Source organism: Mustelus asterias, chromosome 7 (assembly GCF_964213995.1).
Source record: "Mustelus asterias chromosome 7, sMusAst1.hap1.1, whole genome shotgun sequence".
In the NCBI taxonomy this organism is placed as follows: domain Eukaryota; kingdom Metazoa; phylum Chordata; class Chondrichthyes; order Carcharhiniformes; family Triakidae; genus Mustelus; species Mustelus asterias.
In genome coordinates this window covers 135,945,766-136,017,854 of record NC_135807.1, presented here as the reverse complement: position 1 = coordinate 136,017,854, position 72,089 = coordinate 135,945,766, and positions in this window count along the sequence as shown.

Genomic DNA, 72,089 nt, shown 5'->3' with positions numbered 1-72,089 from the left:
TTAACTACAATAATGGTTACCCAGGCAGAATGCTTAAATTATCCCCCAATCTAAATCCTAAAGTTTATTTATTAGTCACAAGTAGGCTTACTTTAACACTGCAATGAAGTTACTGTGAAAATCCCCTAGTCACCACACTCCAGTGCCTGTTCGGGTACACTGAGGGAGAATTTAGCATGGTTAATGCATCTAACCAGCACATCTTTAGACTGTGGGAGGAAACCGGAGCACCCGGAGGAAACCCACACAGACACGGGGAGAATGTGCAGAGTCCGTACAGACAGTCACCCAAGCCGGGAATTGAACCCAGGTCCCTGGAGCTGTGAAGCAGCAGTGCTAACCACTGTGCCACCGTACTACCCATCTATCGACCTACTTTCCTACACTCTGAGAACACAACTTCCCCAAAACAACATCCCATAGGTTTTAACACCAAATCCAGCAAATAATTACTACACAGGACCTTTAGGTTTCTTTTGGGAGCATTTCTTCTCATTTCGAGTAGATATTATGGGGTGTGGCACAGACAGGTTTTCTTTTGTTTACTTTTCTTGTCCAACAGCTCAACTCTCTGAAAGAGCTCAGCCTATCAACTGAGCGCGGCTATGATCTAGGACCCTAGACTACTCCACTCTGCTTAACAAAGTATCTGTTTCACCCTGCTATCATGGTACTCTGCATCTCACAGGTCCTCAGTGCAGCTAAATCCTTATTAGTCTCCCCTGCACCCAATTCCTTATTTTTAATTTTATTCCAACCTCCTAACACTGCGTCACGTGGAGTCACCACAATGACTTTGATGTCAACCATCAGTTCTTTTGGATTTAGTGGGCAGTCTTTTGGCCAGATACCCTTCCTGCCGCTAACCTTTACCATTCAGCTGAGGCTGGGAACCAGAGCAGGCTGACCGGGGGTCTCTCTCTCTCATTCTTGCACTCTCACATTCGAATGTTGGAAGGATTTACAGCTTGACAACAAATAATGGAAGCAGAATGTCTTCCACATGATGAACGCACTTTCCTTAGCCACCAAGTGCTGGGATGGGACCTGAACCCGGAGCTTCTGGCCCAGTGGCAGGGAGGCTAACCAAACTGCGCCACAAGACGGACAACTCCCAGATCAGTAGATGGAAAGCTGAGTTGGAATATATTGGGGAAAATCTCTGGTGAGACTGGATGTTACCAGAGAGAAGGAAAGGAGAGAACTAGGAAACAGGAAAAGGCAGCGAATGTCTAACTCAAAAGCGCTTTGACAATAACGTCTGTAAGCCAATTGGATCGTTAATTGCCAGGTTATCAAAAAAATGGGACTCAGCAATGTTAATTGATCTGGACCAGAGACAGAGCTGGTCCTGGCGATTGTCGACTATCTGTGGTTTTGATTTGATTCGATTTGATTTGATTTATTATTGCCGCACGTAACAGTATACAGTGAAAAGTATTGTTTCGTGCGCGCTATACAGACACAGTTCATAGAGTACATAGGGGAGAAGGAAAGGAGAGGGTGCAGAATATCATAGCTAGGATGTAGAGAAAGATCTTCTTAATACAAGGTAGGTCCATTCAAAGGTCTGACAGCCGCAGGGAAGAAGCTGTTCTTGAGTCGGTTGGTACGTGATCTCAGACTTTTGCAAATTTTTCCCGACGGAAGAAGGTGGAAGAGAGAATGCCCAGGGTGCGTGGGGTCCTTGATTATGCTGGCTGCTTTTCCGAGGCAGCGGGAAGTGTAGACGGAGTTAATGGATGGGAGGTTGGTTTGCATGGTGGACTGGGCTACGTTCACAACCCTTTGTAGTTCCTTGTGGTTTTGGGCAGAGCAGGAGCCATACCAAGCTGTGATACAACCAGAAAGAATGCTTTCTATGGTGCATCTGTAAAGGTTGATGAGAGTCGTAGCGGACATGCTGAATTTCCTTAGCCTCCTGAGAAAGTAGAGACATTGGTGGGCTTTCTTAACCAAAGCGTCAGTGTGGACCATTACAGGTTGTTATTGATCTGGACACCTAGAAACCTGAAGCTCTCGACCATTTCCACTTCATCCCTGTTGATGTAGACAGGGGCATGTTCTCCACAACGCTTCCTGAAGTCGATGATTAACTCGATCCCACACAAGATGGAAACCATCATTCAGCCTGAATGACAATGATTTCATGTGAACCCAATGGCCTCCACATGTAGGTCTATGTGCTGCATGTCTGCCACGATGGGCATCAATTTTTACGGATGCCCCATAGAAAGCATTCTTCCTGGTTGTATCACAGCTTGGTATGGCTCCTGCTCTGCCCAAGGCTGCAAGGATCTACAAAAGATCGTGAATGTAGCCCAATCCATCACGCAAACCAGCCTCCCATCCAGTGACTCTGTCTACACTTCCCGCTGCCTCGGGAAAGCAGCCAGCATAATTAAGGACCCCACGCACCCCGGACATTCTCTCTTCCACCTTCTTCTGTCAGGAAAAAGATACAAAAGTCTGAGGTCACGTACCAACCAACTCAAGAGCAGCTTCTTCCCTGCTGCCACCTGACTTTTGAATGGACCTACCTTGCACTAAGTTGATCCTTCTCTACACCCTAGCTGTGACTGTAACACTACACTCTGCACTCTCTTGTTTCCTTCTCTATGAACGGTATGTTTTGTCTGTATAGCGCGCAAGAAACAATACTTTTCACTGTATCCCAATACTTGTGACAATAATAAATCAAATCAAAATCCCAAACCGTTTCCCACTATGAGGCGGGGTGTAATAGCAGGGGCAGGGTGTGTTTAATCTTAAGGGACTTTTGAAAACCTACCTTTTCCGTTAATTTATTGGAGTAGGAGTCAGATCTGAAAAATTGGTCATTTAGGTCCTGCCCACTATTTTAAAAACATGATGGTTTAAAAGGGTCTCATAGTTATCAAGATTCAGTCAGATAGTCAGAGCTCTGTGACTGCCATTGCCATCTCCTAGCCCACAATCCCATCTCATCTCACTCATGTGAGCCAGACTGCTGTGCCATGCACCACCATCTATTGAGGTACTTCAGAGTGAAGTTAGATCCAAGGCATGTTCTTCACAAGCGGAGATTGGAAACCCTCGTGTGGAAGACAGAGTTCCAGTGAGGCCAGTTAGCTCACAGTGTGTAACGCGTCTTGGGGGTGGGGTGATGGCGGGGGAGGGGGGGGGGGCAGATGATGAGAAATCTGGAGAGTTTGCTTTGGTGACATGGTGGCACAGTGGTTAGCACTGCTGCCTCACAGCGCCAGGGACCTGGGTTCGATTCCCGACTTAGATCACTGTCTGTGTGGAGTTTGCACCTTCTCCCCGTGTCTGCGTGGGTTTCCTCCGGGTGCTCCGGTTTCCTCCCACAGTCCAAAGATGTGCGGGTTAGGTGGATTGGCCATGGTAAATTGCCTTTTAGTGTCCAAAGATGTGCAGGTTATGTGGATTGGCCATGGTAAATTGCCTTTTAGTGTCCAAAGATGTGCAGGTTATGTGGATTGGCCATGGTAAATTGCCTTTTAGTGTCAGGGGAAATAGCTAGGGTAAATGTATGGGGTTATGTGGATAGGGCCTGGGTTGGGATTGTGGTCAGTGCAGACTCAATGGGCCGAATGGCCTCTTTCTGCACTGTAGGATTGTATGATTCTATGGCATCTGCCATTTGGTTTCAGAGTTTGGGAAGCCCTGCACTAAACCGTCGGAATGGACAGACAAGACCTTAACGTAACATCTCAACATAAAGCCAACGCCTTCTAACAGTGCAGCACTCTCAAGAGTTTCCAACTGCAAATAATGTTGCATCTGGCAGTAAGGTAGAAGAAACGATGGCTGCATTGAAGATGGCGCAAGTCAAGATCAGTTAAACCTGAGCTGTTACACTGTGAAGGTTGACATGTGTAAATTAGTGTAGCACAAATGGTGAACGAGGAACATGTAGCAGAAGCAATGAAATTGTGCAGCTTTTTATTTTAACCTTTGTAACAATCTCAAATTGCTTTGAGACCGGGTCTTTCTCACAAAGAGAAACAAAATAAGGATGACCTTTCCTGCCAAATAACAGATGGTTTGAGACTAACATTTACATATGACTTTGATTGGTGATTTGATGACTGCTTTTGAGCAACACATGACTAGATACATATCTGTGATATTCCCGTGACCATCTGTTATTTTACATATGAACTGAAAGCAGTTATCAATCAATTTTTCAAAGCCGGTTCCCTGGATGTAATCATATTTATGTATTTTGAGAATATCACAGGTCCCACATCAATGATTATACTCACACTGAACTCCATCTAACCTGAATCTGTTCAGCTTTCCATCACGGAGCTGCGGGTGGGACACAGAATGTCGATGAAAAGGGAGAACGATTGCTACAAGAATAAATTTCTTTTTCTCCCATGTGTTACCATGATCTTCCTCGTAAAGCATTGCGAAACAAGTCCTCCTTGTCTGTTCAGGGGAGGCAGAGCTGATTACACTCACATACTCTCTTCAATACAATATTAATTCACCTCACATTGAGTTGCCTGTGGGCTAATGTTTTACAGAAAACATCATAAGGCCAATTGTACTTCGGAATCTGCCTGGGAGTAATTAGTCCAGAGCACATCAAGAGTGCAGTACACAATCTTCAGTGCCCCAAACCTCCCCTGGCCTACTGGTTGGTATGCCCACTGACAAGCTGTTGGGTACAGTGCCAAACACAAGAAGTAGTCTGGGCATTGCCTGAACTTCAGGACCCCAAAATCCACCTACGTGTGGAGTCTGCACGTTCCCCCTGTGTCCTCTCGATGCTTCAGTTTCCTCCCACAGTCCAAAGATATGCGGGTTTGATTTGATTTGATTTATTATTGTCACATGTATTAACATACAGTGAAAAGTATTGTTTCTTGCGCGTTGTACAGACAAAGCATACCGTTCATAGAGAAGGAAAGGGGAGAGCGCAGAATGTAGTGTTACAGTCATAGCTAGGGTGTAGAGAAAGATCAACTTAATGCAAGGTAAGTCCATTCAAAAGTCTGACAGCAACGGGAAAGAAGCTGTTCTCGAGTCGGTTGGTACGTGACCTCAGAATTTTGTATTTTTTCCCGAAGGAAGAAGGTGGAAGAGAGAATGTCCGGGGTGCGTGGGGTCCTTGATTATGCCGGCTGCTTTGCCGAGGCAGCGGGAAGTGTAGACAGAGTCAATGGATGGGAGGCTGGTTTAGGCCTCCCATCCATTGACCATGCTAAATTGTCCATTAGTGTCCCGGGATGCGTAGGTTAGAGGGATTAGTGGGGTAAATATGTGGGGTTACAGGAATAGGGCTTGGGTAGAGTTGTGGACAGTGCGGACTCAATGGGCCAAATGGCCTCCTTCTGCACTGTAGGGATTCTATGATTTCCAACACCTCCATTAAAGGGGTTTGCACTAATAGGGAAGCTGGGAGGATTTGATTTCTGGAGTTAACGGAGCAGGATTTTTTATTTGGACACCTACTCGTGAGAAAGAGTGAGTTTCCAAATCACTGCACTTTCAGTCAAAGAAGTGATTTTCCAGTTGGTAGACTTAAACATCATGCTGCCCTGTGTGTGAGTCAAACTTTGTTTTATTCGTTCGTGGAGCATGGGCGTTGCTGGCTGGCCAACATTTATTGCCCATCCCTAGTTGCCCTTGGAGGGCAGTTGAGAGTCAACCACATTGCTGTGGCTCTTGGAATCACATGTAGGCCAAACCGGGTAAGGACGGCAGATTTCCTTCCCTAAAGTGAACCAGATGGGTTTTTTCGATTATCGACAATGGTTTCATGGTCATCAGTAGATTCTTAATTCCAGATATTTTTTATTGGATTCAAATTCCACCATCTGCCATGGCGGGATTCGAACCCGGGTCCCCAGAACGTTAGCTGAGTTTCTGGATTGATAGTCTAGCGATAATACCACTAGGCCATCATCTCCCAGAATGCTGTGCCACGCACAACCATTTATTGAGGTACTTTAGAGTGAAGTTAGGTCCACGGTGTGTTCTGTGAGAGCGGAAATTGGAAACCCTCGTGTGGGAGACAGACTTCTAGTGAGACCAGGTGGCTCACAGTGTGACACACATCTGGGAGGAGTTGATGAGAAATCTAAAGAAGTTGCTTTGGTAACGTCTGCCATTTGGTTTCAGACGGTGAAGTGTCTGGCCACAGGTCAGCTATTGGTTTACATGAGTTGGGTACTTACTGACTTCATGAGAGTAGAAGATAGATTTTGTAACTTGTGTTATCCTTACAAATCTTTATATGTTTGTAAAGGTATAGCTCAGGTGAAGGAGTAGTGTAAATAGTCCATCTTTTCTCATTTAACGGCGGCACGGTAGCACAGTGGTTAGCACCGCTGCTTCACAGCTCCAGGGACCTGGGTTCGATTCCCGGCTTGGGTCACTGTCTGTGTGGAGTTTGCACATTCTCCTTGTGTCTCCGTGGGTTTCCTCCGGGTGCTCCGGTTTCCTCCCACAGTCCAAAGATGTGCGGATTAGGTTGATTGGCCATGCTAAAAAATTGCCCTTAGTGTCCTGGGATGCGTAGGTTAGAGGGATTAGTGGGTAAATAGGTAAGGATATGGGGATCGGGCCTGGGTGGGATTGTGGTTGGTGCAGACTCGATGGGCCAAATGGCCTCTTTCTGGGCTGTAGGGTTTTTAAGATTCTAACAAATGTTTTATTCTTTTGTTCACCAGCTGACTCATGTGAATCTGTTCAGTAGTCACCTTCCACGTATCTAAACAAAAAATAAAAGTTAGGATCTATCAAGCCAGGTTCCACCCTGGGATCGAACTTGCCCAGTGGGGACATCAAGCTGGGATCATTACACACCTACTGCATTTTGGTAGCTTCTGGCAATGTGTTTGTCAGCACACACAAGTGTCTGTCCCTTCACGGGACAGAACATTCCAGTTGGATCAAATACTGCATTAATAAAGAAATCATGGTGCATCTGATTGAGCAATTATTCCAAAAGGTTGTTCCCCCCACCAGGAATAACTGACACCCACCACAAAAAACAACCAGGTTTTTTTCATTCATTCGTGGGACACGGGCGTCGCTGGCTGGCCAGCATTTATTGCCCATCCCTAGTTGTCCTTGTGAAGGTGCTGGTGAGCTGCTTTCTTGAATCTCATCCAACGCCGGCATCTCCACATCATCACTTCTTGAATCGCTGCAATCCACGTGCTGTGGGTTGACCCAATGCCGTTAGGGAGGGAATTCCAGGATTTTGACCCAGCGACTGTGAAGGAACGGCGATATATTTCCAAGTCAGGATGGTGAGTGGCTTGGAGGGGTGTGTTCCCATGTACCTGCTCCAAAACCATTCTGAAGCACACTGGGCTGTAGGCTGTAAGGAGCAGGATCCCACCACTGCTCCCATCTTCAGACACACTATGTGTGAGCCATGGATCTCCAAGTTAACCTCACTACCAAGTCCACCTGGGTCTCATCGCCCTCACTCTTTCTTTCAAGACCAAGATCCCAGCCCCCTCAATCTGACGCACTCCACCCAAAGACTCATCTCCTGCTTCTGCCATTGCCCCCTTCCTTCTCAGTCTGAATCTCAACCAGTCCACTATTGTGGTAGAGTGGCCCCTTTAAGGGGCAACCGTTTGCGGGACACGCAGCCCACCAGAGGGCTACTGCATGGAAGTGCACAAACCTCGGCCAACAGGGAGAAAGCGCGTTGGTCCTGGAGGAGGGGGGGGGGGGGGGGGCCTCGGTGTGAGGCGTGAGTGAGTCAAGGAGTGAGGATCTGTGGTGTGGTTGTTGTGCCTGTCAATAGTTTTACTTGGTGTCTGTTAAATAAGTCATCTTTGCGTTTCAAGCAGCCTGCATCCTCACTGATACCTCGGGGCGGCATGGTGATACAGTCGGGTAGAACTGCTACCTCCCAATGCCAGGGCCTGGGTTTGATTTCCGACTTGGGTCACTGTCTGTCTGAAGTCTACACATTCTCCCTGTGTCTGCGTGTGTTTCCTCCGGGTGCTCCGGTTTCCTCCCACAATCCAAAGATGGAATCATAGAATCCCTACAGTGCAGAAGGAGGCCATTCAGTCCATTGGGTCTGCACCGACCATAATCCCACCCAGGCCCCATCCCTTTAACCCCGTGCATTTACCCTAGCTAGTCCCCCTGACACCAAGGGGCAATTTAGCATGGCCAATCCACCTAACCCACACATCTTTGGAGTGTGGGAGGAAACTGGAGCACCCGGAGGAAACCTGTGCAGATATGCAAGTTTGGTGGATTGGCCACGCTAAATTGCCCCTTAGTGTCAGGGGGACTAGCTGGAGTAAATGCATGGGATTATGGGAATAGAGTGTGGGTGGGATTGTGGTCGGTACAGACTCGATGGGCTGAATTGCCTCCTTCTGTACTGTAGGGATTCTATTACAACCAACTTCCTCAACTTTTCTCCCACCACCTGGACAGATTTTCCATCTGAATTTACATACCAACCGACTCAAGAACAGCTTCTTCCCTGCTGCCATCAGACTTCTGAATGGACCAACCATGGTCTTTCTCTACACCGTAGCTATGACTGTAACACTACATTCTGCACTCTCTCCTTTCCTTCTCTATGAACAGTATGCTTCATCTGTATGGCGCGCAAGAAACAATACTTTTCACTGTATCCCAAGACATGAGACAATAAGATCAGTGCTTGCAATCCAATACACATGAACTCCCATCTTGCTGTCTGCTTTAGACTAAAGGAAAAGTAAGAGACAGACCTCGGACACATTGGGAAACAAACATTCGGAGGAGACAGACAGAGAGAGGTTGACTGCACCACGCAGGCATCAGTGTAGTTAACCTCTTGCACATTTCCTCTCCAGTGAGTTTCAGGAAAGAAAACTCATCAAAATACAAAGCAGGGCTCAACACTAAATCCATGGTGAACATCACAAGTTGGAAATATAAATCCCATTCTGGAGACGACACTGTGCAGGCAGCGATAACAAACATTGTACAGAACACCAAATGAGCAATAACTGCGTCTACAGAAAGCAATTGAAGTTGAGTTTTGTAATTTGGCTGAATGACTGCAAGCAGTACCTGCGGTGGTCACTAATCCATTATCCTATACTACGTTTCTTCAAAAGTTCAACAAGTTTGTAATGACCACAACACAAATTTAATGGCATAAGGGCATGAGATCAGGAATGTTTCATTCAAAGAAGAGGAAAGTGTTGAAATTCCATATTGCTTACACTTTCTCTCTTTCTCCAGTTAACATGAAGCGTCCACAGAGGCTAATAATATCAGATCTGGATGTGTAAACAGGTGGCTCGTGGAGGGGAACTGGCCATGAATAACAGAAGAAGGGTTATTAATATTTCATCGAGGCGTCCACTTTCACTGAGGAGCCATTTCCATTGGTTTGGACCGTGTCTGACAGAGTGATGGAAACAGCACCAGAGTAACAAATGTAACAAGAAGTGAGCTGCCTACAGCCTGAAAGTGAACAAGGGGGTGGCCCGTAGTCCGGACTGGGACTCATCGAGTTGGCTAGATTTCCCCAAAAATCTAGCCTATTGCAGATGTGTTTATCAGAGCATTTTCAGACTTGCTTCTGTATTGCAAAATGGGCTTCGGAATATCGCCCAGAATCTAAACCAAACTCGTTTAACTGGATCCCACACAAGATGGAACACATCATCGAAAGATAATGATTTCATGTGAACACAGGGGCCTTCACTTGCAGGTCTGTGTGCTGCGACTCTCATCAACGTTTACAGATGAACCATAGAAAGTATCCTCTCTGGATGTATCACAGCTTGGTCTGGGGCTCCTGCTCTGACCAAAACCACAAGAAACTACAAAGGGTCATGAACGTAGCCCAGTCCATCACGCAAACCAGCCTCCCATCCATTGACTCTGTCTACACTTCCCGCTGCCTCGGCAAAGCAGCCAGCATAATCAAGGACCCCACACACCCCGGACATTCTCTCTTCCACCTTCTTCCGTCGGGAAAAAGATACAAAAGTCTGAGGTCACGTACCGACCGACTCAAGAACAGCTTCTTCCCTGCTGCTGTCAGACTTTTGAATGGACCTAACATATATTAAGTTGATCTTTCTCTACACCCTAGCTATGACTGTAACACTACATTCTGCACTCTCTCCTTTCCATCTCCCCTATGTACGCTATGATCAGTATGCTTTGTCTGTATAGCGCTCAAGATACAATAATTTTCACTGTATCCCAATCCATGTGACAATAATAAATCAAATCAATTCAATTCTGTTGCACGGCAGTCGGCCAGCTTTTTTAGAAATCAACACAACAGCTCTCCTGAAATCAGGGACATTTTAAAAAGGCTCCCCCTGCATTGGACTCCACTGTATGGCCTTGGCGTTGGCCAGTGTATCTCACTATCTCTTCAGCGTACACCAAAATGCCCAAAGAAAACAATGCCGTGAAACCATGGAGACAATATTTGAATCGACAAGTCCTGTGAGTCATTCCCGCAGGATGAAATAGAGCCACCCTAACCCACAATCCTGACCATTACCCAGAAACCAAAACGCTGAAGGTACTGTCAGTCCCCGGACCTGCCATCTGGACGGAGAAACGGTACAGTGAAGATATTGTTTAAAGAGCAAAGATTAATTAAGCGGCAATACTCACAACATCTGGAGCTCTGTTACTGAGAAGGCTCCTGTGAGACTGCTGCAGGTGCTTGTGTCCATGTACAAGAAGCCTTGTTGCTACAGCTGGATCTGGCAGGAGCCCCAGCAAGGGCATGTGTGCAAAGGAGCAAGGACGTTAGCCCTGGTGTCAAATGAAGATGCTGCCTTGCTGAAACCAGAGGCCAAAGTCAGTTGACAGAACCATAAACCGTAGTGAAGATAGTGGGTTGGTAGTCCCGCTTCTGGCCTGACATTTTACAGACGTCAAGCCTCGTCAATGGCTGGTATTTCTTTACTCATAGAGGTCATGGAGTCATAGAGGTTTACAGCATGGAAACATGCCCTTCGGCCCAACTTGTCCATGCCACCTAGTTTTTACCACTAAGTTGTCCCAATTGTCTGTGTTTGGCCCATATCCTCTATACCCATCTTACCTATGTAACTGCCTAAATGCTTTTTAAAAGACAAAATTGTACCCGCCTCTACTACTACCTCTGGCAGCTTGTTCCAGACACTCACCACCCTCTGTGTGAAAAAAATTGTCCCTCTGGATCCTTTTGTATCTCTCCCCTCTCACCTTAAACCAATGCCCTCTAGTTTTAGACTCCCCTACCTTTGGGAAAAGATATTGACTATCTAGCTGATCTATGCCCCTCATTATTTTATAGATCTCCATAAGATCACCTTCAGCCTCCTACGCTCCATGGAAAAAAGTTCCAGTCTATTCAGCCTCTCCTTATAACTCAAACCATCAAGTCCCGGTAGCATCCTAGTAAATCTTTTCTGCACTCTTTCTAGTTTAATAATATCCTTTCTATAATAGGATGACCAGAACTGTACACAGTATTCCAAGTGTGGCTTTACCAATCAATGTCTTGTACAACTTCAACAAAACATCCAAACTCCTGTATTCAATTTTTTGACCAATAAAACCAAGCATGCCGAATGCCTTCTTCACCACTCTGTCCACCTGTGACTCCACTTTCAAGGAGCTATGAACCTGTACCCTTCGATCTCTTTGTTCTATAACTGTCCCCAACGCCCTACCATTAACTGAGTAGGTGCTGCCCCGATTTGATCTACCAAATGCATCACCTCAAATTTATCTAAATTAAATTCCATCTGCCATTCTTCAGCCCACTGGCCCAAATGATTAAGATCCCATTGCAATCCGAGATAACCTCCTTCACTGTCCACTATGCCACCAATCTTGGTGTCATCTGCAACTTATTAGCCATGCCCCATAAATTCCCATCCAAATCATTAATATAAATAACAAATAACAGTGGGCCCGGCACCAATCCCTGAGGCACACCGCTGGTCACAGGCCTCCAGTTAACCTTCTACAACCACCTCCTGTCATCAAGCCAATCTTGTATCCAATTGGCTACATCACTCTGGATCCCGTGAGATTTAACTTCATGCAACAACCTACAATGCGTTACCTTGTCAAAGGCCTTGCTAAAGTCCTTGCAGACAATGTCAATTACACTGCCTTCATCTACATTCTTGGTCACCCCTTCAGAAAACTCAATCAAATTCATGAGACATGATTTTCCACTCACAAAGCCATGCTGACTGTCCCTAATCAGTCCTTGCCTCTCTAAATGCCTGTAAGTCCTGGGGATTTATTTATCTTGATGCGCTTTAAAACTTCCAGCACCTCCTTCTCTGTAATATGTACACTCCTCAAGACACCACTATTTATTTCCCTAAGTTCCCTCACATCCATGCCTTTCTCAACAGTAAATACCGATGAGAAATATTCATTTAGGATCTCACCCATCTCTTGTGAATCCGCACAAAGATGACCTTGTTGATCCTTAAGAGGCCATACTCGTTCCCTAGTTACCCTTTTGCCCTTTATGCATTTGTAGAAGCTCTTTGGATTCTCATTTGCCTTATCTGCAAAAGCAATCTCATGTCCCCTTTTTGCCCTCCTGCTTTCTCTCTTAACTCTATTCCAACAGCCTCTATACTCTTCAGGGGATCCACTTGATCCCAGCTGCCTGTGCATGTCATATGCCTCCATCTTCTTGACCAAGAAGGGTTCCCTACTTCAACCAGCCTTGCCCTTCACTTGAAAAGAAATGTGCTTACACTGAACCCTGGTTAACACACTTTCGAAGGCCTCCCATTTACCAGGCATCCCTTTGCCTGCCAGCAGACTCCCCCAATCAACTTTTGAAAATTCCAGTCTAATACCATTAAAATTGGCCTTACCCCAATTTAGAATTTAAACCTTTGGGCCAGACCTAATATTCTCCAGATCTATCTTAAAACTAATGGAATTATGGTCACTGGTCCCAAAGTGATCCCTCACTGACACTTCAGTCACCTGTCCCTCCTTATTTCCCAAGAGGAGGTCAAGTTTTGCCCGCTCTCTAGTTGGGCCTTGCAGTACTGAATGAGAAAGTTTGGTGCTTCAGTTGGAGGTGTCATGTGTATGGATGATTATTCTGTAAGGGGAATAGCGCTGGGAATGGTTGAATCCATCCAATGGCTTGTGCATTTACTGGGGTGCCCGGCTATCCACAGATATTAATTTCTGTGGCTTCCTCCCACATTCATTGAATTAATAGCGAGACCATGCAGACAATACGACAACGGATGAATGGACACCGCTCGACAATCACCAGGCAGGAGTGTTCCCTTCCTGTCGGGGAACACTTCAGCAGTCATGGGCATTCAGCATCTAATCTTCAGGTAAGCGTTCTCCAAGGTGGCCTTCACGACACACGACAACGCAGATTCACGCTGTGCCTGCAATGGCCTCCTGATTCGCCCATCATGGCTACACTTAATCGCTTTAACAACACTAGGTTAAAGTCCAACAGGTTTATTTGGTAGCAAACAGAGACAGTGTCTCTGTATGCCCTGTTTGAGAGCAGATTTCCACTCCATCGGACGAAGGAGCAGCGCTCCGAAAGCTAATGGCATTTGCTACCAAATAAACCTGTTGGACTTTAACCTGGTGTTGTTAAAACTCTTACTGTGTTTACCCCAGTCCAACGCCGGCATCTCCACACCACACTTAATCGCCACAGTCACTGGGGAGCTGCATATAAACGGCCATCAGTAAGAGCGGCATGGTGGTATAGTGGTTAGCACTGCTGCCTCACAGCGCCAGGGACCCTATCTGTAGATCACTATCTGTGTGGAGCTTGCACGTTCTCTTCGTGTCTGCGTGGGTTTCCTCCGTGTGGTCCGGTTTCCTCCCACAGTCTGAAAGACGTGCTGGTTAGGGTGCACTGGCCATGTTAAATTCTCCCTCAGTGTACCCGAACAGGCGCCGGAGTGTGGCGACTAGGGGATTTTCACAGTAACTTCATTGCAGTGTTAATGTAAGTCTACTTGTGACACTAATAAATAAACTTTAAAGTTTCGGAAAGTACACCATTGGCTATAAAGCACTTTGAGAGGGCTGCTGTCATGCTTTGTAAATGTGAGGCTTTCTTTCTCCATAGGAACACAATTTGAGATGCTCAGGCTACAGATTCTGGTTAAAAGTGCTGAATAGTCACCGTGGCTACCCGAGCTCTGTCACCCCTGCTACAGCCTCTGTGAAAAGTCACATACTGTTCAGAACTTGAAGGGTTGGTTTGTGGAAATGGCAAAAGCAGAATGCCGCTCTCTATTGTGACCAGCTTGGAATATCACATCTTTGCATGGGAAAAGGCGGCAATGATCCAACTTGACTTTGATCCTCAATAGCCATAAAACCGGGACATTTACAGGATTATTTTCCCTGAACCGCAAGTGATCGACTTCCACCTTGCAGCTAAGGGTTCATAGAATCATACAGTGCAGAAGTAGGCCACTTGGCCCATCCTGTCTGTACCAACCACAATCCCACTCAGGCCCTATCCTTGTAACCCTACTTATTTACCCTGCTAATCGCCGACACTAAAGGGGCAATTTAGCATGGCCAATGCACCTAACCAGCACATCTTTCGGAGCGTGGGAGGAAACTGGAGCACCCAGAGGAAATCCATGCAGACACGGGGAGAATGTGCAAACTCCATACAGATAGTGACCCAAGCCGGGAATCGAACCCGAGTCCCTGGCGCTGTGAGGCAGCAGTGATAACCACGGTGCCATCTATTTTTCTTTTGTACTTGAGTTTGATAATATTGATTTTAATAATATTGCAATGTAAAAAAGTTGAAGTTTATTTACTAGTCACAAGTAGGCTTACATTAACACTGCAACGAAGTTACTGCGAAAATCCCCTAGTCGCCAGACTCTGGCGCCTGTTCGGATACACTGAGGGAGAAAAAAAAGTTTATTTATTAGTGTCAGAAGTAAGGCTTACATTAACACTGCAATGAAGTTACTGTGAAATTCCCCTAGTCGCCACAGTCCGGCGCCTGTTCGGGTCAATGCACCCTAACCAGCATGTCTTTCAGACTGTGGGAGGAAACCGGAGCACCCGGAGGAAACCCACGCAGACACGGAGAGAACGTGCAAACTCCACACAGACAGTGACCCAAGCGGGAATCAAACCCGGGTCCCTGGGACTGTGAGGTAGCAGTGCTAACCACTGTGCCACCGTGCTGCTAATGGTCTCTCACAGTGCGGCTAATTGAACAGTGCACATTACTGTAGTGGACAGAATAAGGTACCTCATTGCTATTGTGTGCAGCACACATGGCGAGACCCAGACACTAACCTCGAATGACTAGTCCCTCCAGTGCATGAGTTTCCAATACTTCACCACCTCCTCCCTCCCTTTGTCAATTCTCCACCGCAGGAGCCAAACCCTCCGGGACATTTTCATTTTAATTTTTAGCAACTGTCAAAACACAGAGGAAGGAAAAGCTCTACAGAGCAGCGAGTGACTAACAAGTTTCCAACTCCCTTGTGCTCTCATTTATAAACTTGTGACATGACAGGCAGTCATGAGCTTTTTCAATAGTAACACGGTTTTCAGTGAAAGGGCCATTTGCAACTTGGGTGAAAAATGTTATTCTTGATGATTTGTGGCTGGGATCACCAGGGTTTGATGTGAAAGAACAATAAGTCCTCAGTGCAAACCACCCAACATTGGTTCCAGCCTATTTGCTGATGTGTTCATAATTGATTGTGTCCAAGATAAATGGTCCATTGAACTAAAAATACACTTCACAATTATTGCCCCTGTTAATATCGATCGGAAATAATTGGAGGCTTTTTCCTTTCATTTCCTTCTGGCTTCAGGTTATTTTTTTTTTAAATCGCTTTAACCATGAACACTAATACGGGAGATCCACTGGTTATTTAAAATGGTTGCCACACAGAAGGAGGCCATTCAACCCATTGAGTCTGTGCCAGCCCTTTGCCTGAGCAATTTAGCTACTCCTCCATAGCCCTGAGACTTCTCCCCTTCAGAGAGATTCCCTTTTGACTGTGTGGAGTTTGCATGTTCTCCCCTTGTCTGCACATGTTTCCTCCGGCTGCTCCGGTTTCCTCCCACTGTCCAAAAGTGTGCAGGTTAGAGGGATTGGCCATGCTAAATTGCCTCTTAGTGTCCAAAGATGCATAGATTAGGTGGATTGACTACGTTAAATTGCCCCTCGGTGTCCAAAGATTATAGGTTAGGGGGATTGGGCATGGTAAATCACTCCTTAGTGTCCGAGGATATGCAAGTTAAGTGGATTGGCCATGCTAAATTTCCCCTTAGTGTCCAAAGATGTGTAGGTTAGGGGGGGATTAGCTGTTGTAAATGTGTGGGGTTACAGGGATAGAGCAAGGGACAGGGCCTGGGTAAGATACTCTGCCAGAGAGAGTCAGTACAGACTGGATGGATGAATGGCCTCTTCTGCACTGTAGAGATTCTGTTCCATTCTGAAACAATTGAATCTGCCTCCACACACTCTCTGGCAGTGGATTCCAGATCGTAATCCCTCACTCCGTAAAAAAACTGTTTCCCTCCTGTCACCTTTGGTTCTTTTGCAATTCACCTTAACTCAGTGTCCAGTGTTTATCACCAGTGGGGACAGTTTCTCCCTCTCTCCTCTGTCCAGACGCCTCGTGATTTTGAACACCTCTAATCAAAATCTCCTCTCAACCTTCTCTTCCCGAAGTGTTCCCGATGGGTACGCGTAACTGAAGATCCTCACCTCTGGAACCATTTTCATGCAACCTTTTCTGCACACTCTCTGAAGTCCTCACATCCTCTCCAGAGTGCGGTGCCCGGAAACGGAGAAGATATTCCAGTTGAGGCCCACCCCGTGTTTTATAAACACTTTTACACATTTTATACACGCTTTTTATAAACACTTTGTCCTCTGCTTTTGAAGCTTTTGCTTTGGGAATCTGTTTTACGCCTCTCTCTGTCACCTCCCACATTGTAATGTTGTGAATCCTCAGTCTGTAATCCTGGGAAAAGAACCCTCACAGGACTCCCTGACTGTAAGACCCTGGGTAAATACTCCACATCGCGGCTTACCATCCAGAACTGTCCTGTGTCACTTCAAAGCATCGGCTGCTGAATGTTATCCCATCTGGCCCAGATTAGTAATTAAATACTAAATCATCTCATCAATTCCTGTCCAGCACCTAAAGATTGGCTGCATTGATAGAGCAATGGGCCTTTGAAAGTTTATTTCCTTTCTCTACACCATCATTTTGCTGTGTGTATTCTACAACTCTTCAATTGAAATAAAGTGCAAAAAGCAAAGGAATAACAATTGCAGGGATTAAAACAGCAAACCGATCGTCACAAGTTTCTCAATCAGAGTCCTAATTGTATTTTCAATTTGCTTAATCTCTTTATTGTTAGACATAAGGGAATATTTGATTAGTTTACCTGTTAATCTTTTAACTGCTGATTTAACAGAAGGTGGAATTTAACTTTTTAAAAATCCTTTCCTGGGATGTGGGTCTCACCGGGAAGGGCAGCATTTATTGCCGATCCCTCAATTCCCCTGAACGGAATGGTTTGTTCGACCACTTCAGAGGGTAGTTAAAGAATTAACCACATCACTGTGGGTCTGGGAGTCACGTGTAGACACAGTAAGAAGTCTCACAACACCAGGTTAAAGTCCAACAGGTTTATTTGGTCGCGAAAGCCACTAGCTTTCGGAGCGCAGCGCTTTTGCTACCAAATAAACCTGTTGGACTTTAACCTGGTGTTGTGAGACTTCTTACTGTGTTTACCCCAGTCCAACGCCGGCATCTCCACATCAGTCACGTGGAGGACAGACTGTGTAAGGATGACAGATTTCCTTCCCTAAAGGACATTAGTAAACCAAATGCATTGTTACAACAATCAGTGGTAGTCTCGTGGTCGTCATTACTAAGACTAACTTTATATTCCAGACTTTTTTAATTCATTGAATTTAAAGTCCACCAGCTGCTGTGGTGGGGTTTGAACCTGTGTCCCCTTGACTATTCTCTGGATTACTAGTTACTACTATTACTTAGAATCATAGAATCCTACAGTGCAGAAGGAAGCCATTTGGCCCATCGAGTCTGCACTGACCACAATCCCACCCAGGACGTATCCCCATAACCCCATGCATTTACCCTGGCTAGTCCTTCTGACACTAAGGGGTAATTTTTACTGTGGCTAATCCACCTAACCTGCACATCTTTGGAGAGTGAGAGGAAACCGGAGCACCCGGAGGAAACCCACGTAGACAAGGGGAGAATGTGCAAACTCCACACAAGATGGGAATCGAACCCAGGTCCCCGGCGCTACGAGGCAACAGTGCTAACCACTGTGCTACTGTGCTGCCCATTCCCCCATCATAGTGCACAATCTGGTGCATCTTAAAGCTTTTTTTATATATGTAAAAACATTGAGAACAATATGTCATGTGGAGAACCAGTGAGGCTGAAATGCCACAAAGTGTTTCCCAGTTGCCACCTGTACCCCGACACGAGAACAACTGAATCCCAGAGAACGGGGGTGAAGAGCTGGAATCATTTACACCATTTCCTCAGTCTCCTCGCAAAGATGCAGCGAGAGATCGGGAGATGCCCGAGGAATCCACAGGTCGGTGAAATATTCCATGTGGTTTTTGAGAGATTCTGCAAAAGAGACACACAGACCAGAAACATTCAATCCCGGGTTTTTCAGGGTAAGCCACCCTCAGCTAGGGTAGCAGTAGCGTGCCGTGCCTAGCCATCAGCTGTGGCTCAGTGGGTAGCAGTGCTGCCTTTTAATTCAGAAGGTCAATGGTTCAAGTCTCACTCCCGAGGCTTCAGCATGTAATCTAGGCTGGCGTGTTCGTTACTCTCTTCCACCTTCTTCCATCAGGAAAAAGAGACAGAAGTCTGAGATCACACACCAACCGACTCAAGAATCTACAGTGCAGAAGGAGGCCATTCAGCCCATCGAGCCTGCACTGACAACAAGCCCATCCAGGTCCCATCCCCACAACCCCACATATTTACAGTCCCCCTGACACTAAGGGGCAATTTAGCATGGCCAATCAACCTAACCCGCACATCTTTGGAGTGTGAGAGGAAACCGGAGCACCCGGAGGAAACCCACGCAGACATGGGGAGAATGTGCAGACTCCGCACAAGCAGTCACCTGAGGCCGGAAAAGAACAGCTTCTTCCCTGCTGCCATAAGATTTTTGAATGGACCTACCTCGCATTAAGTTGATCCGTCTCTACACCCGAGCTATGACTGTAACACTATATTCTGCACTCTCTCCTTTCCTTCTCCCCATGTACTCTATGAATGGTATGCTTTGTCAGTATAGCGCAAGAAACAATACTTTTCACTATGTACCAATACATGTGACAATAATAAATCAAATTTTAAAAAATCAAATCATCAGAGTACCGTGGGAGTGCCACACTGTCTCTCTGACCAGACGCTAAAACTGGGGTGGATGTAAACGATTCCATGCCGCCACTTCGGAGAAGAGTGGGGGTGTTCCCCACTGGTGTCCTGTTCCAATATTGATCTCTCAATCAACGTCACAATTTATCTGGTTGGCATCACATTGCTTGCTATTTGTGGGATCTTGCTGTGCGTAAATTGGCTGCTGAATTTCCTGCATTGCAGCAGAGACTACATTTCAAAATGTAATTAGCTGTAAAGCGCTTTTGGGGTGATTGTGAAAGGCGCTATAGAAATGCAAGCCTTTTTGTCTCTAGTGCGTGACAATCAATAGCGTAACATGCAGTCAGATAGCGAGTGTAAATTGTCCATTACAACACTCAGAGTTAACCTTGTGGTCTTGGCTTACCATGTTTACATAGAGCAGGAAGCTCTATTTCCAGGGTGAAGGCTCGAGTGACTCCACAAAAGTCGGAGTGCCAGTGTTGAGACGCAGAACATAAGAAGCATTGTTAAAGCCAGCCACTTCAATACATCCCAGGAAATCCGACATTCCTCCAGTAGGTCCCCAGGGTCAGATTACCAACAAGGAACACAACATTCTCTCTTTATATCTCTGCATCATTTTTTTTTTGGTGGGAACATCAGTGATTTGAACGGCAACTTCCCCGCTGGGGCTTAAGTGTAGATGTTGTGTTTGATGTGTTCCATGAAGCTTGCTTTGAGAATGTGTAAACGTGGGGGAAGCTTGAAGCACAAAGAGCTCCCTTGATTTCCACATGGGTGTATCAGCTTAACAAACTTTCGTTCTTGAGAGGAGGGGTTTGTTTGGGTTGATTAAGCACCCTTTGTGAGCTCCAAATACTGACTGAAGCCTCCTGTAATCCCTACACGCTTTCATATTGGCTGTGTTGTTTGTGTGGTCATTTCAAAGACCATCTTTTAACCTCTTTATTTATTTTTGTGACAAGGGGGGAGAACAACAACAAGGAGAACTCAATCCAGGGTGTTCTTGGGTGGCCTGATTTTTCTCGAGCAATGATACTCTCCCAAATGTTGACTCTTAATGGAGTTTAGATTTGGTTTCATAGGCTAACTTCGCAAGTAGTTTTTCTGCAAGTACTTTAACCTGGTGTTGTGAGGCTTCTTACTGTGTTTACCCCAGTCCAATGCCGGCATCTCCACATGATAAGAACTAGGAGCAGGAGTTGGCCATCTGGCCCCTCAAGCCTGCTCCTCCACTCAATAAGATCATGGCTGATCTTTTCGTGGACTCAGCTCCACTTACCCACCCACTCACCATAACCCTTAATTCCTTTACTGTTTACCGCCACGTCTGCCACGGGAATGGGAGCAGGAGAGGGACGGACAATGGAAATTTCCATTGGCCTCGGGCAGGATTTTCCAATCTCGGGTTGAGCAAGACCATAAAATCCCGCCCTATGACTGCTCCCTTACCACAGTCACCACAGGCCGGAGGCGAGAAGATGGTGATGTGATGGGAATGTCTCTGGGTTAGTAATCCAGAGGCCCAGGCCTAATGCTCTGGGGGCATGGGTTCAAATCCCATTATTATTTAAATTCAGTTGATAAGTCTGGAACAGAAGCTGGTCTCAGTATTGATGGCCCTGATAACTTTCATCAACTATTGTAAGAGCACATCTAGTTCACTAATGTCATAGAATCATAGAATCCATATGGTACGGAAGGAGGCCATTCGGCCCATCAAGTCTGCACTGACAACAATCCCACCCAGGCCCTAGTTCCGTAACCCCATGCATTTACCCGCTAATCCCTCTAAGCTACACATCCCAGGACACTAAGGGGCAATTATCATGGCCAATCAAACTAACCCGCACATCTTTGGAGTGTGGGAGGGAACCGGAGCACTCGGAGGAAACCCACGCAGACACGGGGAGAATGTGCAAACTCCACACAGAGTAACCTACACCGGGAATTGAATCCAGGTCGCTGGAGCTGTGAACTAACAGTGCTAACCACTGTGCCACCATGCCGCATGGCCAATCAACATAACCCGCACACCTTTGTCCCTGAGGAAAAGAATCTGCCATCCAATGTGGTTGACTCATAACTGTCCTCAGTTCAAGAGCAACTAGGGATGGGCAACAAATGTTGGTTCTGATCCACAACACTCACATTCCATGGAAGAATAAAGAAAATGAGTTTGTCCAAGCAGTGATGATGTGTATAGCCTGGATACCAACTCCGCCAGGACAGACCCCTGAAGAAGGGAGTGCACCATTGGGACAGGGACTCATGTGTAGAATTGAGTTAAAAAAAACAGTAGGTTTGTGGGCAACACAGTGGCACAGTGGTTAGCACTGCTGCCTCACAGCACCAGGGACCCGGGTTCGATTCCCAGCTTGGGTCACTGTCTGTGTGGAGTCTGCACGTTCTCCCCGTGTCTGCGTGGGTTTCCTCCGGGTGCTCCGGTTTCCTTCCATTGTCCAAAGATGTGCGGGTTAGGTGGATTGGCCATGCTAAATTGACCCTAGTGTCAGGGGAATGAGCTAGGGTAAATACATGGGGTTATGGGGATAGGGCCTGGGTGGGATTGTGGTCAGTGCAGACTCGATGGGCTGAATGGCCTCCTTCTGCACTGTAGGATTCTATGATTCTATCAAACCAGAATATTTATACTTCAACCATTTTCTATATCTGCAAAAATAAACCTAAAAACTTAACAAGACAGGGGTCTGTAGACTGTGGAAACAATATGACAGGGAGTCTGTAACCTGTAATATGACAGGGAGTCTGTAACCTGTAATATGACAGGGAGTCTGTAACCTGTAATATGACAGGGAGTCTGTAACCTGTAATATGACAGGGAGTCTGTAACCTGTAATATGACAGGGAGTCTGTAACCTGTAATATGACAGGGAGTCTGTAACCTGTAATATGACAGGGAGTCTGCAACCTGTAATATGACAGGGAGTCTGTAACCTGTAATATGACAGGGAGTCTGCAACCTGTAATATGACAGGGAGTCTGTAACCTGTAATATGACAGGGAGTCTGTAACCTGTAATATGACAGGGAGTCTGCAACCTGTAATATGACAGGGAGTCTGTAACCTGTAATATGACAGGGAGTCTGTAACCTGTAATATGGCAGGGAGTCTGTAACCTGTAATATGACAGGGAGTCTGTAACCTGTAATATGACAGGGAGTCTGTAACCTGTAATTCCAGAATTGGATGCCTCAATCAATCCCATTTTGGTGCCAAAGATATGGCTTGTTTTTTCATCTTAAACCCTTACTGACTTTGCTGTTAACTTTGCACTTGTGAAAAAAGTATAATTTAATTAACAAACTTTTTTACCAAGAGCCTTTAAAATGGTGGGTGTTGAGATGTGTCTCTGTCTCGTTTCCATCCATTGGGATTTGAGGAACAGCATTGCAGCTCTTGTGATTTTGACTACATTTTAAAAGTGATCCTTGTGTTATCAGTCGCTAAAGCAGGGGGTCCAGACTGATACTCCAGGGCTATGGCAGTACTGATGGAGTGCTGTACTGTTGGATGTGCTATCCTCCCCCGGCTGAGAACAAAGTTTAAAACAACCTGCCCTCTCATGTTTTAATTTGATTTGATTTGATTTATTATTGTCACATGCATTAGTATACAGTGAAAAGTATTGTTTCTCGCGCACTATACAGGCAAAGCATACTGTTCATAGAGAAGGAAAGGAGAGAGTGCAGAATGTAGTGTTACGGTCATAGCTAGGGTGCAGAGAAAGATCAACTTAGTGCGCAGTAGATCCATTCAAAAGTCTGATGGCAGCAGGGAAGAAGATTCTCGAGTCAATTGCTACTACATTGGGCTACATTCGTAACCCTTTGTAGTTCCTTGCAGTCTTGGGCAGAGCAGGAGCCATACCAAGCTGTGATGCAACCAGAAAGAATGCTTTCTATGGTGCACCTGTAAAGGTTGGTAAGAGTCGTAGCTGTCGTGCCAAATTTCCTTAGTCTTCTGAGAAAGTAGAGGCATAGGTGGACTTTCTTAACTATAGTGTCGGCATTGGGGAACCCGAACAGGTCGTTGGTGATCTTTGCAAAGTGTAAAAGTCCCAAGGCACTATTTCAATGCAGAAGAGGGGGTTTCTCTCCAATGTCCTGGCCAATATTTATTCCTCAATCAACATCACAAAAAAAAACACTTTCTGGTCATTATCACACGATGTTTATGGGATCTTGCTGTTCACTGCATTTCCTACATTACAAGAGTGAGTATCCTTCAACAGTACCTCATTGGCTGTAAAACCTTTTGCGATGTCGAGCGATGAAAGATGATAGTTGAATGTTTTTCTTTCTCACGTGGATCCTTTTGTGTGGATGCCCTGTTTTTAGTTGCTCCAACAGTATTGGCCATGCCTTCAATTGCTTTGGCCCGAAGCACCGAATTTCCACACTCAACCTCTCCGCCTCCCTATCTCACGTTCCTCCTTTATATAGTTGGGAACCTGTCTCGGGGGCAGGGAATTCATATGGTGTTCATGGGAGTGGAAATGACTAGGGTTGGGAAGCATTTTCCGATCAGGGCCATTGTGATCTCCTGGACTCGTTTCGATCGCCTCAGGGGGTCGGAGAGGAATTTCCCAGATTTTTTTTTCCCCATATTGGCCCTGGGGTTTTTCACTCTGGGTTTTCGCCTCTCCCTGGGGATCACATGGTCTGGAATGGGGGGGTGGGGGTGAGTTAATAGGTTGTAATGAACAAAGCATCGTAGCTGTGAGGGACAGCTCGGTGGATAGGATATTGGTATGTAGATAGGCTGGAAAATTGGGCGGGGATCCTGGATTCAGGATTCAATCCTGGACCGGGGAGCGGCGCGGGCTTGGAGGGCCGAAGGGCCTGTTCCTGTGCTGTATTGTTCTTTGTTCTTTGTTCTTTTATGACAGTCCTTAAAACCTACCTCTTTGGCCAAGAACTTGGTCACCAGTCCTAACATCACTTTACTTGGTTCAGTGTCAAATTAAGCTCCAGTGAAACATCTTTGGAGAGTTTAGTACAATCAAGGTGCTATATAAATGCAAGTTATTGATGTTGTAGTTGTTTTATGTAGGTTAGTACCATATATTATGATGAATTTGCCTCCGAAGCAGTCTCCATTGTAAAGAAACAATACGTGAAGAATCACTGGGCAGGTTCAGTAATAGGGGCCGTGATTCTCCCATCCCAATCCGTAATGTTTTTGTCAGGTCGGGATGGGAGATGCGTGTCGCCAGCCTTGTTCCGGGACCTGCGCCTGCGCCGGGAACGCATACACATCTCCCAGAGCCGGGGATCAATCGCCGGTCAGACCACGCTGGAAACCGACAGGAAAGCAGGTAAGTAATTTTAATCTTTTTTTAATGTTTTAAATGTATTTTAAATATTATTATCGGGAACTTGCCAGTGCCCATTGAATCTCCCACCCCACCAGGAGTACTTCATTCCGGCGGGGTTTAGAGTAGCTCCCCACATTCGGGGAACTAGCGGGAGACCCTGTCGGAATGAAGGGGGGGGAATTGAGGTCGGGCGACGGGGGGGTGGTGCCCCCTGGGCATGGGCACCCTGGCAGTGCCAGCCTGTGTCCCCGGCACTGCCCAAGGAGTAAAGTGCCCATGCCCAGAGGGCACCTTGGCACTGCCCATTGGGCAGTGTGGGCAGGGCCTAGGGGCAATCGGTGGTGTTGGGGGGGTGCCACTGCCACTCTGCGTGGGAATCGGTCTGGGATGGAGGGAGGCCAGCGATTGGGGTGGGCTGGGGGGTGGGGGCAGGGGTCGACCAGGGTGGGGCCTGCCTCCTGGGGGAGGGGGGGTCTGACCCCAGGGGGGGGTCTGATCCCGGAGGAGGGGTCGTGGGGGAGGGGGTGATCTGCCAGGATGAGGGGGATGGGGGGAATCGCCACTGCTGGGGGGGGGGTCGGGCTGTGCATCGGAGAGCTCCGGGACAGGAGGGGGGCGGGAGGGGGATCATGACTGGCCCAGGAATTGTTGTGGAGGCCGCGATCGGGTCATCGGGGGTTGGAGGGGCAGCATTGCGGGCGTCCCGGGCTAGCCAGCGATTGAGCTGGCAGCAAACGGGGAGGCTGACAGATCGGGGCCACTGCGCATGCGCAGAGTTCCTGAACTGTCAAACTCCGGTGCGCATAGGCCCCCCCCCCTGGGTTTTTAATGAGATTCCCGACTGGGACCTCTGCAGTGCAGAGTACGGAGATTCCAGTGTGAAGTTGAACTGAGAAAACAGTCGTGATCTAGAACAGTTTTCCCGCCAATTCAGCACTTTTGGGAGAATCGCCCCCAGGGTTTCTGGTCAACATTGTCATTTGAACATGTTGCAGAACTCATAGAAAATTGTTCCAAGCAAACAGGGTAGCACAGTGGCATAGTGGTTAGCACTGCTGCCTCACAGTGCCAGGGACCCGGGTTCGATTCCCGATTCGGGTCACTGTCTGTGTGGAGTTTGCACGTTCTCCCCGCGTCTGTGTGGGTTTCCTCCGGGTGCTCCGGTTTCCTCCCACAGTCTGAAAGACGTGCTGGTGAGGTGCATTGGCCATGCTAAATTCTCCCTCAGTGTACCCGAACAAGCGCCAGAGTGTGGCGATGAGGGGATTCTCACAGTAACTTCATTGCAGTGTTAATGTAAGCTATTTGTGACTAATAAATAAACAAACTTTAAACACTTTAGGAAGGATGTCAAGGTCTTGGAGAAGGTGCGGAGGAGATTGACTCGAATGTGTATCAGGGATGAGGAACTTCAGTGATGTGAAGCAACTGGAGTGGTTGGGATTGTTTCCCCTTGAGCAGAGAGGCCAAGGGGAGACTTAATTGAACTTTTCAGAATGATGTGGAGTTTTGATAGGGTAAATACGGTGAAACTGTTTCCACCGGCAGGAAAGTTAGGAACCAGAGGGCACCAATTGTCAAGTGGCAACGTGAGGAATTTCCTTTCACCCGGCGGGTTGTTACGATCTGGAAGTCGCTGCCTGAAAGGGTGGTGGAAGCAGATTCAATAAGGACTTTCAAAGGGGAATTGGATAAATACTTGAAAAGAAATAATTTGCAAGGGCACAGGGCCTCAGGGGGCGGCACAGTGGTTAACACTGCTCCCTCACAGCGCCAGGGACCCAGGTTCGATTCCGGCCTCGGGTCACTTTGTGGAGTTTGCACATTCTCCACGCATCCATATGTGTGAGTGAATGTAGAATACGTGAGTGCATGTGGGTCTGTGTTTGAAAGTCTATCTGAGTGTGTGCATCCGATTGTGCGCATGGATGTGTGTGTCTGAATGTGTGAGTCAGTGTGTGAATCTGTATGTGTGTGCATGTGTGTGTGTGTGTGAGTCTGTGTGTGTGTCTGTGTCTGTGTGCGTGTGTGTGTGTGTGTGTGAATGTGCGAATCTGTGTGCGTGAATCTGTGTGTGTGCACACATGTATGTGTATGTGCGTGGGTTTCCTCCCACACTCCGAAGATGTATGGGTTAGTTTGATTGGCCAGGCTAAATTGGCCTTAATGTCAAGGGGATTAGCAGGGTAAATACTTGAAGTTACGGGAATAGGGCCAGGGTGGGATTGTGGTCAGCGCAGATGCGATGGGCCAAATGGCCTCCTTCTGCACTGTAGGGATTCTATGATCAGGGTTAGGAGGAAACGGGATCAATCGGACAGCTGTGTCAAAGAGCCAGCAGAGGCACAGTGGGCCAAATGGCCTCCTCCTGTGCTGTATGTTTTTATGAAGTTGCTTTGAACATTGCTGTCGTTCTGAAGGTGCTTCCATCTTTCTTTCTTCAGTTGCTTTCCCCGAGGCCGGCATTCCAGGAAGGAGCACTCAGCCTCACTGCTGTTCATTCCGCTTTCTGTGGCCTGGTGTGGGTCTGTGACGGTGTAACTGGGCTACAGGAAATGAATTTTAAAGTGTAGATGCCGGGTTTCCAGCTGATGGTGTCAGGCTCCTTGGATTCATAATTAAAAGCAGCTTGGATTTACCTCCTGTTTAGTGAGGGCCAGATCTCAGAACAGCGACAGAAACACAATACAACTTTGTCTGCGGAAGATGAAGATGAATCGTTGAAAAGTCTATCAGTGCCTTGTTAACATGATAGCATTGCTGCTGGAACCCACTTCCCACTGACTGCCTCGGAATGGATGTCTATAACTGTCAGTTCAAACCCCTCTATCCATCACCTCCTACTGCAACTTCCGTTACAGAACTCTAGCACAACTTACTTTCACTCACAAAATACTTGGCTTACAACGACTGAAAGCCAAAGCTGGGTGAGGGAAGGGAAATGTCAGGCAGAATTCACTCTCTTTAGTCCTCATCCAATAACACCTGCTGGAATTGTGTGAGCGTGCATCTGTGTGTGTGTGTGTATGAGTGTGAATATATGTATGTGAGTGTGAATATGTGTGTGTTTGAGTGTGTGTGACATATGGATCCATCTGTACGTCTGTATGAGTATGTGTGTGAGTTTATGTGTGTGTATCATATGTATGCATCGATACATATCTGTGTGTATGTGAGGGTGTGTGTGTCTGCGTGAGTGTGTGTGTATATCTGTGTGAGGGTGTGTGTGAGTGAGCTTATCTGTGTGTCTGCCTTCTGTGGGTGCATGTGCACTATATGTGTGTGTGCACATCTGTGTGTGTGTGTGTGCACCCCTATGTGTGACTGAATGTGAGAATATGTGTGTGTGAGTGAGTGCATGAATGTGTGAGTGTGTTTGAAAGTCTATCTGAGTGTGTGCGTCCGACTGCGTGCATGGATGTGTGAGTGTCTGAATGTGTGAGTCCGTGTGTGTGAATCTGTGTGTGTGTGAGTACATAAGTGGGAATGTCTGCGTGTGAGTGGGTGAGTCTGTCTGTGTGAGTGTGCAAGTCTGTGTGTGTGAATCTGTGTGTGCACACGCGTGTGTGCGTGATTACACAAGTGAGAATCTCTGCGTGTGAGTGGGTGAGTCTGTCTGTGTGAGTGTGCAAGTCTGTGTGTGTGAATCTGTGTGTGCACACGCGTGTTTGCGTTATTACACAAGTGAGAATCTCTGCGTGTGAGTGGGTGAGTCTGTCTGTGTGAGTGTGCGAGACTGTGTGTGTGAATCTGTGTGTGCACACGCGTGTGTGCGTGATTACACAAGTGTGAATCTCTGCGTGTGAGTGGGTGAGTTTGAGTGTTCTGAGTGTATGAGTGTGTCTGTGTTTGTGAAGATTCTGCCTTGACAGCAATGCCATTGGCCAAACAGCCCAAAGGCAATGGCCGGAATTTTATGACCTCTTCGCGCCCGTTTTGTGGCGGGAAAATGTCGTAAAATTGGGCGTGATGCGACGAGCCGAGATGACACCCGTTTTTGCGCCCATTCCCATTTTACTGAGAAAAAATTTCGACGCGATCAGCAGCCCGCCCAAAATGGGCAAAATGTCAATTTGCATGTCTTTGCATTAATTTCAATGTAATTAGCGAGCTTCACTCCCAATCGTTCCAGCTCACCTGCCTTAACCACCTCTCTCGCCGCAGCCGGATCAGTCAGGGAAACATCTCCCGTATAAAGGTCAGATTCAGGCGCTGGAGCTGTGAGGGTGAGCGAGGAGGTAAGTCTCTGCTTTCAAATTGTTCAACGCTGCTCAAAGGGGGTTGTATCGAGGTGGCCATGTTGCATTTCAGCTCAGAGCACTGACCTTGGCTCTTAGCGCTGACTCTGGGTCCTCGTGCTGGCAGCAGCAAGCGCTGTTGCTGGTGGGGGATGGGCTGGAAACTCTCTGAAGTGGCAGTGCTGCAGCCTCAGGACCTGTCAAGCAGCACTGTCTGTGCCCACCGCTGCATGGGTTCTGGGCGTGTGTTTGTGAGTGGGGTGGGAATAGGGCGAGGGATGGGGGGGTGGGCTATGTTGCCATTCTGGGATCTGTGTGGAAGGTATGGCGAGTATGTGTTGCTGGGGCTCTGTGGGGGGTATGGGGAGAGTGTGTTGCTGGGGGTCTGTGGGGGGTATGGGGAGTGTGTGTTGCTGGGGCTCTGTGGGGGGTATGGCGAGTATGTGTTGCTGGGGCTCTGCGGGGGGTATGGGGAGTGTGTGTTGCTGGGGCTCTGTGGGGGGTATGGGGAGAGTGTGTTGCTAGGGGTCTGTGGGGGGTATGGCGAGTATGTGTTGCTGGGGCTCTGCGGGGGGTATGGGGAGAGTGTGTTGCTGGGGGTCTGTGGGGGGTATGGGGAGAGTGTGTTGCTGGGGCTCTGCGGGGGGTATGGGGAATGTGTGTTGCTGGGGCTCTGTGGGGGGTATGGGGAGAGTGTGTTGCTAGGGGTCTGTGGGGGGTATGGCGAGTGTGTGTTGCTGGGGCTCTGTGGGGGGTATGGGGAGTGTGTGTTGCTGGGGCTCTGTGGGGGGTATGGGGAGTGTGTGTTGCTGGGGCTCTGCGGGGGGTATGGGGAGTGTGTGTTGCTGGGGCTCTGCGGGGGGTATGGGGAGAGTGTGTTGCTGGGGGTCTGAGGGGGGTATGGGAAGTGTGTGTTGCTGGAGGTGTGTGGTGAGGGGGTAAGGTGAGTATGCGTTAGTGGGAGTCTGTAGATGGTATGGGGAGTGTGTGTTGCTGGGGGTGTGTAGGGGGAGTATGGTGAGTATGTGTCACTGGGGGTCTGTGGGGGGTATGGGGAGTGTGTGTTGCTGGGGGTGTGAGGGGGGTATGGGGAGTGTGTGTCACTGGGGGTCTGTGGGGGGTATGGGGAGTGTGTGTCACTGGGGGTGTGAGGGGGTATGGGGAGTGTGTGTTACTGGGGGTCTGAGGGGGGTATGGGGAGTGTGTGTTACTGGGGGTCTGAGGGGGGTATGGGGAGTATGTGTCACTGGGGGTCTGAGGTGGTTATGGGGAGTGTGTGTTGCTGGGGGTGTGTGGGAGGGGCTATGGGGTGTGGGTGTTGCTGGGGGTCTGTGTGGGGGGGCTATGGGGAGTGTGTGTTGCTGGGGGTCTGTGTGGGGGGGCTATGGGGAGTGTGTGTTGTTGGGGGTCTGTGTGGGGGGGCTATGGGGAGTGTGTGGTGTTGGGGGTGTGTGGGGGTATGTGGCAATGTGTGTTGCTGGGCTGGGGGCGAGCAGAGTTCTTTATCCTCTCCATCTGTCTGTCCCCTTTCTCAAACTGCACCCCCGTCCCCCGCTTCAAATTGACAAGATGGCTTTTACAATGCAACCCATTGATCTTGCTGTTCTTTGGGTTGCTGCTGGAGTTGAGGAGGAGGTGGAGGATGAATTGTGAACAGAGGAGGCCCAGGCCTTACCACTCACAGGAGGAGAGGGAGACGGCCACCGGAGGCAGGATGTGGCTGCCATTCGCCCTGGGGTGGGAGGGCAGGAGAAGGAGGGAGCGGAGACCCAGCAGTTCTCCTTTGAGCAGCTGTCGGACATCGTGTGACGCCGACAGCGCCAGCTCCAAAAGCAGAGAGTGACACCTGTGCCATTCGATACAGGACCTGGCGCCTCAGGGCACGAGGGGGGGGGGGGGGGGGGGGGGCGGAGGGGGAGGGCGGGGGGCTGTGAAAGTGATGGCAGCCTTAAACATTTACGCCACTGGGTCTTTCCAGTCTTTCCGCCAGTGGAGATCTTTGTGGCATCTCACAACCATCCGTCCACAAGTGTGTGAGGGAGGTCACAGATGCCCTCTATGCCCGGGCTGGCCGGTATATCAAATGTGACCTGGACCAGGCCCAACAGGAAGCCTGGGCTGCAGGATTCGCAGCCATCGCGGGGATGCCAAATGTGCAGGGGGCTATAGGCTGCACCCCCATCGCTCTCAAGGCCCCGGTGAAGAATCCAGCAAGATTCATGAAAAGAAAGGGCTCCCATTCAATAAATGTGCGATTGGTGTGTGACCATCAGCTGGACATCTTGCCCAACTGCGCCAAAGACCCGGCAGCGTGCATGACAGCTTTATATTGAGGAGCTCCGATGTCCCGGAGGTCTTTGAGGAGGAGCCCAGGGTGCAGGGATGGCTCGTGGGGGAGTTGGGGTACCCGCATCAGACTGGGCTGTGACGCCGGTGTGGAGGCCTGAGACTGTGGCGGAGAGCCGATATAATGAGACCCACGTTGCCACCCATTCAATAGTGAAGCGGTGCATAGGGCTACTCAAATGTGGTGCAGGTGCCTGGACCACTCTGGCAGGGCCCTCCAATACAGCCTCCTGATATTGTCCCGCGTTGTGGCGGTGTGCTGTGCCCTACACAACCTGGCGCGGCAGTGAGGAGACGTTTTTGAGAAGGACGTGGAGGCCGACCAGCCGGCCTGGGGAGGGGGCCACCCAGCAGGAGGAGGAGGAGGACGATGATGACTAGCAACACCACCCAGGTACTGAAGGGCTGGTCACAGCAAGGATTAGGCATGCGAGGGCAGCAAGGGAGGCCCTGATCACCACGCGCTTTAGTCACTATGGGTCTGTGTTGCCGTACGTGGGTTCCAGTCCCCGCCGCCCCCCCCCCCCCCCCCGGAGTCCTACAATCCTTTGCAACCAGTGTAGTGGGCCTGGATACGCTGTGCAGAGACATCTTCCTGCACTATCTACCTGTCTGTCCATCCTTGGGGGTTTTATGGAGCTGTCCCTTGTTTGGGCAGATCAGCTGGAGGCAGTTTGGGTGAGTCAGGCGCCCGTTAGAGCATTCCAGCGAGTTTAATGCAGTTTGCCTTGTTACCATGGAGTGGAAACCAAGTCAGCACTTTGCAGGTGTGCTGATGGAGCAGGGGTGGGATTTGTGCCTCTGTGATGATTGGGGGCTGGGGAGAGAGAGGGTCATATCAGGCAGCCATCAGGCCGGTGGGGGGGGGGGGGGGGTGATGAGGGGGCCATATGCAAGGGGGTTCGAGAGAGGTGTAAGGGGGACAGTAATATTGGGAGCATCTCCAGTGCCTGTGGGGGCGAGGGGGAGGCTGTATCTGGCCCGGGGAGGGGTTCTGTCAGCAGCTGGCTTATTCCCAGGTTTTTCTGCGCATGCGCAGTTTGTGGATCCGATCGGAGCTGCAGACTGTCTGGTGAATTAGGCCCCGCCCACTGCCTCTAGTAGCTAGAAACAATCTAGCCCATATTTTCAAAGACTGGGTGCATAAGATTGGGTGTGAAAACTCACCCGAAAAACAGATCAGGAACTCTTCCGTTTTCACAGTAGCTGGACACTTAGAAACAATTTCGTAAAATTCCACCCATTCTCCGTCAAGTCTCACACAACAATAATGGTCACATGGGGTGGTTAGCAACTGATAACTGGTGTCTGTGAACATAAGAACATAAGAACTCGGAGCAGGAGTAGGCCATCTGGCCCCTCGAGCCTGCTCCACCTGAGATGTTAAGGGGTTAACATCCCATGAATCTCCTATGATCTTGGCCATTTGTAAAAAAGGTGTGAAAGCTGAGCTGGTTGCTGGAAGATAAAGTGAAGTAACTTCTTAGCTTGAAAGACTGTGATTAACTGCATCTTGTTGTCTGGAACAATTTGCGCTGGTATCAGCACATATTCCGTATTCTGAACTGTCACCCCGGCCTTGCAAATAACAACTCGGCTAATGCTGTCCTTGTCTGAAGGAGATAACATTCGCTTTATGGGCAAAGCAGCGTCCCAAGGTATATGGGAACGGTTGCTATCTCACACTCGAGCAATGGTGGACGTGCAGTTTCGATGGCAACCGGGGTTGGGTTTTCGACATATTTATGGTTTTACTCACATACTGTCTTTGTATTTACTCTTGCTGTTGCTAAGCACGTGATCTGGGTGAAGTTTTACTGTGTGTACGTGACTAATTGCTGAAAAAAGAGTATAAAGGGAGAGACTGCTCCCTGTTCGGAGAATACCGTTCGGCGAAGCTCAGCACACTGTGATGAGTTAGTAAAGCGATGCTCCAGAAGCTTGTACTTGCTTGAAAATAAAGGACTGTGTTTTCTGATACAGATCAGTCTCTTGCTCTTGCATCAAGTACGTAAGGGTCTCTGAAAAACGAACCTGACAATTTGGCGCTGCAGTGAGCCGGATTCCAAGATATACAGCTGTCCTCTGAGGTGGACTGAATAAGTGATCGCCTGGGTGTCTGTGACGTGAGACGGACGGGCCCACAAGGTAAGATTAAAACCTTGGTCTCTCTCACGACACTAAGACTCAGTCGACCCCTCATCCCCCGAGGCTCTGTGTTGACGGAACCCTGAGATGACTTACATCCTTGAACACTGACTAGTCCTACACCAGGAGGTTCGAGTCCCCTGGTTGCCCTGGTGGTTAGAGTCCCCAGATAAAGGGTGGTTAGAGGCCCCCACGTTCGGGGTTAGAGTCCCCAATTTAGAATCTTTCGGTGGCTGGGGTTCGAGTCCCGAGGTCGGTAGAATTTGAGGTTCGAGTCCTCGGAAATATTGTAAATTAATTGGCAAGACGGAAATTGATTAGAGAAAATCTAAGGTTGACCTAATAATTTGAGTAGTTTTTGTATTTCAGTGTGTTTGTGTGGTCTGGTTGCTTGTCGAATGTAGGTGGTTGTTGTTGCATTAAATTGAGAGCAGGAGTTGTTAAAGCCTGTTTGTCTTTGTGGAGTATTTATTAAATTGTTTTCAGAAAAAAAATTATATACAGGGTGGGAATGAGGTGAAGTTGGAGACGTGACTGCTTGTGCTGATCGGAAGGAGATGCCTGTCTCAAACGCAAAGCCTTAGACCGGTTGTTAAGAAGGGAAATCCCCCACGCGAAGGTCAGGACACTGAAGTGGGCGAAGAGGCAACAAGGCACTGCAGATCGTGAAGCACAAGTGGTCAAAGTCTCTTAACAATGGGTCAAACTTTGGATAAGTCAGGGGGTGGGACCCCTTGATATAAAATGTGTCGTGAAAACCCAAAGGACGAGGAGCGACTCAGACGCTTGTCAGGGTGTTTAAACAAAAAACTGGGAAATGAAAATTGGCTACTGGGGGGAACTTGGGATTTGGACAAGTGTATTAAAACAGAAGAGGCTATTAGAGAGCCGATGAATTAACCGAGAAATCAAAGCTTGCCAACTGGGGGGGGGGGGGGGGGGGGGGAGGCTGGGGGGGGGATAATACACGTCGGAGAGGGATTAGCGCCTGTGATAATAAGGAGAAACTCAAAAATTGGGAGGTTTTGAAGTTGCAGTGTGAGGATCATGAAATGAACGAAAGGGAAAGGGTTAAACAAGAAAGGCTGGAAAGGGAAAGACGAAACAGAGAACAAGGATTAGAACGGCAAGCCGAACAAAGGAAAGATAAAAAGCCGGAGGTACCTCCTGACATATCTGGCATATTCCAAAATACCGATACTGACGAACAGGAGGAGGAGGAATGGAGAAGGTAACCTAGCGCTCCGACCGCTCCCCAAATCCAACCCCAACCAAACAGTTACCAAAAACAAACTTGCATTTGCGCAGCACTTGATGACACTGCTACAGAAATATTTCAAGGTGCTCCAGGTACAATGAATTACTTTCGCATGAAGGGACTGCAAACAAATCCCTATTTGGCCTCATTGTGCAACAAATATTTTCCCAAAAATTTAATTTTCAACATCTCACACCATTCAATAAGATCATGGCTGATCGTTTCGTGGACTCAGCTCCACTTACCCGCCCGCTCACCATAACCCTTAATTCCTTTACTGTTCAAAAATTTATCTATCCTTGCCTTAAAACCATTCAATGAGGTAGCCTCAACTGTTTCACTGGGCAGGGAATTCCACAGATTCACAACCCTTTCGTTGAAGAAGTTCCTCCTCAATTTAGTGCTAAATCTGCTCCCCCTTATTTTGAGGCCATGCCCCCTAGTTCTAGTTTCACCCACCAGTGGAAACAACTTCCCTGCTTCTATCTTATCTATTCCCTTCATAATCTTATATGTTTCTATAAGATCTCCCCTCATTCTTCTGAATTCCAATAAGTATAAGCCAGTCTACTCAGTCTCCCCTTATAAACCAACCCTCTCTCTGGAGTTTAATTTAGATAAATGCAAGGTGATGCATTTTGGTAGATCGAACCAGGGCAGGACTTGCTGAGTTAATGGTAGAACGTTGGGGAGAGTTATAGAACAAAGAGATCTAGAGGTACATGTTAATAGCTCCTTGAAAGTGGAGTCACAGGTGGACAGAGTGGTGAAGAAGGCATTCGGCATGCTTGGTTGGTTTCATTGGTCAAAACATTGAATACAGGAGTTGGGATATCTTGTTGAAGTTATACAGTAAGAGTTTAACAACACCAGGTTAAAGTCCAACAAGTTATACAAGACATTGGTCAGGCCACACTTGGAGGGGGTTCGAGAGAGGTGTAAGGGGGACAGTAATATTGGGAGCATCTCCAGTGCCTGTGGGGGCGAGGGGGAGGCTGTATCTGGCCCGGGGAGGGGTTCTGTCAGCAGCTGGCTTATTCCCAGGTTTTTCTGCGCATGCGCAGTTTGTGGCTCCGATCGGAGCTGCAGACTGTCTGGTGAATTAGGCCCCGCCCACTGCCTCTAGTAGCTAGAAACAATCTAGCCCATATTTTCAAAGACTGGGTGCATAAGATTGGGTGTGAAAACTCACCTGAAAAACTGATCAGGAACTCTTCCATTTTCACAGTAGCTGGACACTTAGAAAAAATTTCGTAAAATTCCACCCATTCTCCTTCAAGTCTCACACAATAATAATGGTCACATGGGCGGTTAGCAACTGATAACTGGTGTCTGTGAACATAAGAACATAAGAACTCGGAGCAGGAGTAGGCCATCTGGCCCCTCGAGCCTGCTCCACCTGAGATGTTAAGGGGTTAACATCCCATGAATCTCCTATGATCTTGGCCATTTGTGAAAAAGGTGTGAAAGCTGAGCTGGTTGCTGGAAGATAAAGTGAAGTAACTTCTTAGCTTGAAAGACTGTGATTAACTGCATCTTGTTGTCTGGAACAATTTGCGCTGGTATCAGCACATATTCCGTATTCTGAACTGTCACCCCGGCCTTGCAAATAACAACTCGGATAATGCTGTCTTTGTCTGAAGGAGATAACATTCGCTTTATGGGCAAAGCAGCGTCCCAAGGTATATGGGAACGGTTGCTATCTCACACTCGAGCAATGGTGGACGTGCAGTTTCGATGGCAACCGGGGTTGGGTTTTTGACATATTTATGGTTTTACTCACATACTGTCTTTGTATTTACTCTTGCTGTTGCTAAGCACGTGATCTGGGTGAAGTTTTACTGTGTGTACGTGACTAATTGCTGAAAAAAGAGTATAAAGGGAGAGACTGTTCCCTGTTCGGAGAATACCGTTCGGCGAAGCTCAGCACACTCTGATGAGTTAGTAAAGCGATCCTCCATAAGCTTGTACTTGCTTGAAAATAAAGGACTGTGTTTTCTGATACAGATCAGTCTCTTGCTCTTGCATCAAGTACGTAAGGGTCTCTGAAAAACGAACCTGACAATTTGGCGCTGCAGTGAGCCGGATTCCAAGATATACAGCTGTCCTCTGAGGCGGACTGAATAAGTGATCGCCTGGGTGTCTGTGACGTGAGACGGACGGGCCCATAAGGTAAGATTAAAATCTTGGTCTCTCTCACGACACTAAGACTCAGTCGACCCCTCATCCCCCGAGGCTCTGTGTTGACGGAACCCTGAGATGACTTACATCCTTGAACACTGACTAGTCCTACACCAGGAGGTTCGAGTCCCCTGGTTGCCCTGGTGGTTAGAGTCCCCAGATAAAGGGTGGTTAGAGGCCCCCACGTTCGGGGTTAGAGCCCCCAATTTAGAATCTTTCGGTGGCTGGGGTTCGAGTCCCGAGGTCGGTAGAATTTGAGGTTCGAGTCCTCGGAAATATTGTAAATTAATTGGCAAGATGGAAATTGATTAGAGAAAATCTAAGGTTGACCTAATACTTTGAGTAGTTTTTGTATTTCAGTGTGTTTGTGTGGTCTGGTTGCTTGTCGAATGTAGGTGGTTGTTGTTGCATTAAATTGAGAGCAGGAGTTATTAAAGCCTGTTTGTCTTTGTGGAGTATTTATTAAATTGTTTTCAGAAAAAAAATTAGATACAGGGTGGGAATGAGGTGAAGTTGGAGACGTGACTGCTTGTGCTGATCGGAAGGAGATGCCTGTCTCAAACGCGCAGCCTTAGACCGGTTGTTAAGAAGGGAAATCCCCCACGCGAAGGTCAGGACACTGAAGTGGGCGAAGAGGCAACAAGGCACTGCAGATCGTGAAGCACAAGTGGTCAAAGTCTCTTAACAATGGGTCAAACTTTGGATAAGTCAGGGGGTGGGACCCCTTGATATAAAATGTGTCGTGAAAACCCAAAGGACGAGGAGCGACTCAGACGCTTGTCAGGGTGTTTAAACAAAAAACTGGGAAATGAAAATTGGCTACTGGGGGGAACTTGGGATTTGGACAAGTGTATTAAAACAGAAGAGGCTATTAGAGAGCCGATGAATTAACCGAGAAATCAAAGCTTACCAACTGGGGGCGGGGGGGGGGGGGGGGGGGGTTGGGGGTGGGGGGGGCTGGGGGGAGATAATACACGTCGGAGAGGGATTAGCGCCTGTGATAATAAGGAGAAACTCAAAAATTGGGAGGTTTTGAAGTTGCAGTGTGAGGATCATGAAATGAACGAAAGGGAAAGGGTTAAACAAGAAAGGCTGGAAAGGGAAAGACGAAACAGAGAACAAGGATTAGAACGGCAAGCCGAACAAAGGAAAGATAAAAAGCCGGAGGTACCTCCTGACATATCTGGCATATTCCAAAATACCGATACTGACGAACAGGAGGAGGAGGAATGGAGAAGGTAACCTAGCGCTCCGACCGCTCCCCAAATCCAACCCCAACCAAACAGTTACCAAAAACAAACTTGCATTTGCGCAGCACTTGATGACACTGCTACAGAAATATTTCAAGGTGCTCCAGGTACAATGAATTACTTTCGCATGAAGGGACTGCAAACAAATCCCTATTTGGCCTCATTGTGCAACAAATATTTTCCCAAAAATTTAATTTTCAACATCTCACACCATTCAATAAGATCATGGCTGATCGTTTCGTGGACTCAGCTCCACTTACCCGCCCGCTCACCATAACCCTTAATTCCTTTACTGTTCAAAAATTTATCTATCCTTGCCTTAAAACCATTCAATGAGGTAGCCTCAACTGTTTCACTGGGCAGGGAATTCCACAGATTCACAACCCTTTCGTTGAAGAAGTTCCTCCTCAATTTAGTGCTAAATCTGCTCCCCCTTATTTTGAGGCCATGCCCCCTAGTTCTAGTTTCACCCACCAGTGGAAACAACTTCCCTGCTTCTATCTTATCTATTCCCTTCATAATCTTATATGTTTCTATAAGATCTCCCCTCATTCTTCTGAATTCCAATAAGTATAAGCCAGTCTACTCAGTCTCCCCTTATAAACCAACCCTCTCTCTGGAGTTTAATTTAGATAAATGCAAGGTGATGCATTTTGGTAGATCGAACCAGGGCAGGACTTGCTGAGTTAATGGTAGAACGTTGGGGAGAGTTATAGAACAAAGAGATCTAGAGGTACATGTTAATAGCTCCTTGAAAGTGGAGTCACAGGTGGACAGAGTGGTGAAGAAGGCATTCGGCATGCTTGGTTGGTTTCATTGGTCAAAACATTGAATACAGGAGTTGGGATATCTTGTTGAAGTTATACAGTAAGAGTTTAACAACACCAGGTTAAAGTCCAACAAGTTATACAAGACATTGGTCAGGCCACACTTGGAGGGGGTTCGAGAGAGGTGTAAGGGGGACAGTAATATTGGGAGCATCTCCAGTGCCTGTGGGGGCGAGGGGGAGGCTGTATCTGGCCCGGGGAGGGGTTCTGTCAGCAGCTGGCTTATTCCCAGGTTTTTCTGCGCATGCGCAGTTTGTGGCTCCGATCGGAGCTGCAGACTGTCTGGTGAATTAGGCCCCGCCCACTGCCTCTAGTAGCTAGAAACAATCTAGCCCATATTTTCAAAGACTGGGTGCATAAGATTGGGTGTGAAAACTCACCTGAAAAACTGATCAGGAACTCTTCCATTTTCACAGTAGCTGGACACTTAGAAAAAATTTCGTAAAATTCCACCCATTCTCCTTCAAGTCTCACACAATAATAATGGTCACATGGGCGGTTAGCAACTGATAACTGGTGTCTGTGAACATAAGAACATAAGAACTCGGAGCAGGAGTAGGCCATCTGGCCCCTCGAGCCTGCTCCACCTGAGATGTTAAGGGGTTAACATCCCATGAATCTCCTATGATCTTGGCCATTTGTGAAAAAGGTGTGAAAGCTGAGCTGGTTGCTGGAAGATAAAGTGAAGTAACTTCTTAGCTTGAAAGACTGTGATTAACTGCATCTTGTTGTCTGGAACAATTTGCGCTGGTATCAGCACATATTCCGTATTCTGAACTGTCACCCCGGCCTTGCAAATAACAACTCGGATAATGCTGTCTTTGTCTGAAGGAGATAACATTCGCTTTATGGGCAAAGCAGCGTCCCAAGGTATATGGGAACGGTTGCTATCTCACACTCGAGCAATGGTGGACGTGCAGTTTCGATGGCAACCGGGGTTGGGTTTTTGACATATTTATGGTTTTACTCACATACTGTCTTTGTATTTACTCTTGCTGTTGCTAAGCACGTGATCTGGGTGAAGTTTTACTGTGTGTACGTGACTAATTGCTGAAAAAAGAGTATAAAGGGAGAGACTGCTCCCTGTTCGGAGAATACCGTTCGGCGAAGCTCAGCACACTGTGATGAGTTAGTAAAGCGATGCTCCAGAAGCTTGTACTTGCTTGAAAATAAAGGACTGTGTTTTCTGATACAGATCAGTCTCTTGCTCTTGCATCAAGTACGTAAGGGTCTCTGAAAAACGAACCTGACAATTTGGCGCTGCAGTGAGCCGGATTCCAAGATATACAGCTGTCCTCTGAGGTGGACTGAATAAGTGATCGCCTGGGTGTCTGTGACGTGAGACGGACGGGCCCACAAGGTAAGATTAAAACCTTGGTCTCTCTCACGACACTAAGACTCAGTCGACCCCTCATCCCCCGAGGCTCTGTGTTGACGGAACCCTGAGATGACTTACATCCTTGAACACTGACTAGTCCTACACCAGGAGGTTCGAGTCCCCTGGTTGCCCTGGTGGTTAGAGTCCCCAGATAAAGGGTGGTTAGAGGCCCCCACGTTCGGGGTTAGAGTCCCCAATTTAGAATCTTTCGGTGGCTGGGGTTCGAGTCCCGAGGTCGGTAGAATTTGAGGTTCGAGTCCTCGGAAATATTGTAAATTAATTGGCAAGACGGAAATTGATTAGAGAAAATCTAAGGTTGACCTAATAATTTGAGTAGTTTTTGTATTTCAGTGTGTTTGTGTGGTCTGGTTGCTTGTCGAATGTAGGTGGTTGTTGTTGCATTAAATTGAGAGCAGGAGTTGTTAAAGCCTGTTTGTCTTTGTGGAGTATTTATTAAATTGTTTTCAGAAAAAAAATTATATACAGGGTGGGAATGAGGTGAAGTTGGAGACGTGACTGCTTGTGCTGATCGGAAGGAGATGCCTGTCTCAAACGCAAAGCCTTAGACCGGTTGTTAAGAAGGGAAATCCCCCACGCGAAGGTCAGGACACTGAAGTGGGCGAAGAGGCAACAAGGCACTGCAGATCGTGAAGCACAAGTGGTCAAAGTCTCTTAACAATGGGTCAAACTTTGGATAAGTCAGGGGGTGGGACCCCTTGATATAAAATGTGTCGTGAAAACCCAAAGGACGAGGAGCGACTCAGACGCTTGTCAGGGTGTTTAAACAAAAAACTGGGAAATGAAAATTGGCTACTGGGGGGAACTTGGGATTTGGACAAGTGTATTAAAACAGAAGAGGCTATTAGAGAGCCGATGAATTAACCGAGAAATCAAAGCTTGCCAACTGGGGGGGGGGGGAGGCTGGGGGGGGGATAATACACGTCGGAGAGGGATTAGCGCCTGTGATAATAAGGAGAAACTCAAAAATTGGGAGGTTTTGAAGTTGCAGTGTGAGGATCATGAAATGAACGAAAGGGAAAGGGTTAAACAAGAAAGGCTGGAAAGGGAAAGACGAAACAGAGAACAAGGATTAGAACGGCAAGCCGAACAAAGGAAAGATAAAAAGCCGGAGGTACCTCCTGACATATCTGGCATATTCCAAAATACCGATACTGACGAACAGGAGGAGGAGGAATGGAGAAGGTAACCTAGCGCTCCGACCGCTCCCCAAATCCAACCCCAACCAAACAGTTACCAAAAACAAACTTGCATTTGCGCAGCACTTGATGACACTGCTACAGAAATATTTCAAGGTGCTCCAGGTACAATGAATTACTTTCGCATGAAGGGACTGCAAACAAATCCCTATTTGGCCTCATTGTGCAACAAATATTTTCCCAAAAATTTAATTTTCAACATCTCACACCATTCAATAAGATCATGGCTGATCGTTTCGTGGACTCAGCTCCACTTACCCGCCCGCTCACCATAACCCTTAATTCCTTTACTGTTCAAAAATTTATCTATCCTTGCCTTAAAACCATTCAATGAGGTAGCCTCAACTGTTTCACTGGGCAGGGAATTCCACAGATTCACAACCCTTTCGTTGAAGAAGTTCCTCCTCAATTTAGTGCTAAATCTGCTCCCCCTTATTTTGAGGCCATGCCCCCTAGTTCTAGTTTCACCCACCAGTGGAAACAACTTCCCTGCTTCTATCTTATCTATTCCCTTCATAATCTTATATGTTTCTATAAGATCTCCCCTCATTCTTCTGAATTCCAATAAGTATAAGCCAGTCTACTCAGTCTCCCCTTATAAACCAACCCTCTCTCTGGAGTTTAATTTAGATAAATGCAAGGTGATGCATTTTGGTAGATCGAACCAGGGCAGGACTTGCTGAGTTAATGGTAGAACGTTGGGGAGAGTTATAGAACAAAGAGATCTAGAGGTACATGTTAATAGCTCCTTGAAAGTGGAGTCACAGGTGGACAGAGTGGTGAAGAAGGCATTCGGCATGCTTGGTTGGTTTCATTGGTCAAAACATTGAATACAGGAGTTGGGATATCTTGTTGAAGTTATACAGTAAGAGTTTAACAACACCAGGTTAAAGTCCAACAAGTTATACAAGACATTGGTCAGGCCACACTTGGAATACTGTGTGCAATTCTGGTCACCCTATTATAGAAAGGATATTATTAAACTAGAAAGAGTGCAGAAAAGATTTATTAGGATGCTACCGGGACTTTTTTTTCTGGAGCCTAGGAGGCTTAGGGGTGATCTTATAGAGATCTATAAAATAATGAGGGGCATAGATCAGCTAGATAGTCAATACCTTTTAACAAAGGTAGGGGAGTCTAAAACTAGAGGGCATAGGTTTAAGGGGAGAGATACAAAAGTGTCCAGAGGAGCAACTTTTTCACACAGAGGATGGTGAGTGTCTGGAACAAACTGCCAGAGGTAGTAGTAGAGGTGGGTACAATTTTGTCTTTTAAAAAGTGTTTAGACAGTTACATGAGTAAGATGGGTATAGAAGGATATGGGCCAATTGGGACTAGCTTAGTCGTTAAAAAAAAAGGGCGGCATGGGCAAGTTGGGCCGAAGGGCCTGTTTTCGGGCTGTAAACCTCTATGACTCTCAACTGTGTCTGTACCTCGTAAGGAATTAACATGGTTTAAAAGAAGGGACAGCAGAAAACAGTGTGAAAAACAAGAGGGGAGACAAACTGCTTGAGACTTGATCATTCTTGGCTTTTGACACCATACTGGAACTACAAAAAGAAATCGAATTTCAGATAAGACATTCTTACAACTGAAAGGTGGAGACAACAATTGCTTTCTCAGGGGAAACGTGGAAAATGTGTTTTAACGGCGTCAAGTAACAAGACTCCATTTGGCAGCTGTTGATTAGTTTACCAATAATGTGTGAGCCCTCTCAGGTGTCTGCATTAATTAACTGGCCACTTTCCATTAACACCAGCTCTGTGGTGGTCCAGATGGTGATAAATGAATAACCTGTCAAACATAGGGTGGGAAGCACCATTCATATGGCGGACACGCTAAACAAAACAAAACTCACTTAAGGACCTGCTTCCTACTTAATGGCACATTAAACAGATGATAAATGCTTCAAACTGAATGTTAAATAAACATGTATCTTAGAGTGACAATCAGAGGAATCTATCACATTCTTAAAAAAATGCCCAAACCGAGGGAAAGAGAAATGAATCACAGGAAAATATTGAGAAAACGAGGAAGGATACTTTGCAAAGAAAATAAGCCCGTCTGGTTTTTCAAACATTGGCAATTAATGCCTCCTACATTCAAATAATATCTAAAGCAGCTTCACAGAAGGAGAAGGGACCAAATCAGTGTGAATCGAAGGCGGAAATGTGGCATCAAACACTTGGGGGTGGATGCCGGAGGTTGAGACTAAAGGATGGGGGATGCCCGAAATCAAAAACATGTCAGGGGAATGACAAGTTTGAGAGGGGTTGGAGTTCTGGAGGAGGTCACCACAAAGACAGAGGGTGTGAGACCATTAAAATATATGGCACGGTAGCACAGTGGTTAGCACTGCTGCCTCATAGCGCCAGGGACCCCGGTTCAATTCCAGCCTTGGGTCACTGTCTGTGCACGTTCTCCCCGTGTCTGCGTGGGTTTCCTCCAGGTGCTCCAGTTTCCTCCCACACTCCAAAGCTGTGCAGATTAGGTGGATTGGCCATGCTAAATTGCCCCTTAGTGTCCAAAGATGTGCAGGTTAGGTGGATTAGTGGCTAAATGCATGGGGTTCGGGGACTGGGCAGGGGCTGGGCCTGGGTAATTTCCCCAACGGAGAATTGATACAGACTCGATGGGCCAAATGGCCTCCTTCTGCACTGTAGGGATTCTATGATTCAATGAAAGTATTTAAACACAAGGGTGAGGATTATTAACTCTGAGGCATTGGCCACCCAGGAACCAAGTGTGCCATGAGGACAAGCGGGATTTGGTATCGGGATAGGATGCGGACCGTGTGGCGACGGGCAACTTGGAACTTAGCGGATTCAAAAAAACAAGCCATCACACGGAAGGAGAGAGTCTCTCTTTAAAGATGAGGGTAAAAATGGGGCCCTGGTCACAAGGTTTAGAATACCTTTCACTCACAGATAAAATTGAAAATAAACAACAAAGTGGAGTTGAGTCGCAGGTTCCTGTGGCAGACATTGTGGTTGTAATGGTTCAAAAAGCTTGTCCTTTTGTCCAAAAATGTTTGTTTTTCATTCTGAGGTTCACAGACATGTGTCTCTGTGAATGAAGAAATGCCATAACCTAAAGCTGTGCATTGTATAGACTAATTTGACCCCCCTGTCTGTTTACATTTTATTGTCAAGAGTCCAGGTTCCAAATAAATAATGATGAAATAATGGCTGCAAGCACACAGCAGCTCTCCTGTCCCAGTAAGTTCCCTTGTTCACCCAGCTCTAGGTTCCTGCACTCTCCTGCCCTCCAGCTTCAGTGCCAATCTTGGCTCCGTTAGAATTCCTCTCCTAAAGTCCTCCGCTTTGCAAATTCCCTCCTCCCTTTTACCTTGACTATTCCGATGATGTCCCACATTCCGCCCTCCAGAACTCCAGTTCAGTCAGAATCCTGCTTTCCCGCTGCTAGCTCACACTGTTTCCCTATCACCCACTCCAGCCTGCATCACTTTCCTCTCCAATCCCTCCGTGTCCTTGTCCCTCCCTATCTCTGTCATTTCCTCCTTTTCCTCAGAGCGGAGAAGGCTGAGGGTTGGGGAGTGTGACGGGGGGAACCCCAATTGAAGTGCACATGAGGGGCACAGATAGGGTAGATTGGAAGAGACATTTCCCCTTTGTAGAGGTCAGTAACCAGGGGGCAAGGATTGAGGGTAAAGAGTGGGAGATTTCGAGGGAAAACCTTTTCGCCCAGAGGGTGATGGGGATCTAGACCTCGCTGCCTGAAAGGGTGGTGGAGGCAGAGACCCTCACAATATTTAAGAAGCATTTAGATGAGCACTTGAAATGCCAAAGCATACACAGCTATGGAGCAAATGCTGGAAGATAGGATTAGAATGGATAGGTGCTTGATGGCTGGATGATGGCTGGATGACAGACATGATGGGCCGAAGGGCCTCCGTCCATGCTGTAAAACTCTATAACTCTATAATCCAGCAATTCTCCAACTTATCTGCATTCCTCTAATTCTGGTCTCCTGAGCGTTGCTGATTTTAATCCTTCCACTCATTGGCGGCCTTGCCTTCAGCTGCCTGGGCCCCAAACTCTGGAATTCCCTTCCTAAATGTTCCTGCCTCAAATTCTTTCCTCTTTTAAGGTGCTAATTAAACTCCACCCGCTCCCCCCGCCCTCTCCCCCACACCCCCACCGCCCCCCACCCTCCCTGGGCCAAGTTTTAGTCACTTGTCCATATTGTTAAAAAGTTATTCTTTCATGGGATGCAAATCCAGCATTTATTGCCCATCCTTAATTACCCTTAATCTGAGTGTCTCGCTGGGCCATTTCAGAGGACAATTAAGAGTCAACCACATTGCTGTGGCTCTGGGATCACATGTAGGCCAGACCTGGTAAGGACGGCAGATTTCCTTCCCTAAAGGACATTAGTGAACCAGATGGTTTTTTTGTGAGTGTGTCTGTGTGTGTGTTTGTTTATGAGACTGTGGGTGCGCGCGTGTGTGTGTGTGAGTATTGTGAGTGTGTGTGTATGAGTATTTGTGTGTGAGTGTGTGTTTGTGTATGAGTCTGTGGGTGAGAGCGTGAGTGAGTGTCTGTGTGAGTGTGAGTGTGCGTGTGTGTGTGAGTGAGTATATGTGTGTGTGTGTGAGTGTATGTGTGAGTGTGTGTGCATGTGTGAGTGAGTGAGTGTGTGTGTGTATGTGAGTGAGTGAGTGTGTGTGTGTGAGTGAGTGTGTGTGTGTCTGTGTGAGAGTGTGTGTGTGTGTGAGAGTGAGTGTGTGAGAGTGAGTGTGTGAGTGTGTGTGTGAGAGAGTGCGTGAGTGAGTGTGTGTGAGAGTGTGAGTGTGAGTGAGTGAGTGAGTGTGAGTGTGAGTGAGTGTGAGTGTGTGTGTGTGTGAGAGTGAGTGTGTGTGTGTGAGTGTGAGTGTGTGTGTGTGTGAGAGTGAGTGTGTGTGTGAGTGTGAGTGTGTGTGTGTGAGAGTGAGTGTGTGTGTGAGAGTGTGAGTGTGAGTGTGTGTGAGAGTGTGTGAGTGTGTGTGAGAGTGAGTGAGTGTGTGAGAGTGAGTGTGTGAGTGTGTGAGAGTGAGTGTGTGAGTGTGTGTGTGAGTGAGTGTGTGTATATGTGTGTGTGAGAGAGTGTGTGAGTGAGTGTGTGTGAGTGAGTGTGTGTGAGTGTGTGTGAGTGAGTGTGAGTGTGTGTGTGTGTGTGTGTGTGTGAGAGTGAGTGAGTGTGTGTGAGTGTGTGAAATGTGAGTTACTGACAGCCCTGACCTGAACCTGCAGCAAGCAGGAAACAAACGCAAGTTAACTGCTGGCCACAGCTGGAGGCGTTTCCACAGCAGCTGCATCAAAGAGTGAAGTGTTTTATTATGTGCTCGTAAAAGGGAAAGCTGGTGACCAATCAGACAGGGCAGCTCTCGAATAAATACTTTTGCGAAAGGGCTAGCTTTTCCGAGCAGTTTGAAAATGTGCACGAGTTATGTTTCTGTCATAACCCCCGAACCTCAGGACCTTCAGGCAGAGAAGCCGGGATTTTGTTACCAAGAGGGTCCACGTCAATTTGTCCGGACTTTTCCCTCTGTATCTGGGATAGAAACACAAAGTCATTCCGAGCCTGTGTTTGAGCCATGTCCAAGCGCTGCCTCAGGGGTAAGGGCTGGTCCGTTATGGAAAGTAGATGTCTGGTGCCATCAGTCCTCTGCTTTTACACATTCTGAATTACCGGCAATGTTCAGTGAGGATCCGAGGCTGAGAAGATTTTATTTGCCGTCCCTTTCAAATTATTAGTTTCAGGTCCAGTTTCTTGTTGCTCATTTTCGATAAAATGATGATGGCAGCTTTCGAAACAAAAACCGCAATGAATGCCAGGTTTTAGCATGTCAGCCACTGTTGCACCAGCACAGAACAGAAAGATCTGCGCATGCGCAATGGTGCCCTCTGTTGCAAACCGCCAGCTTTTGGCAAGCCTAGGCCCCAGCCCTTCCCCCTCCTGGCGGGAAACAGATCTTGCTTCATTTTTTCCTCAAAGTGAGGTAAGATTCGAATTTTAACTCACCGAAAAAAATTGACGCCATTCTCTGCCATTTTTGCGCTCGTCTGGTGCTTAGAATTTTCTGGTAAGATCGCTCCCGTAGTGTCCATGCTTGTGAAGATTGGACTCTCATGGCTGGTTTGTGGGTGTAAACTTGCTCCACGGAAAATATTACGTTAATTTAACCCTAGATGTTGAGGATTAAATATCAGAGTACTCTCCTGCTTGTTCCATGAGAATTGTTACCTTCCTGCCTCCACATCGTCATTCTGTATGACTGCGATGTGTAATGTTGGAAGGGTAGGAGTTCCCCGATTGGATTCTCTGGTTTGTGATGAATCAGTTGCCCTTAACCCAGTTTGGATTGAGCAACCAGACACCGTCAGGGCTCACACGTGGAGAATGGCCACCTAGTCAAGGGACTGCCATAAACTAGAGCATCAATCCTTACCAGAACCTTCTTATAGTGGGGAATTAAGATAAAACCACATCCCCCAGAGAGTGGGGAGAATGTGTATCCCACCCTGCAGGGAATGGCTGAAGTGAATAGTCTAGATGCGTTTAAGGGGATGCTGGGTGAACGCACAAGGGGAGAAGGAAAAGCGAGTTCGGCAGATACAGACAGATAAGGGCCAAGTTCTCCAGCCTCGCCCGTGGATGGGATTCTCCAGTCCCGCTGCACTGGATGGAGATTCGGCTGAGTGGCAAATTCTCCGTTCTCGCTGGCAGTGGTACCGGGATGAACGAGCTCAGAGAATTCCAGCCACAGGAATGTTCTAGAAGGCTTAAGTCAAGGATATTGGCTGACATGGACTTGTTGGGCTGGATGGCCAGTTTCTGTGCCGTAGTTCCAACGTTATCGTGCGGAGGCTGGAGTTTGACCTTTTGCCTGACCCCTTTTCCGATATGTCAGCTGTGGCTCTGTAGATATTACCCTTGAGGCTGAGTCAGGAGGTTGTGGGTTCAAGTCTCACTCCAGACACTGGGATGTGACATCTTGGCTGATACTCTGCGTGGTTCCACGGGAATGCTGCACGCGATCTTACCGGCCGTCCACGCCACTGCAGCAAAGTCGGAGTATTTGGCGCCCAATCTCTGTTCACTGCGGCAGGATGGGAAAACCCCATTGGCTGTAAGATTCCTGCTGTGGCCTTTTGGATGACACATTAAAACAAAACCCCATCTGATCTCTTGGGTTGTTGTAAAAGATCCCATGGTCCTATTGCAAAGACCAGCAAAGTAAATATTTACACCTTAAAACACTTCCTGTTCACACTGCATGTTAGTGGGATCTTGCAATGCACAAATTTCCTGCTGCATATTCTAAACCACAACAGGGACAGCCGATAAAAACATTTCCATCCTCGGGATTTTCCAGTCCCGCTGACATCAAATGGAGCTTTGGCTGGAACGCCAAATTTTCCGTTCCCGGGACCAGCCACAGACGAGACCGGAGAATCCCGTCCAAGGCACCTCATTGGCTGTAAAGTGCTCTGGGAGATCGGGTGATGGAGAAACACACAATATAAAAGTAAGTCTTTCTTCCAGTGCCTGGGATAATATCGGAGCGTGCAGTGCGCAAACTCTGACTTGTTCGTACCTAAGATGGCAGCTCCTGTTTCTGCCAATTCCATATTAGAAAAGGCCCAACGCCTGGACCAGTGAGCGCTTGGGACACCCGGAGGTTGGCCTCTCTCAATATGGCGCCTGCTGCATTGTGGGTGCTGAAGGGCCGATCGGGCCAGTGAGCCCATTTCGGGCACTTTGCCACCCTGTTCTCACCAGACTAGGCCGATTAAAATTGACCCGAGGGTGAGTCAATCAGAGTTGGAGGCTAACGACCAAAAAGCACCCAGCATTCCAGCAATGTTTGAGAGTGTGACACGAGGGCCTCGAATATGGATTCTTGCACTTGACAGAGGAAAATGGCAACATGGCTTGTGGGCCTGCGGTGTGGCACCGTGACAATCAGTGGCCACAGCGGCTACCGTGGCTTGGTAACAGACGCCAAGACCAAAAACAACAATGATGCCATGGCCAGAACCTGCCTCTCACAGATTGGTCTCTCCTGCTATCGGTATGAGTGCACCGTATGAAGCTACCCCACCCCCAGTGGACCCGATTTGCCTCATGTCCACCGTCTAACCCATCAGACCATGAGATATAGGAGCAGAATTAGGCCATTCGGCCCATCGAGTCTGCTCCACCATTCAATCATGGCTGATAAGTTTCTCAATCCCATTCTCCAGCCTTTTCCCCGTAACCTTTGATCCCCTTGCCAATCAAGAACCTATCTATATAAATATAAAAGCAAATTATTGTGGATGCTGGATTCGGAAACCAAAAGAGAAAATGCTGGAAAATCTCAGCAGGTCTGGCAGCATCTGGAAGGAGAGAAAAGAGCTGACGTTTCGAGTCCAGATGACTCTTTGTCAAAGCTAGAAGGCGTAGAAAGTGGGAGATATGCTGCAGGGGGAGGGAATGAAAGATGAGTCATAGTCACAGAAACCAAGGGAAAAGGCTGCTAATAACTGTCCTATCTATGTAAGAACCTATCTATCTCTGTCTAAATATATTCAATGACCTGCCCTCCTCTGTGGCAATGAATTCCACAGATTCACAACATCTGGCTGAAGAAATTCCTCCCCATCTTGGTTCTGATGGGTCGTCCCTTCACTCCGAGTCTCTCCTACTAATGGAAACATCTTCTCCAAGACCAGTCTATCCAGGCCTTTCATTATTCTGTAAGTTTCAATAAGATCCCCCCATCATCCTTCTAAACTCCATCGCGTACAGATCCAGAGTCCTCAACCACCCCTTATAGGACAAGCCTTTCATTCCTGGGATCGTTCTTGTGAAGCGCCTCTGGATCCTGTGCAGAGCCAGCACATCCTTCCTTAGATCCAGGGCCCACAATTGCTCCCAGAAACCTGATGGAAGGGTATCAGTGAGCAGAGAAAATGGGGGTATAAAATAGCAGCACAACTGCATTGCAAACCTTATTGTACATTGGCAAACAGAACTCAACATCATCCTTACTATCAGGCAGCATCGTGCTGAATCTGACATCAGCATATGGACAATTCTAATAATAACAGCTCTTCAGAGAATCATACAATCCTACAGTGCAGAAGGAGGCCATTCGGCCCATCGAGTCTGCACTGACAACAATCCCACCCAGACCTTATCCCCATAACCCCATGCATTTACCCCAGCTAGCCCTGACACTAAGAGGCAATTTAGCATGGCCAATCCACCTAACCCTGCTTCTCCTGCTCCGGTTTGGGAAAGATTTTTGCATCAACATTGGACTGCAGTGCGGAGTTCCAGATACTTGTGGCAAGCATGATGCAGATACAATCACTGTGTCGGGAGCCCTAAAGCACTTCCTCCATTTGGGATTGGAATCATTTCACATTTCAAAGCAGAAACCAAATATCTTTTCCCTTCACAGGTGACCTGTGCTGTGTATAAATGCCGATTGTGTTCATTGAATGAATCGCTTCACACACCAATGTTCAACCACCCCTACCAAGCAGAAAAAATAGAAAATAAAAGGTACCCGCCCACTCAGACTGCTCACTGAACACTTCACTACTCAACTTCCTATAATCAGCTGAATTTATTTGATCATTTGAAAGGCTCCGCGTGTTTCTAACGGAATTGTTAATATAACGTTTAAAAGCAAACCGCTTTAAATCAGCTTACTGATGTCAACGCAAACCTGAGGCCAAATTTTAACTCTGTCAACTCAGTGGGCCTCCACCCCAGGCAGACAGGGGCATCTTTGATGTTTAAACGTTAACATAGAAAGGATCCTGGCACGGTCCTTACTCTCAATCGCGTGGGTCATGCACAGTGGCAGAATGAGCAGGTTCGAGCTTAAGAGCAAAAGGAAAGGCCCCGAAGTCTCGGTGTTGTTCATTCAGGCGTCTGAATGGGTTCATGAATAGAGAGGGAATGGAGGGATACGGACCGAGTAAAGGCAGAAGGTTTTGTTTTAGTTTAGTTAGGGCATCATGGTCAGCACAGGCTCGGAGGGCCGAAGGGCCTGTTCCTGTGTTGTACTTTTCTTTGATGTGGAGATGCCGGCGTTGGGCTGGGGTGGTCCTTTAGAAGGACTTTAACCTGGTGTTGTGAGACTTCTTACTGTGCCCACTCCAGTCCAATGCCGGCATCTCCACATCATGGCTACCACCGACACCACAAACCGCCGGCTCGGAGTGGCGAGGATCACCAAGAACATCGCGCATTCACCTGATGAAGGAGCAGCGCTCCGAAAGCTCCTGATTCCAAATTAACCCGATTCCAAATAAACCTGGTGTTGTGAGACTTCTTATTGTACTTTTCTCTGTTCTATTTATTGAATAGGCCAGGACTAGCAGGGGTTACTTGCCCAGGCCCCGCACACAAACCTTGGGCTTCTCTCTCAAACTCCATCCAGCCAATTCTGTACCCAATGCCAAGCCTCTGATTCCACCCATCTCAAAGGAAATTTGGCATGACTCTCACCAACATTTACAGATGCACCATAGAAAGCATTCTTTCCGGATGTATCACAGCTTGGTATGGCTCCTGCTCTGTCCAAGACCGCAAGGAACTACAAAAGGTCGTGAATGTAGCCCAATCCATCACGCAAACCAGCCTCCCATCCATTGATTCTGTCTACACTTCCCGCTGTCTCGGCAAAGCAGCCAGCATAATTAAGGACCCCACTGAACCCCAGACATTCTCTCTTCCACCTTCTTCCGTTGAGAAAAAGATACAAAAGTCTGGGGTCACGTACCAACCGACTCAAGAACAGCTTCTTCCCTGCTGCTGTCAGACTTTTGAATGGACCTACCTTGCACTAAGTTGATCTTTCTCTACACCCTAGCTATGACTGTAACACTACATTCTGCACTCTCTCCTTCTCTATGAACGGTATGCTTTGTCTGTATAGCGTGCAAGAAACAATACTTTTCACTGTATGTTAATAAATCAAATCAAATCAAAATCAATTGTCTGAAGCTGAGCCACACTGCTCAAGACCTTGAGGTGAGCTTCCAGCTACCATCATTAGACCATCTAATTTCCATCTCTGTAAACTCACCCGATTCCTCCCCCATCTCAGCCCAGCTGCTGCCGAAACCCTCTTTTAATTCTCTCTCATTTCTAGACTCAACTATTCCAACCCCGTCCCAAAACCGGAAAATCCCCCCTGAGATCAATGGACCTTTACATTCAAACCGGAATTCAATAAAAAATATCTGGAATGAAGAATCTACTGATGACCATGAAACCATTGTCGATTGTCAGAAAAACCCATCTGGTTCATTAATGTCGTTTAGGGAAGGAAATCTGCCGTCCTTACCCGGTCTGACCTACATGTGACTCCAGAGCCACAGCAATGTGGCTGACTCTCAACTGCCCCTCTGAAATGGCCGATTGAGACACTCAGTTCCAGGGCAATTAGGGATAGGGAATAGATGCTGACCCAGCGAGCGACGCTCATGTCCCAGGAATGAATAAAGAAAAAAAATTACATTTGTCTGAACTATTCAGCATAATATAAAAGCAAAATACTGCGGATGCTGGAATCTGAAACAAAAACAGAAAATGCTGGAAAATCTCAGCGGGTCTGACAGCATCTGTGGGGGGAGAATAGAGTCAACGTCTTGAGTCTGGATACCCCTTCATCAGAGCTCTTTTCTATTTAACAGTGACTGACGCAGCTCTGACGATGGATCATCCAGGCTCGAAGCGTTGGCTCTATTCTCTCCCCACAGATTGAATACAGGAGTTGGGACGTCTTGTTGAAGTTGTACAAGACATTGGTAAGGCCACACTTGGAATACTGTGTGCAATTCTGGTCACCCTATTATAGAAAGGATATTATTAAACTAGAAAGAGTGCAGAAAAGATTTACTAGGATGCTACTGGGACTTGATGTTTTGAGTTATAAGGAGAGGCTGGATAGATTGGGACTTTTTTCTCTGGAGCGTAGGAGGCTGGAGGGTGATCTTATAGAGGTCTATAAAATAATGAGCGGCATAGGTCACCTAGATAGTCAATATCTTTTCCCAAAGGTAGGGGAGTCTAAAATTAGAGGGCATAGGTTTAAGGTGAGAGGGGAGAGATACAAAAGAGTCCAGAGGGGCAATTTTTTCACACAGAGAGTGATGAGTGTCTGGAACAAGCTGCCAGAGGTAGTAGTAGAGGCGGGTACAATTTTGTCTTTTAAAAAGCATTTAGATAGTTACATGGGTAAGATGGGTATAGAGGGATATGGGCCAAATGCGGGCAATTGGGATTAGTTTAGGGGTTTAAAAAAAAAGGACGGCATGGACAAGTTGGGCCGAAGGGCCTGTTTCCATGCTGTAAACCTCTATGATTCTATGAGATGCTGTCAGACCCGCTGAGATTTTCCAGCATTTTCTGTTTTTGTTTCAGCATCATGTCTCTCTTTTCAGATTCGAGCTCTGTACTAGCAAGCGATTAAATGAAGTTATCGCAAACACAAGAGACTTCAGCTACCAATCAGGTGGAAAAGTTTAGAATTATGAATAATAATTTAAAAAACAACACCGAGGTGCAAGGACAACACTGAAATATCGGCAGAGAAAGTAATATCAATGAAGACAACAACAAGATTTCTGGATTAATTCCCTTCCCCGTTGAAATAACAAACAAAAGTCGCAACTTCAGAAATCCATTGATTAGGGGATTGCGTGGGCCAGAGTCGCCAGATTATTCTGAGAAAATGCTTTTATTTGTCGGAACAGGGGACCAATAGAGAATTGAGCCAATCAAAATATACTCCCAGCCCTCTGCAACTTAACCATTTCCCGTGGCGGAGAACGTGTTCCAAGGTCAGTAATGAAGACGGCAAAACAGGTTTTTGTAAAAGAATAAGCACCAAAATGGTAACCCTGGCAACCAAAATGACAGGCATGGCTCATTAGGGAAAACCAGCTTGTTTTCACTGAAAGACATGTTTTGCTGCAGTGCCATTTCGAACCACTGGACATCGCAGGGCGCTGTATCTCTGCAAGTCATTGTTAGCAATGCGTCAATGGTCAGAATTAAAGTGATTGTACTGGGATGCCTGTCACTCAGTGTATACTTGAGTCCGATATTAATCCCACACAGAAGTAAACACAGCCACAAATAAATACATCTGGGACAATTTTGTCTTTTAAAAAGCATTTAGACAGTTACATGGGTGAGATGGATTTGGAGGGATATGGGCCAAACGTGGGCAATTGGGACTAGTTTAGTGGTTAAAAAAAAGGGGGCAGCATGGACAAGTTGGGCCGAAGGGCCTATTTCCATGCTGTAAACCTCTATGACTCTATAACTTATAAAATTCATTTATTAGCCACAAGTAATAATGGTTATCCAGGCAGAATGCTTAAATTATCCCCCAATCTAAATCCTAAAGTTTATTTATTAGTGTCACAGGTAGGCTTACATTAACACTGCAATGACGTCACTGTAAAAATCCCCCAGTCACCACACTCTGGTGCCTGTTCGGGTACACTGAGGGAGAATTTAGCACGGCCAATCCACCTGACCAGCACGTCTTTTGGACTGTGGGAGGATACTGGAGCACCCGGAGGAAACCCACGCAGACACGGGAAGAACATTCAGACTCCACACAACAGTGACCCAAGCCAGGAATTGAACCCGGGTCCCTGGCACTGTGTGGCAGCAGTGCTAATCACTGTGCCACTATATGAGACAGTCTAGGACAATCCAATCAAGACCTTCCTTAGGAGTTCCGTATCGAATATCCCAGAGAGAATTCAATCCTCAGGGATTACCATGCAGCAATTTGGGGTTTAGTCTGACATAGGGAGGCGATGGCCTAGTGGTATTATCGCTAGACTATTAATCCAGAAACTCAGTTAATGTTCTGGGGACCTGGGTTCAAATCTCCGGCATGGCAGATGGTGGAATTTGAATTCAATAAAAAAATCTGGAATTAAGAATCTGCTGATGACCATGAAACCATTGTCGATCGTTGGAAAAACCCATCTGGTTCACTAATGTCCTATAGGGAAGGAAATCTGCCGTCCTTACCTGATCTGGCCTACATGTGACTCCAGAGCCATGATTCTAAAACTGCCCTTAGGCAACTAGGAATGGGCAATGAATGCTGGTCAGCCAATGATGTCCACGTCCCATGAATAAAAAAAGTTTCCGAAGATCATGGGCAAAATTGGTCACAGCTTTCACACGCTGGTCATGTACAAGGCCCCACACAGCCAACAAGACCTTGTAAAGCTGTCTGACTGTTAATGTAGCAGAAAATCACTACATAAAACAGCGAAACAGTACAAAGCAGAGAGAGAGCAGAAAGGTAACCAGAAGCAAACAACAGAAAAAAACAGGGAAATAAGAACACTGGCCCAAAGTGGTCTTGTATAGTTTAACATGGAACACCAGCAAACAAGGGGAAATAAGAACTGGTGTCTCCAATTCGGTAGTTGAAGTGTTAGGGACCAGCTTAGAAAGTCCAAGGTACATTATGAAGTTAGACTAGACCCCAAGTATTTTTGATTTTGGCATTAGTATGAGGATAAGGTGTTTCACTCCAGGTATGATTCTTTTGAACCCCTAGGAAGCTTTTAACAAAAGCTTCAACAACACAGTTTAACTATAAAAAATTAACGAAGAATTTACCAATTTAAATACTTAAACACCCTGGGCACAGTTAGCACTGCTGCCTCATAGTTCCAGGGACCTGGGTTCGATTCCCGGCTTGGGTCACTGTCTGTGTGGAGTTTGCATGTTCTCCACGTGTCCGCGTGGTTTTCCTCCGGGTGCTCCGGTTTCCTCCCACAGTCCAAAGATGTGCAGGTTAGGTGCATTGGACATGCTAAATTGTTCCTTAATGTCCTGGGATGCATAGGTCAGAGGGATTAGCAGGGTAAATATGTGGGGCTACGGGAATAAGGCCTGGGTGGGATTGTTGTCAGTGTAGACTTGATAGGTCGAATGGCCTCCTTTGCACTGTAGGGTTTTTATGACTCTATTATTCTAAATCGCTAGCTATCTCTATTAGTTGCAATTCAAGCCCAAAGACATAAACTCCTCTTCAGAATCAGTTAGTAAAAACCAGGCTTACGCGAGTTGCTAGTTCTCCAGCCTTTTAACACCTCCAGACGGAGATACAGAGAGAGACACCTGTCTTCTGACCCTCAGACAGCAGCCTCCAGAGAGAGACCTGTCTTCACACAGCAAATCTCCAGAGAGAGAGAGAGAGAGGGGGGGAGGTGGGAGGAAACACCTCTTTCCTTTTGCAGACCGCTGGAGAGAGATAACAATCTTCTGGCAGGGTCCAGACTTCAATTTCCAGAGAGAGATAGAAAGACCTGCTCCTTTCAAATTCAAATGGTAACCACCTGTCTGTCTCTCTGTAAGCCCAGCTCCGCCCATTCACATGACTTTCTCATCTTGTCAATCAGTCTAATTTAACCCTACTCTGAGACCCCAGGGGACAACCCTAAAAATAACAAAACTGCATTAACTCAGATTAAAACAAACACCTCAATAATTAGGAGAGTTATTCCTCTGCATGCTCACCATTTGGGTTGCCAGTTGCAGACAAATCAGCACTGTTTAAACGGAGTTAAATCTTAACATCTCCTTCACAAGAAACATGACACAAACACATTTCTTAAGGGCAGTGTAGTGTCACAGAAGACACAGGCATATAGGAGGGGGTTCCAGACTGGGGTGGAACAAAATGACACATCTTTAAAGAGAGTGTGGGATGAGATGATGGAAGGCTAATGGCGGAGTTGATGGAGGAATATATAAGAGGCCAGAGTCGGAAAAAAAGGATTTTAAACAACATCTTCGGTGGGGAGGGGGACAGATTTTTCCAATTGGGGCCCGATCCCAGCGTCGGTCTCAATTCTGGGTCAGGAACTTGGAGCTGTGTGCAGCGAGGTGTCACTCGCAATCTTCCCGGAGGCACCTAACTAACAAAGATGCCCGAGGAGCCCACTTATTTAGGAGTGGTGGGCTTAGAGTGAAACAGGTGCCTCAACAAGAGGTCTCGCAACAAAGTCCAGCCGGCAGCCTCACCGGGGGAGGTGGATACGGGTTGGAGACCATGGGGGCACCTCAACACGGAGGCACTGTCAGAAGAATTGCATAAAAATGAGAACTTCCTCTTGGCCATGGCTGCTGTACCATCATCGTGAGGGGGAACCACTAGAGGTTGCCATGCAGCTGTCGCACCCCAATGCATTGGTGATGGGGTGATGGAAAAGAGACATCAATGTTGGAAGAGTGTGCAGGCTGATTCTCAACCTGTTTGGCCACGTTATGAATGTACCTTCCCTTGCCATCAACTCGAACCCAGAGCACCTGACTCAGAGGCAGGGACGCTAACCCACAGCGCCACAAGAGCTCCTGCAACATAGTTGGATCTGTATCTTCTAAACAAGCTCTGCACTAAAACAAAGAAATAAGGGGAATTATATAATTGTATTAACTAATGAGTTAAAATTACACAGCGGAGATTGCTAAATTACTGTAACATCAGTTCATAGAATCCTAGCATCCCTACAGTGCAGAATGAGGTCATTTGATCCATTGAGTCTGCACCGACCACGATCCCACCCAGGTCCTATCCTCATAACCCCAAGCATTTACCCGAGCTAATCCCCCTGACACTAAGGGGCAATTTAGCCTCACAATTTAGCCAATCCACCTAACCCAGCAAGTCTTTCAGACTGTGGGAGGAAACCGGAGCACCCGGGGGAAATCCACACAGACACCGGGAGAATGTGCAAACTCCACACAGACAGTGACCCAAGCTGGGAATTGAACCCGGGTCCCTGGCGCTGTGAGGCAGCAGTGCTAACCACTGTGCCACCGTGCAGCCTGTTAATGTTGTTACTTGTACAGATATTGCTATTTCAGTTTAGATGAGGCAATTTGATGATAATAACTTGGGATGAATGCAATAAAGACAAATACAACTACATTTACTGTTTTGAATTAATTTTCAGGATGTGGGTGTCACTGGCACAGCCGGCTTGAGGAAGGTGGTGAAATGCCACCTTCCTGAGCTGCTGCCGTCTGTCAAACTCACAGCTGTTTTGAATACAACTGAGTGATTTTCTCAGTCATATCAAAGACCAGTTAAGAGGCACACCGTTGTGAGTTTGGAGATACACGTGGGCCAGAGCAGGTAAGCACCAGGTGGGTTTTCACCACTATCTGCTAGTTTTATATTCACCATCATTGATGCTAGCTTTTTATCCCAGATTTTAATTTATCAACAGCTACTGTGGGATTTGAACACCCATCTGCAATTATTCCGACAGCACTCGAGGTTCTGTGCCCAGCAACATTTCCTACATTTGCAGAATCCCTACAGTGCAGAAGGAGGCCATTTGGCCCATCAAGTCTACATCAACTTTCCGACAGAGCATCTTACCCAGGCCCAACCCTGCCCCGTTACCTCACATATTGATCCCGCTACTCCCACTGACCTACACAACTTTGGACACTAAGGGGCAATTTACCATCGTCAATCCACCTAGCCTAAACAACTTTGGACACTAAGGGACAATTTAGCATGGCCAATCCACCTAACTTACACAACTTTGGATCATAGGGGGCAATTTAGCATGGCCGATCCACTTAACCTACACAACTTTGGACACTAAGGGCAATTTAGTATGGCCAATCCACCTAACCTACACAACTTTGGACACTAAGGGCAATTTAGCATGGCCGATCCATCTAACCTACACAATTTTGGACACTAAGGGCAATTTAGCATGGCAAATCCACCTAACCTACACAACTTTGGACACTAAGGGCAATTTAGCATGGCCAATCCACTTAACCTACACAATTTTGGACACTACAGGCAATTTAGCATGGCCAATCCACTTAACCTACACAACTTTGGACACTAAGGGCAATTTAGTATGGCCAATCCACCTAACCTACACAACTTTGGACACTAAGGGCAATTTAGCATGGCCGATCCATCTAACCTACACAACTTTGGACACTAAGGGCAATTTAGCATGGCCAATCCACTTAACCTACACAATTTTGGATACTACAGGCAATTTAGCATGGCCAATCCACCTAACCTAAACAACTTTGGATACTAGGGGGCAATTTAGCATGGCCGATCCACTTAACCTACACAACTTTGGACACTAAGGGCAATTTAGTATGGCCAATCCACCTAACCTACACAACTTTGGACACTAAGGGCAATTTAGCATGGCCAATCCATCTAACCTACACAACTTTGGACACTAAGGGCAATTTAGCATGGCCAATCTATCTAACCTAAACAATTTTGGAATACTAAGGGGCAATTTAGCATGGCCAATCCACCTAACCTACACAACTTTGGACACTACGGGACAATTTAGCATGGCCAATCCACCTAACCTACACAACTGAGACACTTGGGTCAATTTAGCATGGCCAATCCACCTAACCCACACATCTGTGGACTGTGGAAGGAAACCGAAGCACCCAGAGGAAACCCATGCGGACACGAGGAGAATGTGCAAACTCCGCACAGACAGTGACCGAAGGTCGGAATTGAACCCGGTTTCCTGGTGCTGTAAGGCAACAGTGCTAACCACTGTGCCACTGTGCTGCCCCACAACATAACCCGTTGCCCGCCTCCTTCCACCTAAAGGAATGGACATTCAGCAGACACAATCCAGTGGGGATGGGGTAGCTTCACATGGTGCACTGATGGCTGAAGCGATCAATCAGCAAGGTTCTGCCGTGCGGTTATCAGTGGGCGGGATATGGAGTGGTTCTCAGGTGTTGTGTGGGTTGTTATTTTCACTGTTGCCAAGCTGATGCAGCCACTGATTGTCACGGCGACGCACATCGGCCCACAGGTGATGTCACCATTTTCCTTTGTCATCAGCTAATCTCTCCCGGGTGCGGGAATCGATGTTTAGCGCCTTCCTGTTGGAGGTGCCCTCCTTTCAGCTGAGACGCAGCATTGGGTGTCCCACTGGTTGCCTGGCTCCAGCTACCTCACTGTACTGAAACTCCTCCAGTGGCTGACCACTGTTCCAGCCTACGGAAGTGCCCAAGACCTGTTAGTGGCCAACGTAACTGGGAGCTTTGCCTTTGAGAGGACTGCTCCCACAATCCTGATCTTGTCCTTCCACACGGTGCCTAGAATATGCCTTAAACAGATTAAAGTCTGTTGAGCTTCCTGTCACAATATCCATCAATGATAAACCCAGGACTTATGTGGGGAATCCCTGACTGAACTCCCAGTAGGACTTGTGGAGTATGAGTTCCTGGGTGATTGGTAATTACCTTACCGGGGGAACTCATTTCCTGAGCCCTTTTTAAGCAGGCCCCTGATCGGGTCCATTATTGTAGTAGCCCATTTGGGACCTTGTAATAAGTCCTCAAAGTCCCTTCACCAAAATCCCTTTGTCTGACACCAGCATACAGAAAGCTTTCAGTGAGCAGTCTACACTCAGAGTCCCAGAGGAACTGACATGCCTGGTTAAGTATAAAGCAAGAGGGGCTCCCTGATTGGCCCATCAATTTGGCCCTTAATCAGGGAGTTCATATTCTAATAGGCCCACCTCCAATGCCTGATTAAAGTCATTACAGACCTGTTTAACTTTAAGTTTATTTATCAGTGTCACAAGTAGGCTTGCATTAACACTGCAATGAAGTTACTGTGAAAATCCCCGAGTCACCACACTCCGGCACCTGTTCGGGTACACTGAGAGAGAATTTAGCACGGCCAATGCACATAACCAGCACGTCTTTCAGACTGTGGGAGGAAACCGGAGCACCCGGAGGAAACCCACGCAGACACGGGGAGAACGTGCAGACTCCACACAGACAGTGACCCAATTCTGGAATCGAACCCGGGTCTCTGGCGCTGTGAAGCAGCAGTGCTAACCACTGTGCCGCCGTGCCACCCTTAAGTTTAGTTATTACCACAGGGTTGTGGGGTTTGCTTCACTTTATTTTGTGCAATAAAGCACCGTTCCTTTACAGCTGACTCCTGAGTTATTACATCCGTGATTCACAGCTACAGAGGAGCCCGGCCTCGTAAACCAGCATCTTGGATCGAAGATGTTGTCCCTTGTATGTTTCGTTTGTTGGCCAAAGATAGAAGCTGCTTTCCCTTCGCATGTATCGAGTATTATTGGATTTTTTGTCCAGCAACATAACCACTTTGCTACTTAGCTGATGAGACTTCTAAACGGGTATCTGCAGCCAAGACAGCTGTAATTGCAGGCAGTGTTGGAAAACAGTCTGGCACTGTCTGCTCTTCTTAATGGACCTCCAATGATTCTGGGGGAGAGAGAAATACATTGAGCTGCCGCTCGTGCCAAAAGCATAGACAACTAAGTGGAACAAATGCTCTCTCTATGCATTTTGAAGTAAAAATACACCATTGTTCTATTTATTACAGACGGAAATCGTAAGATTTTTAATTGGAACAAAGCGAAAGATAGTGGAATTATTCTATCCCGCCTGCCACTGGAATTTTAGTGGGCGGGTTCCGGACAATCCCAAACCCCATTGAGGATCGGGTGGGAATTTCCGTCTTTTAGACCAGCGCGGCCAAAGAATTCCACCCAGTCACTTCTTTGTCCCCTCATGCAAATTCTTCCTTTCTCTTTGCGTAACGAGACGCCAGTAACAAGACCCCATAAAATCCACCTCCACCTCCCTTCTTGAGAGGCTTGGCAACCCGTCCTCAAAATGAGTGATCAGAAGAGTTTGAAGGAAGTCCTAAACGCCCACGAATGGTTATTACCTTTCTTTTTATTGGTCGGAAAGTTTCGCAAAAAAGAAAATGTCCAAAAGAAGAAAATGCTGGAAAATCCCAGCCGGTCTGACAGCATCTGTGGAGAGAGAATAGAGTCTGGATGAGATACAGAAGGCTGAGAAGGAGCTAAACGTGTCCATTGAGTGATCAGATTGTGAGAACGGGAGAACAAAGGTACAGATGGTTAAAGGAATGCCTGAGGAATATGGCAGTTGCCCTGGGGGGTGGGGGGTGGGAGAGGGTATGGGGGGGGGGGGGGGGTGGGGGGGGGGGGGTGGTGGGGGGTGGGAGAGGGTATGGGGGGGGGGTGGGAGAGGGTGTGGAAAGAAGGAGAGCTGGAATGGAAAAGTGGAAAAATAGAAGTGAAAAAGGGTGATAAAATGGATGAATGAGATGAAATGAAATGAAATAAATGGAAGTGGGATGAAGGAGGAGGAGAGAGTTTGTCCTCTGAAGTTGTTGAACTTAATGTTCAGTCCAGAAAGCTGTTGGATTCTCAGCCTTCTGTATCCTCATTTACATTCCCTTTGTCCCATTCCATACCCTCTCTCCACCCCCACCCCAATAGTATAAATCTCTGCTGATTCTCTTTGCTCTCAGCTCTGACGAAGGGTCATCCAGACTCGAAACATTGGCTCTATTCTCTCCCCACAGATGCTGGCAGACATTCTGAGATTTTCCAGCGTTTTCTGCTCTTGTTTCAGACTCCAGCATCCGCAGTGGTTTGCTTTTATCTCAATGGTCGTGGGGAGTTTCCTCAGTCTTATTCCCAATCCTTTGCTTTCGCTTTGCTGGCATGCATTTGATGGGCTGAATGGCCTCTTTCTGCATTGCAGTGACTCCATATGCAGCAGGAACCTCACTCGTGCAAATATATTAGAATTCTCAATTCTGGTTAGATTTATATTCCAGGAGATCTCCCATGAAAGGAAGTGAGTTATTGGATTACTGGTTGCTGCCTTGGGGCTATAACGGAGCTCAGGAATCAGTGGATTCTCAAGCACTTTCCAGCCAATGAGGTACTTTCAGAAATGTAGTCACTGTTGTAATGTGAGAAACACAGCAGTAAATTTGGGCACAGCAAGATCCCACAAACAGCAATGTGATCATGACCAGGCAATCTGTGCATTTGCAATGTGGACTGAGGGGTATGTACTGACCAGGGCCATGGGGAGAGCTCCACTGCCCTCCTTCAAAATAGTACCAGGGGATCTTTTTTTACATCCACCTAAACAGTCAGATGGGCCCTCGGTTTAATGTTTCATCTGTAAAGGCAACACTGCTGGCAGTGCGGCACTCCCTGCAGACGGCACTGGAGTGTCAGGCTTGAGTTTTGTGTTTGAGCCCTGAACTGGGAACTGAACCCAGAGGCAAGAGTGCTGGTAACGGACCCACAGCAGGACACAGCGAGAGGGGTAGGTCAGGGAGGGTATTGCTCCTGCTCTGCCCAAGACAGCAAGAAACTACAAAAGGTCATGAACAAAGCCCAGTCCCATCACGCAAACCAGCCTCCCATCCATTGACTCTGTCTACACTTCCCGCTGCCTCGGAAAAGCAGCCAGCATAATCAAGGACCCCACGCACCCCGGACATTCTCTCTTCCAGCTTCTTCCGTCAGGAGAAAGATACAAAAGTCTGAGGTCACGTACCAACCCACTCAAGAACAGCTTCTTCCCTGCTGCCGTCAGACATTTGAATGGACCTACCTCACATTAAGGTCATCTTTCTCTACACCCTAGCTACGACTGTAACACTACATTCTGCACCCTCTCCTTTCCTTCTCTATGAACAGTATGCTTTGTCTGTATAGCGTGCAAGAAACAATACTTTTCGCTGTATGTTAATACATGTGACAATAATAAATCAAATCAAATTAATGGCTCTTACAAAGCCTCAGGCAACTCCATAAGTGGGAGCATTGTTGGGGGAGCAGTTGCCATTGCATCAAAGAACAGGAAGCTTTGCCCTTCTCAAGGGCAATTAGGAATGGGAAACAATTTCTGACCAAGCCAGCAACGCCCACATCCTGTGAAAAAGAATTTTAAAAAATAGTTTATCCCACAACACAGAGCCGAGCGAATTGAGAACAAAATCTTGTAGAAATGAATATTAAAGATCCTGGAAGGAAGAACATTCTAGGAAATTCAGCTTCGCCCTGTTATCTCAGTGGAACCTCAGTCACCTTTCACCATCCAACCAATGCCACTTGGAATTCTCTAAGGCACTGGTAGGTGATGATAGCGGAGAAGCAGTGGCATAGTGGGACCATCACTGACTAGTGTTCCAGACACCCAGGGTAATGCTCTGAGGACACAGGTTCGAATCCCACCACAGCAGTTGGTGATATTTGATTTGAATGAAAATTTGGAATTCAGAATCTACTGATGAGCATGCAACCAAAGTGCAGAAGGAGACCATTCGGCCCATCAAGTCTGTACCAACCACAATCACACCCAGGTCCTATTCCTGTAACCCCACATATTAACCCTGCTGATCCCCCTGACACTAGGGTCAATTTAGCATGGCCAATCACCTAACCTGCACATCTTGTCGATTGTTGTAAAAACCCATCTGGTTCACTAATGTCCTTTAGGGAAGGAAATCTGCTGTCCTTACCTGGTCTGGCCTACTACATGTGGCTCCAGACCCACAGCAATGTGGTTGACACTTAAATGCCACCCTCAGGGGCAATTAGGGATGGGCAATAAATGCTGGCCCAGCCAGCGACATCCACATCTCATGAAAGAATAAAATAAATGCTTGAGAGGTTCGCCCCTTCACTCATGTTGGCCAGGTTTTGTCAATTACTAGCCCCGGAGTGTGGAGAAATAATGCACCCCCACAATATAAAGCATGCTCTCTGGTGTAAAGTCCAGACTCCAATTGAAGGGAGGGTTGCTTCACACATGCTGATGGACTGCTTGAGGATATTGCTTATTGCAGTATTGTGGACTCGCTTAGTGTCTGTGTCAAGGAGCCTGACAGGAGTCATGAACCACATAGACCGAGTGGTCAACTGATGTCAAGCTACTTAAAGGATCACATGACCAGAACATGGGCAGAGCATGTAGACTAGTGAATAAACTATTCATGGAATTATAGAATCCCTACAGTGCAGAAGGAGGCCATCGAGCCTGCAACCATCCCACCCAGGCCTTATCCCCGTAACTCCACATATTTACCCTGCTAATTCCTCTAATCTACACACCCCAGGACATCAAAGGGACAATTTAGCATGGCCAATGCACCTGACCTGCACATCTTTGGACTGTGGGAGGAAACCGGAGCACCTGGAGGAAACCCACACAGACACGGGGAAAACGTGCAAACTCCACATAGGTAGTGGTGACCCAAGCTGGGAATTGAACCCAGGTCCCTGGCTCTGTGAGGCAGCAGTGCTAACCACTGTGCCGCCCAAGTGAAGGGAACTTGGTGGGTGTTAAGTCACGCACAGCAGAGATTTGGATGATCTCTTTCGACTGTGGGATGAAACCGGAGCACCCGATTATCAGTGTATCAGATTATTTATTAGTGTCATGAGTAGGCACTGCAATGAAGTTACTGTGAAAATCCCCTAGTCGCCACACTCCGGTGCCTGTTCGGATACACTGAGGGAGAATTTAGCATGGTCAATTCCCTTAACCTGCACATCTTTCCAACTGTGGGAGGAAACCGGAGCACCCGGAGGAAACCCACACAGACAGGGGAGAACGTGCAGACTCCACACAGACAGTGACCCAAGGCCGTCAATTGAACCCGGGTCCCTGGCTCTGTGAGGCAACAGAGCTAACCACTGTGCCACCATGCCGCCCAAGTGAAGGGAACTTGGTGGGTGTTAAGTCACCCACAGCAGAGATTTGGATGATCTCAAGTTGATGGAGGGTAGGATATGAGAGGCCAGCCACAAGATAGTCGCTCAGTGCTGACGTCCGAGGGAGCCAGCCCACTGCCAAAACCCCCCTGCTTAATGACATCAGACTGGCTAAGAAAAGAGAACTCAATCTCGAGCAGACAGTTACAGTAAAGCCTTTCTGTGTGAATGCAGCCGACCTCTATTGAAGATCCAGCAATCAAAGACTTCTAATTGGATCCAAAGACTTTTTTGGAGTGCTGTCGCCCCCTAGTGACATAACAGGGGAATGATTCCAATTGCATTTTCGTTCGACAGAGCAACTGGAACTCTGTGGAACAGAGTGCAGCATACCGCCTCAGTATTACATACCTACTCTTGTCTGTATGAAGTTCTGTGTGTATATTTGCTGAATAGAAGATTAAATTTCCAGGGTGGCATGGTGGCACAGTGGTTAGCACTGCTGCCTCACTGCTCCAGGGACCTGGGTTCGATTCCCGGCTTGAGTCAGCGTCAGTGTGAAGTTTGCACATTCTCCTCGTGTCTGCGTGGGTTTCCTGCGGGTGCTCCAATTTCCTCCCACAGTCTGAAAGGCGTGCTGGTTAGATTGATTAGTCCTATTTACCCTTATTTGCCCTTTAGTGTCCCGGGATATATAGGTTAGAGGGATTGAACATGCTAAGTTGCCCCTTAGTGTCCAAAGATTGGCCATGATAAATTGACCCTAGTGTCAGGGGATTAGCAGGGTAAATATGTGGGGCTTCAGGGATAGGGTCTGGGTGGGGATTGTTGTCAGTGCAGACTCGATGGGTCGAATGGCCTCCTTCAGCACTGTAGGGATTCTATGGTTTCTATAAAAATCTGCCTCTTTCACCAGGATTCTTGGTCATCTCACTAATATCCCCTCACGTATCTCGGTGTCAAGGTTTTGCTTCATGTAACACATCTGTGAATGATCTGATGTGATAATCCTCAACTCCACTTTCCCGCCTTATCCCCATAACCCTCGATTCCCTTACTGGTTAAAAATCTGTCTATCTCAGCTTTGATCATACTTAGCGACCCATAAGACCATAAGATCAGAAGATATAGGAGCAGAATTAGGCCACTCGGCCCATCGAGTCTGCTCCGCCATTCAATCATGGCTGATATTTTTCTCATCCCCATTCTCCTGCCTTTTCCCCACAGCCCCTGATCCCCTTATTCATCAAGAACCTCTCTATCTCTGTCTTAAAGACACTCAATGACCTGGCCTCCACAGCCTCTGCAGCAAAGAGTTCCACAGATTCACCACTCTCTGGCTGAAGAAATTCCTCCTCATCTCTGATTTAAAGGATCGTCCCTTTCGCCTGAGGTTGTGCCCTCTGGTTCTAGTTTTTCCTACTAGTGGAAACATCCTCTCCACATCCACTCTATCCAGGCCTCGCAGTATCCTGTAAGTTTCAATAAGATACCCCCCCCTCATCCTTCTAAACTCCAACGAGTACAGACCCAGAGTCCTCAACCGTTCCAGCTTTTCATTCCAGGGATCATTCTTGTGAACCTCCTCTGGACCCTTTCCAAGGCCAGCACATCCTTCCTTAGATACAGGGCCCAAAGCGCTCATAAAGCTCCAAATGAGGTCTGACTCAGCCTTTACAGCCCTCTGCGGTAAAGAATTCCACAGATTCACTCCCCTCTGAGAGAAGAAATTCCTCCTCATCTCTGTCTGAAATGGGACAATCCCCTTACTCTGAGATTATGCCCCCTGGTCCTAGACTCTCCCACAAGGGGAAACAACCTCTCAGTGTCTACCCTGTCAAAGCCTCCTGAGAATCCTGTATGTCTCAATAAGGTTGCCTCTCGTTCTTCTCAACTCCAATGAGCACAGGCCCAACCTACTCAACCTCTCCTCATGAGAAAACCCCCCCATAACCGGGATCAACCTCATGAACCTTCTCTGGGCTGCTTCCACTGCCATAATATCTTTCCTCAGATAAGGGGACGACCAAATTGTCCATATACGTGCACAGCATGATCCTACAAAATAAAACCTGATGGATCACCGTATATGATGTATGCCTGAGTGCCAGGCTCACGTCCCAATGAGGAAAAAGTCACCTCTCATTCCAATGTGAGTGATGTCCCACAAAACAGACATCAACCCAATCCCACCCAACCCTCACTCCTGGGCCTGTCACTCCACTTACTGATTGGCGACAGGAGGGCACATGTCCCACAGCCTGCTGGGAAAGAAACCTGCTGCCAATACACATTCACGGATCAGGGTGAGGAGATGTGAGGCAGGTCGCCTCCCCCCCCAACATCAGCGGAGGTAGCCTAATCCCACCTCACTGCACTGAACTGTTTGCTTTTCATTTGTGGGACATGGGCGTCGCTGGCTGGGCCAGCATTTATTGCCCATCCCTAGTTCCTGAGGGCAGTTGAGAGTCAACCACATTGCTGTGGCCCTGGAGTCACATGCAAGCCAGACCAGGTAAGGACGGCAGATTTCCTTCCCTAAAGTGAACCAGATGGGTTTTTCCAACAATGGTTTCATGGTCATCAGTAGATTCTTAATTCCAGGTATTTTTTATTGAATTCAAATTCCACCATCTGCCATGACGGGATTTGAACCTGGGTCCCCCGGAATATTATCTGAGTTTCTGGATTAATAATCTAGCGATAATACCACTAGGCCATCGCCTCCCCAGTAAGCATTCCTGTTTCATTTAGAGATGGGTGAAAAATACATCATCGATTTCGATTGGGAGTAATTAGGGGATAGCCATTCACAGAGCTCTATCTTACCCTAGTTGACACTGCTCACGGAAAGTGATTCTTCATAAGGTTTTATTCCTGCAAGATGCTGATTTGGTTGACTTTGAAAGTTTCTCACAGATCCACAGACTCCTGCTTGAGATCCCAAACGGTTGGCTTCTTGGTGTCAGCAGCAGCTCAGCGGGTTGCAATCTTGCTTCTGAATCAGAAACCATCTCCAGAGACTCAAGCACATGAGTCCAGGTAGATGTTCCGGTGCAGCGCTGAGGTGGTGCTGCACTGTTGGAGGTGCTGTCTTTCAGGTGAGATGAAGACCCCCCCTTGCCCTCTCGGGTGGGTGTAAGAGACACTGCGGCACTGTTCCTGGAAGGAGCAGGGGAGTTATATGTTACAGTCACCCCTCCCAGCCCCGCCAACATCACTAAAACAGATTTGCTGGCTATTTTCAGATTGCTAGTTGTGGGATCTTGCTGTGTGCAAATTGGCAGCCATGTTTCCAACAGTAAAACAGGTCACATTTCACAATTACATTATTGGCTGCAAAGAACTCTGAGATACCTTGCGGTTGTGGAATGTGCTATATCAATGGTCATCTTTGCTTCTAATATCTGAGAGCATGGGTGTGGCATTCCAATCACATCCGGGTGTCTACATTGTGAGCAACAACCACAAGTAAGAAACTATAATGCATATTCTTTGTCTATGCTAGCCAAAGGTCCATTGACTTCGGCGGGACTGGAAGTTCCCGCCATTAGACGGGTCTGGAATCCTTTTGTATCAATTGCACACTAAGTTTAAAGTTTATTTATTAGTCACAAATAGGCTTACATTAACACAGCAATTAAGTTAATGTGAAGATCCCCTAGTCGCCACCTGTTCGGGTACACTGGGGGAGAATTTAGCATGGCCAATGCCCCTAACCAGCACGTCTTTCGGACTGTGGGAGGAAACCGGAGCATCCAGAGGAAACCCAGGCAGACATGGGGAGAAGGTGCAGATTCCACACAGACAGCGACCCAAGCCGGGAATCGAACCCGGGTCCCTGGCGCTGTGAAGCAGACGTGCTAACCACTGTGCCACCGTGCAACCCTCTGGACCTTTCTATTCAGAAGAGGTTGTCCTGGAGGGACCATTTCCATTGAGATGACCAGCCTTCATTCATCTCCCTTATTCCTTTACATAAAGTAACTCGTGTGTCATTTTTATTGTAAAAATAGTAAAGAACAATAATAACAAAATATGTCAAATTAATCTAATATTGTGTGCTGAAATAATTCTACATAGTTCAGTTTTAAATGTTATTAGTGAATTATCAGTACATTGATATGTAATTGCTTACACTAATTAGATATGTTCTGGTTTCAATATCAACATTGATGCATCCTTTCAGACAGAGAGAACAAAGCATTGAACAAGGGGGCTAACACAACATGGCTGATCCAGCACAGATGGTTATGTTACTTCAATAATATGGCCAATACTTGTTTAGAATCTGAGATAGAATGTAAGTTAGCACCAGAGAACAAACATGGCCATATTACACTCATTAAAGGGCATCTTTCATCCCTTGGACCTTTGGGGTATTTACAGAATGTCTGGAAAAGGCGGTGATGTTGACACAGTTGCCACATGCAACGTGATTACATAACCTGCAGACTTTCCCCGGGACCACACTCCAATCACAGCACACAGGAGAGTGGCATCAGTCTTCTCCAGGAGATCCACACGGCAGGATATTTATAGACAATCCCGTGCTGTCATATGGCTTTTGAGTGTAAACAGAAGGTTCCACAGCTCAGTCCAGGCACAAAGCCTTTTGAAGATCTTCCAGATGTTGCCATTTGAGAGATGATCTCTGAGGGAACGCAATCCTCTAGGTTTCCGCAAGAAAAAATATGTATCACAGATGAGGGCTGTGAATGCTGACTCTGTCCCTGGGAATACAACGATTCAGCAGGATGGGACCAAAGCGGAGAGGGGATACATCTTAGGAAAGGGCTGAACAGATTTGGGAGGGAAGGTCTTTTCTCGAGAAAACGAAAGTCTTGAAGAATGACCTTAGAGAAGTCTTGAAAATTATGAAGTTTAGACTTGGCGAAGATATTTTCAATGTTGGCGAAACCAAAACCAGAGGCCATAAACTTAAGATAGTCACTAATTCAAAAGTAATTCACCAACGCCTCTACTTTCTCAGGAAACTAAGGAAATTTGGTATGTCCACTATGACTTTCACCAACTTTTACGAATGCACCACAGAAAGCATTCTTTCTGGTTGTACCACAGCTTGGTATGGCTCCTGCTCTGCCCAAGACTGCAAGAAAATACAAAGGGTCATGAATGTAGCCCAGTCCATCACTCAAACCAGCCTCCCATCCATTGACTCTGTCTACACTTCCCGCTGCCTCGGCAAGGCAGCCAGCATAATTAAGGACCTCACGAACCCAACATTCTCTCTTCCACCTCCTTCCTTCAGGAAAAAGATACAAAAGTCTAAAGCCACATACCAACCAACTCAAGAACAGCTTCTTCCCTGCTGCCATCAGACTTTTGAATGGACCTACCTCACATGAAGTTGTTCTTTCTCTACACCCTAGCTATGACTGTAACACTACGTTCTGCACCCTCTCCTTTCCTTCTCTATGAACTGTATGCTTTGTCTGTATAACGTGTAAGGAATAATACTTTTCACTGTATTCTAATACATGTGACAATAATAAATCAAATCAAATCAAATTCCAAGGAAATGTTTTTATCCAGCGAGTGGTTAAACCATGGAACTTGCTACTTGACTGAGAGTTGAGAGTTGAGGTAAGTAATATAGATGCATTTATTGAGATGCTAGGTAAGAACCTGAGGGAGGAAGGAAAGCCATACTGAGATGAACTAAAATTAAATTCTAACTACCTATTAAGGCTTTATAAAAATGTACAAAAAACCTTTATTGATAAAATCATGTTCAATACATTTAAATCCCATCAAGGGTTTAACCTCCTATTAAAAAAATACTTCAAGTGTTCACTCCCTTATAAAAACAAGCATTTGTATTTATAATCCCACTTCAAGGACAGTGA